This window comes from Balaenoptera acutorostrata, chromosome 15 (assembly GCF_949987535.1).
Source record: "Balaenoptera acutorostrata chromosome 15, mBalAcu1.1, whole genome shotgun sequence".
NCBI classification, from domain to species: domain Eukaryota; kingdom Metazoa; phylum Chordata; class Mammalia; order Artiodactyla; family Balaenopteridae; genus Balaenoptera; species Balaenoptera acutorostrata.
In genome coordinates this window covers 68,367,847-68,419,338 of record NC_080078.1, presented here as the reverse complement: position 1 = coordinate 68,419,338, position 51,492 = coordinate 68,367,847, and the positions used below count along the sequence as shown (strand labels likewise).

The 51,492-nt window shown below is 49.7% G+C and overlaps 1 protein-coding gene across 1 annotated transcript; it reads left to right on the top strand.

Annotated features, from left to right (window-relative positions):
- The first annotated feature begins 17,210 nt into the window (after positions 1-17,210).
- On the top strand, positions 17,211-49,156 carry TGM2 (transglutaminase 2). Its single transcript, XM_007193138.2, has 13 exons — positions 17,211-17,374; positions 20,862-21,041; positions 25,792-26,034; positions 29,716-29,834; positions 32,541-32,669; positions 33,737-33,914; positions 36,225-36,360; positions 37,014-37,117; positions 38,701-38,943; positions 40,708-40,980; positions 45,270-45,430; positions 46,422-46,558; positions 47,266-49,156. Exons 1-13 carry the CDS (start codon positions 17,365-17,367, stop codon positions 47,414-47,416), a joined length of 2,064 nt encoding a protein of 687 aa, XP_007193200.2. The 5' UTR covers positions 17,211-17,364; the 3' UTR covers positions 47,417-49,156.
- Positions 49,157-51,492: the final 2,336 nt, after the last annotated feature.

Genomic DNA, 51,492 nt, shown 5'->3' with positions numbered 1-51,492 from the left:
GATGACATAATCTTATATAGAGAAAATCCTAAGGAACCAACTGGAAAATTATTAGAATTAATAAATGATTTTAACAAGGTTCCAGTATACAAGATCGATATACAAAAATCTATTGTATTTTTATACACTAGCAATGAACAAATGAAATGCAATTAGGAAAACAATTCCACTTACAATAGTAACAAAAAGAATCAAATATTTTGGAGTACATTTAACAGAAGATGTGCAAGACTTGTATACTGAAAACTACAAAACATTGTTGAAAGAAATGGAAGATCTAAATAAATGAAGAGACATTCCACGTTTATGGACCAGAAGACTTAATACTGTTAAAATGGCAATACTCTCCAAATTGATCTAAAGATTCAGTGCAATCTCTATCAAAATTCTAGCTGGGTTTTTTTTTTTCAGAAATTGACAAGATTATCCTAAAATTCATGTGGTATTGCAAGGGACACCAAATATTAAAAACAATCTTGAGAAAGAAGAACTAAGTTGGAGGATTCACTCTTCCCAATTTCAAAACTAACTACAAATCTACAGCAATCAAGACAATGTTTGCTGTCATTAAAGACAGACATATAGATCAAGAGAATAGAATTGAGAGTCTAGAAATAAACCCTTACATTTATGGTCAATTGATTTTCAACAAGGATGCCAAGACTACTCAATAGGTGAAAGAAACCTTTCAGCAAATGATGCTGGGACAACTGGATATCCACATGCACACCATACAAAAAAATCAACTCAAAATGGATCATACATCTGAATGTAAGAGTTAAAACTATAGGGACTTCCCTGATAGCACAGTGGTTAAGAATCTGCCTGCCATCTCATTTAGATTTGATGGAGAAATCAAAAGCTTTACAGACAAGCAAAAGCTAAGAGAATTCAGCACCACCAAACCAGCTCTACAACAAATGCTAAAGGAACTTCTCTAAGTGGGAAACACAAGAGAAGAAAAGGACCTACAAAAACAAACCCCAAACAATTAAGAAAATGGTCATAGGAACATACATATCGATAATTACCTTAAACGTGAATGGATTAAATGCTCCAACCAAAAGACACAGGCTTGCTGAATGGATACAAAAACAAGACCCATATATATGCTGTCTGCAAGAGACCCACTTTAGACCTAGGGACACATACAGACTGAAAGTGAGGGGATGGAAAAAGATATTCCATGCAAATGGAAATCAAAAGAAAGCTGGAGTAGCTATACTCATATCAGATAAAATAGACTTTAAAATAAAGAATGTTACAAGAGACAAGGAAGGACACTACATAATGATCAAGGGATCAATCCAAGAAGAAGATACAACAATTATAAATATATATGCACCCAACATAGGAGCACTTCAATACATAAGGCAACTGCTAACAGCTATAAAAGAGGAAATCAACAGTAACAAAATAATAGTGGGGGACTTTAACACCTCACTTAGACCAATGGACAGATGATCCAAAATGAAAAAAAAAAAAGGAAACAGAAGCTTTAAATGACACAATAGACCAGATAGATTTAATTGATATTTATAGGACATTCCATCCATAAACAGCAGATTACACTTTCTTCTTAAGTGCACACGGAACATTCTCCAGAACAGATCACATCTTGGGTCACAAATCAAGCCTCAGTAAATTTAAGAAAATTGAAATGATATCAAGCATCTCTTCTGACCACAACGCTATGAGATTAGAAATGAATTACAGGGGAAAAAACGTAAAAAACACAAACACATGGAGGCTAAACAATACGTTACTAAATAACCAAGAGATCACTGAAGAAATCAAAGAGGAAATAAAAAAATACCTAGAGACAAATAACAATGAAAACACGATGACCCAAAACCTATGGGATGCAGCAAAAGCAGTTCTAAGAGGGAAGTTTATAGCTATACAAGCCTACCTAAAGAAACAAGAAAAATCTCAAGTAAACAATCTAACCTTACACCTAAAGAAACTAGAGAAAGAAGAACAAACAAAACCCAAAGTTAGCAGAAGGAAAGAAATCATAAAGATCAGAGCAGAAATAAATGAAATAGAAACAAAGAAAACAATAGCAAAGATCAATAAAACTAAAAGCTGGTTCTTTGAGAAGATAAACAAAATTGATAAGCCATTAGCCAGTACTCATCAAGAAAAAGAGGGAGAGGACTCAAATCAAGAAAATCAGAAATGAAAAAGGAGAAGTTACAACAGACACCACAGAAATACAAAGCATCCTAAGAGACTACTACAAGCAACTCTACACAAATAAAATGGACAACCTGGAAGAAATGGACACATTCTTAGAAAGGTATAACCTTCCAAGACTGAACCAGGAAGAAACAGAAAATATGAACAGACCAAGGAATGAAATTGAAACTGTGATTAAAAATCTTCCAACAAACAAAAGTCCAGGACCAGATGGCTTCACAGGTGAATTCTATCAAGCATTTAGAGAAGAGCTAACACCTATCCTTCTCAAACTCTTACAAAACTTTGCAGAGGAAGGAACACATCCAAACTCATTCTATGAGGTCACCATCACCCTGATAAGAAAACCAGACAAAGACACTACAAAAAAACAAAATTACAGACCAACATCACTGATGAATAGAGATGCAAAAATCCTCAACAAAATACTAACAAACAGAATCCAACAACACATTAAAAGGATCATACACAATGATCAAGTGGGATTTATCCCAGGGATGCAAGCATTCTTCAACATACACAAATCAATCAATGTGATACACCATATTAACAAGTTGAAGAAGAAAAACCATATGATCATCTCAATAGATGCAGAAAAAGCTTTTGACAAAATTCAACACCCATTTATGATAAAAACTCTCCAGAAAGTGGGCATAGAGGGAACCTACCTCAACATAATAAAGGTCATATATGACAAACCCACAGCAAACATCATTCTCAATGGTGAAAAATGGAAAGCATTTCCTCTAAGATCAGGAACAAGACAAGGATGTCCACTCTCGCCACTCTTACTCAACATAGTTTTGGAAGTCCTAGCCATGGCAATCAGAGAAGAAAAAGAAATAAAAGGAATACTAATTGGAAAAGAAGAAGTAAAACTGTCACTGTTTGCAGATGACATGGTACTATACATAGAGAATCCTAAAGATGCCACCAGAAAACAACTAGAGCTAATCAATGAATTTGGTAACATTGCAGGATACAAAATTAATGCACAGAAATCTCTTGCATTCCTATACACTAATGATGAAAAATCTGAAAGAGGAATTAAGGAAACACTCCCATTTACCATTACAATAAAAAGAATAAAATACCTAGGAATAAACTTGCCTAGGGAGACAAAAGACCTGTATGCAGAAAACTATAAGACACTGATGAAAGAAATGAAAGATGATACCAACAGATGGAGAGATATATCATGTTCTTGGATTGGAAGAATCAAAATTGTGAAAATGATTATACTACCCAAAGCAATGTACAGATTCAATGCAATCACTATCAAATTACCAGTGGCATTTTTTACAGAACTAGAACAAAAAATCTTAAAATTTGTATGGAGACACAAAAGACCCCGAATAGCCAATGCAGTCTTGAGGGAAAAAAAACGGAGCTGAAGGAATCAGACTCCCTGACTTCAGACTCTACTACAAAGCTACAGTAATCAAGACAGTATGGTACTGGCACAAAAACAGAAATATAGATCAACGGAACAGGATAGAAAGCCCAGAGATAAACTCACGCACCTATGGTGAACTAATCTATGACTAAGGAGGCAAGGATATACAATGGAGAAAAGACAGTGTCTTCAATAAGTGGTGCTGGGGAAACAAGATAGCTACAAGTGAAAGAATGAAATTAGAACACTGTCTAACACCATACCCAAAAATAAACTCAAAATGGATTAGAGACCTAAATGTAAGACCAGAACTATAAAACTCTTAGAGGAAAACATCGGAAGAACACTCTTTGACATAAATCACAGCAAGATCTTTTTTGATCCACCTCCAAAGTAATGGAAATAAAAACAAAAATAAACAAATGGGACCTAATGAAACTTAAAACCTTTTGCAAAGCAAAGGAAACTACAAACAAGATGAAAAGATAGCCCCCAGAATGGGAGAAAATATTTGCAAATGAATCAACTGATAAAGGATTAATCTCCAAAATATATAAACAGCTCATGCAGCTCAGTATTAAGAAAACAAACAACCCAATCCAAAAATGGGCAGAAGACCTAAATAGACTTTTCTCCAAAGAAGACATACAGATGGCCAAGAAGCACATGAAAAGATGCTCAACCTCACTAATTATTAGAGAAGTGTAAATCAAAACTACAGTGAGGTATCACCTCACACCTGTTAGAATGGCCATCATCAGAAAATCTACAAACAACAAATGCTGGAGAGGGTGTGGAAAAAAGGGAACCCTCTTTCACTGTTGGTGGGAATGTAAACTGATACAGCCACTATGGAGAACAGTATGGAGTTTCCTTAAAAAACTAAAAATAGAATTACCATATGACCCAGTAATCCCACTATTGGGCATATACCCAGAGAAAACCATAATTCAAAAAGACACATGCACCCCAATGTTCATTGCAGCACTATTTACAATAGCCAGGTCATGGAAGCAACCTAAATGCCCATCGACAGGTGAATGGATAAAGAAGATGTGGTACATATATTACAATGGAATATTACTCAGCCATGAAAAGGAACGAAATTGGGTCATTTGTAGAGATGTGGTTGGATCTAGAGACTGTCATACAGAGTGAAGTAAGTCAGAAAGAGAAAAACAAATATCGTATATTAATGCGTATATGTGGAACCTAGAGAAATGGTACAGATGAACCGGTATGCAGGGCAGAAATTGAGACACAGATATAGAGAACAAACGTATTGACACCGAGGGGGGAAAGTGGTGGGAGGATGGTGGTGGTTGTGGGATGAATTGGGAGATTGGGATTGACATATACACACTAATATGTATAAAATGGATAACTAATAAGAACCTGCTGTATAAAAAAATAAAATAAAAATCCAAAATTCCAAAAAATAAATAAATAAATAAAAATAAATAAAATAGGGCCCAGGGATCATGATAATCACTCAATTCAAGCTCTAAAATTCCATGATTAATGATTACCTCATTATCTTCCCCAAACTCAGCCCTAACCACACCACTCCCCCATTTAAAAGCTTTCCCATGGCTCCCTTTGGCCTAAACTGAGCCTGGAATTCAAGGCCCTTCCATGTGGTCTGGGCTCTTCCATGCTTTCCAGCCTTAACATTTCTTCCAAGTACCCCTAAACTCCAGCCACTCCATTTGACATCCCCTTCCCATGAATTCTCCACACTCTTCCTCACCCCTATGACTTTGCCCCGGTATGCACAGATAGGTCCCTTTGCATGAAATGCTCCTCTTTACGGTATCTGCCTGACAAACTCCTATTCATACTGCAAAACCCAGATTAAGTGTTACCTCTTCCATGAAGCCTGCCCTGATCTGCCACATGGAGAGACTCTCTCTCCCATCTGGGTTCCCTGAGGCCCCAAGCTTTCCTCCACCACAGCCCTGAACACAGTACATGGGAATTAATGTTTACACAGTGAGTGTCTTCTAACCTGTTTCCCCCACTGACCTGAGAGTTCCTTGACAGCAGGAACTGTGTGTTATTCATGATTCACCCCATAGTAGGTGCTCAATAAATGTTCAATAAATAAAGTATCCCATAAGTAAAGTAATCACTTTTTAAAAAACCCACAGCTTCGTCTCTAATGGTTTATGGGTCTCAAGACAATGAGAGCCCTCTCTGGGCCTGAGTGTCCTTAGCTATAAAATGACAAGGCTGAACTGGTTGGCTTCTGAGGACACGACCTCTCTCTCCCCACAAGCTGTGATGAGCCAGAGACCCCAGTGATGCTGTCAGCTCACTTAAGAACTAAAGAGGAATTGAGACAGAAGAGAGTTAAGCAATCTCCAGGGTCTTACAGCATCTAATGATGGGTTGCGGTTAGGGTTAGGGTTAGGGTTAGGGCCAACTCTTCACCCCTTTTTTCATTGAATTTCCTCCAAGCTTATCACCGCTCCCCATTCAGATACAGCACACCCTTCTCGGCACCCACATCGTGCCCAGGTCACCACACCAGGGAAGAGCACCTCAGACAGAGGGAACAACCAGTGCAAAAGCTCTTAGCTGGGAGCATGCCTGGCAAGCTGAAGGAGTGGCAGGGAGGCCAGCATGACGGGAGCTGAGTGAGCAGGAAGGGAATGGAGATGGTGGATGGAAAGCGCAGGTCCCGACACACAGCGAGTGCTTAGCAAATTATGGCCATGCAGATGTTGATGTGGCAGCCATTGTTGGGACATGTGACCCTGGGGTAGATGTGAAGGATAGACAAGCAGAAAGAACAGAGGGCAAAGGCACCAAGGCGTGAACAGGGCCCCACAACCTCCCTATCCTGGGCCTCCATCCTCTCCTGCCTGGACTGTAACACCAGCCTCTTCTCTGCTCTCCCCACATCCTTGCTCCCAACCCAGTGAGCAATTGGCCCCTTGACAGGGGAAAGGTATTTTGCAAAAAGCATGGGTTTCAGAGCTGGGCAGAGCTGGTCCTGGGCAAGTGCATCAGTTTCCCCATCGGTAAAAGGCGCAGCGGGGTGAGGGGCTGGCACTGAAAGGCTTTAACAAAAGCCATTGGAGGTGGCTGAGCTGCTGAGCTGGTGTTGGTGGCTCCCTGTGAACCTGGGAGGGAGGATTAATGAAGACCAAAGTCCTGCTGGCTTCTGACTCCTCAGGGCACCGCAGTGAATGCCCTGTCTGAGCTCCAGCAAGGCAGTCCCAGTGGGTCTTGGAGCTGCTGGTCTAGAAAGATGCACTTTTTCCAGGGCTGCCAGATGGCAGCTGAGAAAGGGTGGGAGTGGGGGGTGGCGCGTGGAGGTTGTCCATTGTGTTCAGCTGGCAGGATGTGTCAGAACGCAGGGCTGGGGGACTTCCCTGGCGGCCCAGTGGTTAAGACTCTGTGCTCCGCGCTCCTAATGCAGGGAGCACAAATTTGATCCCTGGTCAGGGAACTAAGATCCCACATGCTGTGCGGCGTGGCAAAAAAAACCCAAAAACATGGGGCTGGGATCCTGGGATCCACAGGGAATGGGCAGACCAAGTGTGAAACCACCCGACAGACCCCAGGGTCCAGCCCAGCTCCAGAATTTCCATCCAGTGACCGCAGGCAACCTTGCTGCTCTCTCTCAACCTCACTCTTCTCATTGGAAATTGGCGGGTGGAGCCATTCATCATGCAGACAGAGAATTAGCGGAGAGAATGACAACTTAGGGTCTTTGTGGGGCCAGATGGGACTGCAAACAAATCAACGAAAAGCAAGAAGATGCATAAGTCTTCTCCACACAGAGCTGGCACACAGTAGGTGCACAAGATGCTAGCATCCCCTCTCACCCACACCCCAGAGCTGACTTGCAGGAACAGATGGAATTGAGGCACCTGAAGCCCTTGAAAATAATAATGAGTCATTAAAACAGCCAACACTTGTGTAGCTCTCGTTGTGACCTATGCTATCCCATGCAATAGTTCATTTATTCTCAAGTCTGGGAGGCTGGAACTGTCATTATACCCATTATCTGGGTGAGAAAATTGAGGTGCAGAGACATGAAGTTACTTGCATGATGTTGGGCAGCTATCGCACCCAAAAGCTCTCCATCACTCTGCCTCTGGGCTTCCTGATAAGCCTGGGTACCACCCAGGTAGAATGGGGACCTGGGAAGAAGATGGGTCTTCATGCAGGACTTGATCTGAGATGAGGCATCAGCCACTTCCCTCTTCCCACCTCTCCATCCCCCCAGCAAAGCCAACGGCCTGACTGTCGCTTAGGAAAGGACAGGGTTAATCTAATTTCAGCCTCCAGACCATGCACAAGGTGATTCATTTTATTTTTAAAAGCTTAAAAAAAAAAAAGAACTCAACCTGTCAGGTCTTGTTTAGAAACCTGAACGTTCCGAAAATATTGACGAAGAGAGAGGACTGCATCCATGAGAAGATTCTCAGCGAGAGGGGTGATGCTAATCCAATGTGACAGGGGTATTTTTTTTCTCAGGCCAGAAAGGCAGAGAGTGCAAATTGCTCTTCTGGGGATCAGCTAGCTGGTGTGCAAGCTCAGGAAGCCATCTGGGGTGGCTGTTGTGGGGTGAGTGCTGGGCTCCGCTCCCCTACCAGCTCCATTTCCCAGGAATCGTTTATCAGATGACCCCATCTTAGTCACAGCATGTCAAAATCACAGAATCTAGAGCATCAGAAATTCATTATTGGTCCAACCTTGTCATTTCTCAAATGGGCAAACTGAGACCAGAGAAAAGGAGTGAAGCATTTATTCTACCAACCATCAGTCAATCAACAGGTGTTAGAACCTGCATTATGAAGCTGTTCCCCTCCCACCAAGGTGACCAGAGATTTAGAAGGGCAGCTATGGCTCCCTTCATGACTTTGATTTGGATTCAAGTCTCTGCTCCGTGGTCCAGGGCAGGTTATTTAGGCTCTCTGAGCCTCGATTTCCTCCGTAAAATGAGGACAACAATCCCTAAACCCCATAGAGTCGTTGGGAGAATTAAATAAGAGAAATGTCCATTCCAGTCTTTGGTTACATGAACAGGCACAGACTCAGGGCAGCTTAACAATTTCCAAAAAAATCACTTGGAAGGACATGGGAATGGCTTACAGGTATTTACACAAAAGAAATGAAAATATATGTCCACACAAAGAGCTGTACCTCTATGTTTATAGCAGCTCTATCTATAATCACCCAGAACAACCCAAATGTCCTTCAGCTGGTTAATGTAGAAATAAACTGTGATGTATTCATTCAATGGAATATTTACTACTTAGCAACACAAAGGAAGGTATGGCCAATACTTGCAACAGCTGGATGAATCTCAAATGCATTATGCTAAGTGAGAGAAGCCAGACTCAAAAGGGTATCTACTGTATGATTCCATTCATCCAGCATTCTGGAAAAGACAAAACAGTTGGAACAGTAATCAGTCAGCGGTGGCCAGGAACAGAGGAAGTGGGGAGAGAATTGCCAGGAAAAGGGGAGGAGGGAAATTTTGGGGGTAATGGAAATGTTCTATATCACGATTGTGATATAGTAACAGGACAATATATGTTTGTCAGCTCATTGAACTGTACACTCAAAAAGGTGAAATGGATTACATGTAAATTATAACTCAATAAATCTGACTTTAAAAAAAGTCAAACAAAAGCTAAAAAGCCTAGTTTCAGAAAAGACAAAAAGTGAAGTAATTTTAGGAATGAACCAGCGAACTTTAACCATCATTTAGAACTTGTGTCAGAGCCAGAAGATTCAAAGTCCCAGGAGAGCATCTGATTGGCTGAGTTTGGCTCCCAGGCCCACCTTAACTAGAGTTGGGCAGGGCCATTTGATTGACAGCCCCATCAAGCCTGTAGAAAAGGGCAGTTTACCCAGAGGCAAATGAGCTGTGTCTACAAAGAGGACTCTATCACCTGCAGAGGCCTGTAGCCTTGGGGTTTATTATCCTGGATACTGAGCTCTGCCTTTGCAGGAATGAGACTAAAAAACTTGCATCTTCTGTGACGATGGGACATGGTGATGGCAGACTCCCCTCAGATGTGAAAGTTGGGCTTCAGACTAATGGGGTCAAGCTGAGTGCTGCTTCAGACCTACAAACACTGGGTTCGGACAATCTCTTGAGTGGCTCATCAAACAGATGGGAGAAACAATGATTAGTTCAGCCACACAAGTATTCAATTTAGCTGGACAAGCTCAGCCACTGCCCTAGACAGTCATTTATTTCCATGAAAGATTCATGTTTGATTCTTATTGACTGAGCGTGGTGTGTCAAGCAGATACAACCAATGACCTAGCCTAAGTGGGGGAGATGCAGGGTAATGCTACAGAATCCAGTGGTTCATCCCCCATGTCTTCAAAGCCCCAAACGGCCATGGGGGCTTAACCAGGCCCCCATGCCAAGGCTTAACTCCCCTGGCATGAAGTTCCAGCAGTATGGATTACAGGTATGGACTTCAGAGCACTTGCTCTGCCCCTTCTAAACTGTGCGACCTTGGGCTAGTCACTTCACCTCTCTGACCCTACTTTTAACACAGTAAAAAGTTTTCAAGCACTTTCTTGGATTTCACTGGGATTAAGCGCTCCAGAAGCATTTAGAGACATAAACAGGATTGTGAAGTAAACAGAAACTCAGTGTACCATTCTCAAAATTCCGAATTTCAGATGTGGGAACACTTGTGAATTTCTTCTTTACTCATGTGCTGTGATTGTGGGTTTGGTTTTGTAAGATTGTGCCAGTACTAACAAAAGTTTCTTTTTATGGGCTGATTGTGGATTTTGTTTGGTTTTTTTGGGGAGTGTGGGCGGGGTGCGGGCAGATTTCTTTTTTTTATCTCGGTCTATATTTTTTCTACCTTCTTTGCCAGAATTTCTTTATTTTGGAGTATTTCCATTTTTATAAAAGCTCAATTCTAAATGTAAACAGGTTATTCTTTTTCTCTTGAAAAATTAATCTTTAATTACCAAAGGGATACATAAAAACACTTCCCTGCTTAAAACTTTTCCACCTTCCAGGAAATACTGAAACCACCTTTAATCACCACTACCTACCCCCTAATTATGGCCACAGTACTCCTCCCATCACCATCAGCAATTTGGAGAGAATTTTTCCAAACCTTCTTTGGTATACTTCTGTTTACATATTTTACATATATTTACTTATTTGTTCTCATGGGAAATGAACAGTCTTGTGGAATCATAACCTACGTAATGTCCTGCAATTTACTTTCTTTGCTCAACATCATGACTTGGAATTGTTTTCATGTCCATACACAGAGGACTACTTCGTCTGGCTTTTAACTGTCATATAATATTCCCAGGCATGGCTTATTTATTCATCCCCCTTTGCTGGGCACTTAGGTTGTGGCCAGTTTTCGCCAGAAGGAATAATGAGGTAAAGACCCTCCCTTTACAGACCCTTTGGGCACACGTGCAAGTATTTCTCTTCGGTTTAATTTGAAAATGGGACAGTATTTGCAAAGGCTTTCAGAGCTTTATTCTTGTGTTTTGTTTTTTAAATCTACTCTCATTTTAAAAAACCATGTTGTTGAGATATAATTTACATTCATCCATTTATAATGTTCAATTCAATGGTGTTTAGTATATTCACATATTTGTGCAACCATCACCACAATCTAATGGTAGAACATTTTCCTCACCCTCCCAAAGAAACCCCAAGCCCATCAGCAGTCACTCTCCATCCCCCCCTCCTTTCAGTCCCTGACAACCACTCATCCACTTTCTGTCTCTGTGGAGTTGCCTATTCTGGGCATTTCATATAAATGGAATCACAGAATATGTGGTCTTCTGAGATTGGCTTCTTTTCCTGAGCGTAATGGTTTGGAAGTTCCTCCATGTTGTAGATGCATCACTACTTCATTTTTTTTAATTGTCAAATAACCCTTTTTTGAGTGTTTATTCTCTACCAGGCATGGTGTTAATCCTCACAAAAAAGCCTGAGAAGTAGGCACGATTGTTATCATACCCATTTTACAGATGAGGAAACTGGGGCTTGGAAGTGCTGTGACTTAGCCAAGATCACACACAGGAAAGTAAATGGCTTTGAACCCAGGTGTGTTGAGCCCCCATACCTGTGTCCTTGCAGCTGAACTGCACTCCTGCTAAAAGAAGCGGGGTGGGGGGGGGAGTGAAAAGTGTCTCAGGGGCTCAGTGGGCAGAGCACAAAGTCCCTTCTACTCATAGGATGCCTCTGGGTCACTATCATGACCACTGATGATTGCCGCATGAGGCTGGACTATTTACCCAACTCCAAATGGCCCTTAGACCTTACCAATGTCAGAGCTCCTGCGCCTGCTTGTGCAGCTTTTCTGCCGTCCCCCTCTCTCTTGGCACTTCCCACCTCTAGTGTTTCTTCTCTCCGGTCCTATTGTCTTAACGTCTAACCTTTAGGGGCTGTTACTTCCCTGACAGTGTTACATCTTTGTTAGGATTGTATGCCAAGTAAGTGATAACTGGTTGTGAGTAAGGGTCTGAAGTGGGTTTTCCTATGATTAAAGCAAATCTTACTGCCTGAAATGGTAGGACTCCACTCTCCAAAAATCGTAAAACTCTCCACTCCCCGGGGTGTCTGGAGAGTTAAGAAGTGTAACCACATAACAGTTACAACAATAATAGAATCAAGTTACTCTCCTTGGGAGAGGCTTTCACGTCTCTGGGTCTCCTCCTCTGAGCCCAGTGAGCTGGGGGTGGAGGGGAGTTGTCCCTTTTTATAGGAGATTAAGACTTGAGGCCACACAGCCAGTAAGAGGGAGAGCAGGGCTGGAGCTTAGTGCTCTCGGACCCCACGTCAGCCCCTGCCACACCAACAAACCCTGGTTCCGTTGTACAAGTCTCACGTTTCACCCCATTCCCAGTTACAACGCAATGCCCTGTTGCCAAGTTAAGTAAAAGCAGCTTTCTACCTTTTCAAAATTGAGAGTAGAGGTACAGGCCAGGACTTGTTTTTCTATTATGTTTGGAGGTCCCACCCTGACTCTGCCCTAACTTGCTGTGTGATCTGGAGAAAGCTATTTGCCCTCTCTGAGGCTCAGCAGTGAGTCTGCCTACTCCTGGGATTGTAGGAGATATGACTGGAGAGTAAGTCGGGCCCAGACCTCTCATCTCTGGTGGAGGCAACAAGAATTGAAAGATGACTCAGCACCATGCCCTGGCTCCTGGTCCTGCCCCAGGCACCACAAATCCTGCCAACCAAGGCTCTGGGGTAACCCCCTGAGTCTGGCCCAAGCTTGAACAAGTCTCTCTCTCTCTGTCTCTCTGTTTCTCTCTCTCAGCTGCAGGTCACTTATTCATTCAACAGACATTTATTGAGCAGCCACTAAGAGCCAGGTGGGCAGTGGGAGACAGACAGACAGACACACACACACACACGCACACATTGGTCCTTATACAATGCAGACTGTGACTGTGCCCTGCAGGTACTGGGCATGAGGGAAGGGAAATCCTGCTCTAGGAGGAGGTGGCCTTTGGAGGGGCGTAAAGCCTGGGTAAAATTTTGATAGGTGAAGAGGGGAGGGCATCTCAGACGGCACACCTTGAGCAAAGGCTTGGAGGTAGACAATTGCAGGGTACATTTGGGGGCCGGTAGTGTGTCTGGTGAGGCTGGAGGATACAAATGTGGGAGATGCAATTGGAGGGTAAGCTGGGTCAGAGCTGCAGGGCCTCGAATACCAGGCTGAAGGGCTCATACTTTCCCCCAGGGGTTTCAGAAGGATAGGGACAAGCTCAGATTACTTCTCAGAAGGCTCCCTTTGGCCCCATACCTCCTCTCATTCTCACATCAGCCCCAGGAGGGCTGGGTTGTGATTCCTGCTTTTACAGAAACAGAAACTGAAGTTTCAGAGAAATGAACTAAAGTACTCACGGTCCCTAGAGCTTAAGTGGCAGAGTTGGGGCTGAGACCCTATGCTGGGGGCAGGGAGTTGGGAGGGGGGCACATTGTAAGGGTGAAGCTGAGGACACCATGGCCAGGTCAGTTTTTCCATCTGCAAAATGGACACATTGGGAGGGCCCTCCCCAGTCAGGTGCACTGCTCTCTGCTCCCCACAGCCTGGGACACCCAGGTCCTGCCTCGGAGAGGCCACCCACCACACTCAAAGGGCCTAAAATGTCATGCCTGCCCCTTGACATTTTCCCTAAGTCCCCTGTCCTAACACCCCCTACCTCAGCCCCTCCCATCTCAGGGGATTCTGGCTCTGCCCTTCCGTGGCTTCATGCTAGACGCTGCTCATTTGCCATTAGTCACCAGCTGGTAGAAAAGCTGAGACCATGTCCTTATTACGGTCCCACCCACTACCACCCAGCCCTCCCTCCCCTCCCAGCTCAGCCATCCAGGGTCATCTCTGGTCTGGAGGTCCCTTGTCCTTAGGGAATAGCTGAGCCCAGCCAGGGCTTGGGAGCCCAGCTGTGCTGTAACCTCAGGCAGTTTCCCCAACCTCTCTGAACCTTAATCCTTTTCCTTTTCTTCCCTTCCTTCCTTCTTTCCATCCTTCCTTTTACTCTGACTCATCCCTCCCTCTCTCATGCCATAGACATTTATTGAACGTCTACAGTACACCAGACACCATGGGTCACAAGCATGGACCACTGCTCTGACCTCTGAACCCTGGAGGAGCCAGCCCAGGCTTTTGAACCAAGCCCGAGTTCCATGCCCCGACTTACTGACTGTGTGACCTCGGGCAAGTCACTTCACCTCTCTGAGCCCCAGTTTCCCCATTTAATAAATGATTAAAATCATATTGTGAGATTTAAACAGAATATCTGACTGGTAATGGGTTATTCCAAAGTTGTAAAAACTCACCTTTGTCTCCACCTCAAGGCCTGGAAATCCTTATGGAATGAAGGACTGACCCCTCGAATGGGGGAGTTCAGGCATCAATCAGTGAGCCTGGGTCCAAGACTTACTTACGAGGCAGGGAGTTCTTCTAAGAAACCCCCAAATATTGTAGAACATGCAAATATTCTACCTTGTTTGCAACCTGCTTCACCTACGCACGTCAGAATCTCCCTTTTGTGGGTGAAGGGGAGCCTTGACTCTTGATGACATCATCATAAAAAGGTTTTAGGTGACATTTACTGAGCACTTACTATGTGCCCCCCACTGCACAGACAGTATCTCTAATTCCCAGAAGTGGTGATTCTTATCATACCTGCTTTATAGATGAGGAGATTGAGGTTTGGACAGGTCTAGTAATTTACCCAGGATCACACAGTCAAGAATGACCTCAGCTGTGCCCTGCCCTGCACTTCCCCTGTAAGGGATGATGAAGGGTCACCTTCCGCACTGTCTGGGGACCTTGAGCTCACAACCACCCTCCCTGGGCCTCAGTTTCCCCCTCAGTAAAATGGTTTTGAATTTTTACTTGCACAGTGAGGTAAGACAAGGCAGGGTTTCCCAACCCCTCTGAGCAGATGGGAAAACTGTGGCCCAGAGTGAGGCAAGGGCCCCCTGGTCACCAGGCCTGGAATCCTGGTCTTTGGGTTCAGCCTGTGGTCTGGTCTTTATCTGTCACTTCTTGGAAGCCAGTTCTGACTCAGACTGCCCTGGGATTGATTGCTCAAGAGCCTTAATCACTTAGGTGGTCATAGTTCTACAGAAACAGGGAGAGGAGGGAAGAGGCGGCAGCTGGCGTGGTCAGGGACGGGTCTGGGGCTCTGTACCAAGCCCCATGCAGGGCACCAGGAACAACCTGATGGGTAAAAAGCTTCCAGTGGATTCCTGCCCTCCAGGGAGCTCCCAGGTGGGGGTGATAAAGGGAGATTAGTGCCAAGTGGAGAAGAAATGTCATTTCCAAACGGAAAAGAATGGACAAAGGCAAAACCCATCTTTTCATGTGGGGCAGGTCTGACTCTTGTAAAAACGCTGAGCCTGCAGCCTTCCTTCTGCAGAGCCTGGCTGTCCCCGGGCCTCCTGTTTCTCCTTGAGGTCCCTACTCTCAGGGCCACGTTCTGGGACACATGGCATTTTTGCTCCAAAACTCAGAGGCCCCAGTTATTGAGTGCTCACTATGTACTAGGTGCCCAAACTCAGTCATTATGGTTGAGTCTTACTTCAGGCCTGTGAGGGAGGAATTCTTGTCCTCATTTTGCAGAGGGGGAAACTGAGGCCTGGAGAGCCAAAATACCTGCCCATGGCTACATAGTGGGATCTCAAACCCTGGCTTCTTGACTGATGTTCGTGCACCCCACTCCTTCCTTTGAGCTCTCGCTAGCTGTAGGGAACAGTTTCTACAACAATCTATAAGATGGGGCAATGACAAGGTTCACCCATTGGGCTATTTTATGGGTCAGCAGGGCCCAAAACTGTTGTAAGTTTGTTCACTAAGACCTCAGGCAGGGTCCATTTGACTCAGGGACACACATCTACTAAAACAACACAGGTTTGTTCCCTGCACTGTGTCACACAGGAATGGAAACTGGGGCCAATTTTGTAGCCTAAATCCATCAGTAGATATGGAACTTATTCTGGAAAAAGGGCTGGAGGAGGCTCACAGGCCCCTGCCTCTCCAAGGACCCTCCCTGTTCAGGACTTGTGGTGGGTAAGAACCATAGGAGGCTGGGGAACCAGAGGGAGAAGAATGGGTGATCCCCCCACCCACTAGGGTGCTAGGAGTGAGAGGTCAGAAGTTGAGTCCCTGGGACGTTGGTTTTGTTTCCTTCTGACACAGGCTGGACCTGAAGGAACATCATCAGTAGAAGGAGGGAGTCGGGGAGGGGTAAGTGGATGGATGGATGGATGGATGGATGGATGGGTGAGTAGATGGATGAATGAATGATTAGATGGATGGACCATTAGATGGATAGAGGGATGGATGAGATAGAGGGATGTCTCTGGATTTTGCGACAGAGACAGGTGTGTTGTGTCTGTCTTTGTGGGTGTGTCTGCATGTCTGTACGTGAGGCCATGTCTGTCTGTGTGTCCGTCTCCCAGTAACTGCACCTTTGCGTGTCTGTCAGTGCCCCAATCTGATTTTGTGTCCACCTCTGGTGGTGTGTGGTCTGTGTGTCTGTGAGCTGGGTGCATCCGGACACCTGCTTATTTGTGTGTGGCTCTTGGTGGGTACCTGTCCGTGTGTGTCTGGCTGTGTCTATGTACAGGCATGTCTCTGATTTTAATCTGATTTTCTGTCCGTGTCACCGTGTCTGTGTGTCCAGGTTTATTTGCCGTATCTGTCACAGTGTGTCTGTGTCTCTGTGCGTCCACAACCCTACGTCCCTGATTGTGTGTCTGTGTCTGCTCCATATGTATCTTTATCTGACGGTGTGTGTCTTCTTGATCCCGGGTCTGACCTGACTGGGGGTCCATGTCTGTGTATCCAAGTATGCCTGTGTGTCCTGGTGCAATTGTGTGTCTGTATCTGTGTGTGTGTTTCTGTATCCAGGTGTCTCTGTTACCCAAGGTCTGACTCTGTGTATCCAGGTGTGTCTGGGTGTCCCGGTCTGTGTGTCCCCGTGGCTGCCGTCCCAGCCCTGCGTTGTTTCCCCAGGGGGCGCCCTTGCCCAACCTTCACTTCCTCCCTCGTCTCCTGACCCCCGGGTGCGCCCCAGCCGGCTGGTGGAGAGGAGCGTGGACCCAGACAGGGCACCGCCGCCCCGCCAGGTCCCCGCCTTCCCGCGAGGCCCCGCCCCTAGCCCGCCCCTAAGCGGGCTATAAGTTCACCGTCGGTCTCAGCCTCTGCATCGCCGGTCGCTAGTGGTCTGCACTTGCAAAGTCCTGCCACCGGTCTGAGGAGCACAGCCACCACCCGACCATGGCCGAGGGTGAGTATCAGGGTCAGCGCCTCTAAGACCGCTCAGGGGCCCCGGGTCCAGCCATCCTTACCTGGTCTCTGTGGTCCCACCGGTGCAGTGGGGGTCAGGACCGGGCTGGGCTCGATCCCTAAGTCCCCGATTTGGAGCTCAACATGTGGGCTGGGCTGGGTGAGAGGTGCTTTGCTCCCAGTCCTGGCTCTGCCTGGGGCTTCAGCTTCCCCATCCCCAGGGCATAGTCATTAACCTCTGCCTTCCTGGATCAGATGAGGCAATGGAACGTGAAGGCGTGCTATGAACGGTAAAGTACTGTGTTAGCAGACCACTGTCACTTGTCCTCCTTCAGTTAGTGGGAGCTGCCTCCCTGCTGCGTGCCAGGCGTGAAGCTGTACAGAGGGTGCTGGCCTGGACTCACGTATTTAGTTTTGGTTAGTCCATGGTGATGTGTAACCCAAGCCTGGCTGTCTCCTTGGCCTCGGGGGCCAGAGAGGAGCTCCCAGCATCCTATGGGGGAGAGGCCTGAGAGCAGATTTGCTCTCCTAGGTCCCTCCCTGCCCTCAAGTTCTGCAACCCTGGTCCTTGGCCACTGGTTGAGTCTCAGTTTCCCCTCCTGTAAAACATGGACAGTAATGCCAGTCCTCGGTACATCTGTGAGAGGACTGGAGAAGGGGCTCAGTTCATTTCCTATACACACACACACACACACACACACACACACACACACACACACACACGGGCAGGGCTACCATTTCAGAGGAGGGATTTCTACGATGGGGGATGCACCTGTACTAATGCTGCTGGACTCAGCATCCTGGCTGACTCTTGGGTCAAATCCATTTGGAGGTGGCCTCTGCACCACCTCTGCAGCCCCCAGGAAGGAGGGTGGGCAGAGGGAACATGGAGAGGGACTAGGGGCACGTGGGGCAGGAACAAGCAGGAGGAACCACCGACGTGCCTGACCTGCTGTGTGATCTCGGGCCATCTTTGTCCCTCTCCTGGACCCAGCTCCCCAACACATGCGATCGAAAGCCAGCTCAGGGCTGGCTGTGACGCGTCACCTAGGTGGCCACTTGTGCCCCATGCAGTTTCCCACCCTGTCCCCAAGAGTGGGGCTCAGTAGACCTGGGGGACTCTGGAGATGCCAATTATGATGAGTTCCCTGCCCCATTGCCAGAGTGGCCACTTCCTACAGGGGTCCCGGTGGCCTGGAAGACCTCGGGTCCTTTCTCAGTGCAGAAATCCTAAGATCCTAGACCCCAGTGTTTCTGCACCTCTAGAGCTGGGCATGATTTCTGGAAATCTTTCTTCACACAATAGAGTGAGAAAGCGCTGCATCTGCCCCAGACCAGGGACTGACCATCTCTCTAAGGTCTCTTAGGGGGACAACAGTGGCCTCTTTCTTGCTTAAGCTCTCTGGAGTTGAAGTTTCCCAAAACAGTGTTTCTTCACCCCAGCAGGCCAGCAGGAAGTTCTTCCTTGTGGCTAGCGGAGGTCTCTCTTGCTGTGATTGCAGGGGCCTCAACTTCCCCCAGGTCTCCTCCTAGGCTTGAAACAACACAGGATGTGGGCGGGGAATGGGAGGAGTGGAGGGGGGCAGGGGGATGGACAACAAATCCTGAGCTGTGAGCGAGGTGGTTACCAGTGTGGGCTCCCGAATCTACAGCCCTGGATTCAAACCCCAAAGCTTCAGCTTGTGCTTGCCATGAGACCTGGGGCCATGTGATGTCTCTGTCTACAAAGTGAAGATAGTGATAGTAGCTGTGTAGGTGGGTAGTTGTGAGGTTTAAGTGGAGATAATCCATGTCAAAGCCCTCGGCAGTTACTGGGCAATTTGTTTGCGCCTCATTTGGGGGATATTCCATGGCGGGAGGGAGGAGACCTGCATGTATGTCCCTGTGGAAGGACCCACTTGCTGGGTGACTTTGGCAAATCCCTGCCCCTGGGCCTCAGTGGGACCACATATTCTTAAGGGTCCAATAGTTCTGAGCATCTCCCTTGCCCACTCCTCTCACCCTACGGTCCCCCTAATCTTGACCTTGATTAGGTCAGATTGAGCTTGCCAAGGTTTATGAGATTTGACCCTCACTCTCCCATCACCCCAATCCCTCCCCTGGTCTTCAGCTCCCTCTGAAAATATGGGAAAAGAGAACTTTCACATATCAAACTTTTGCCCTGGGCTCGGCCCTGGGGAAAGGGTGTCCTCTGCTAGACCTCACAGCAGCCCTTTGATGCTTCAGAAAAGGAGGCACAGAGAGGGAGAGACACCTTCCCCGGGATCACACAGCAGAACAGCAGAACTAAAACTCAGGTCCAGAAGACTCCAAAACCTCTGTTATTGAAAAAAAAATTTTTTTATTATGGAGAATACTGAACATACATAAAAGTAGAGAGAAGAGTAGAATAAATGCCTGGGTTCTCGTCACCTGGTCCCAACTACCACCAACTTATGGCTACTGTTGCCTCCTGCCCTCACACCCCCCAACCCATTATTTGGAAACACATCCCAGGCAGCACATCATTTCATCTGTAAATATTTCAATATATCTTTCCAAAGAATAAGGACTTCTTTTTAGACATAAACAAATTTAAAATTCCTTAATATCACCATTATACATCAGTATTCAAATTTCTAATTGCCTCATGCATGTAATAAGTAGTTTTTAAAATCAAAATCCAAATAAGGGTCACACAGCACAGTGGGTTGTAATGTGTTTTAGGTTTCTCTTAGTCTATAGGTTATCCCTTCAACTTTGTTTTCTTGTCTTTTCTTTTTTTTTTTTTTTTTGGCAATTTCTTGGTTAAAGCAACCGAACACTTTACCTATAGTTTCCCAGAGTACGAATTTTGTTGATTGCTTCCTGGTTCTGTGTTTACATCTTCCTCAGTCCTCTGTATTTTCTGGAAATTGGAAATTGAACCTAAAAGGCAAAGCCTGTGTAATTAATCGATACCGAATACCACCCCCCTTTTTACCGAAAGAGCCCTCCAATCATAATAGACTAGCTCGTGTTTAGTAGGCATTTATTATGTGCCAGGCACCAGGCTAAGTGGCTCACCACAGCCCTGTTAGGTGGGTCCTGCTGTCCCCACCTGTGGACACACGGGGAAAAGCGAGGCCCAGAAAAGCTGAGTTGCCTGAGGGCCCACGGCTGGGAGGTGCAAAGCCTTCCCCACTTGCCACAGTGCGCGCAACCTGTGATTAAGAACTGGGGAGGGAATTCCCCGTCGGTCCAGTGGTTAGGACTCCGGGCTTCCACTGCAGTGGGCCCAGGTTCGATCCCTGGTCGGGGAACTAAGATCCTGCAAGCTGCGCAGCACGGCCAAAAAAAAAAAAGAGTTGGGGAGATTCAGGCCCAGTTAGCCCCTGGGTGACAGGGCGGGTGGGGATTGGGAAGGCTGGCTCCCGGGGGCACCCTGAACCCGTCACGTCCAGGGAGCTCAGGGCTCACAGCTGGCTGAGGGGTGGAACCACGGCTCAAGCCCCTCACTGTCTCCACAGATCTTGTTCTGGAGAGATGTGACCTGGAGCTGGAGGCCAATGGCCGTGACCACCACACGGCTGACCTGTGCAGGGAGAAGCTGGTGGTGCGACGGGGCCAGCCCTTCTGGCTGACGCTGCACTTCGAGGGCCGAAACTACGAGGCTGGCATGGACAGCCTCACCTTCTGTGCCGTGACCGGTGAGTCCCACGCCCGCACCTCCCTGTTCTGTGATTTCGTTGTCCCCTGACAGACCATGGGACAGGTGACGCCGTTCCTCTTCACCCCCTGAGACATTCCCAGCAGTCATACCCCATTTTACAGATGAGGGAACTGAGGCCAGAGAGCGCAGAGATGTCTCCGCAGGCCACTCAGTCTTGTAGATAAGTCTGTGCTTCTGGATGCCTGGGTTCCTGACCACCTGTTGTCACCAGGGTTGAGGAGGAGGTTTGCCGCCACACAGGTCCATCAAGGTCCTGCCTGCCTTTTCCCACATCAAAACAACTTCCCAATTCTTATCAACAGCCGCCCCCACAAACCCACGCAACCTGACGAAGCCTCTGGGATCAGGCCCAAAGGGGGTCTGGTTGGTGGAGAGAACCCCAGCTGGCTCCAGCCCTCTGAGTGGGCAGTTTTATGTTCCCCTAGTTCTATCTCTAAGCCTTGGGAAGCTGCCTCAGGCTCAGGGGCTGGACAGACAGACCTGGGTTCTGGTGTGGACCAGACTGCCTACCCGCTGTGTGACCTTGGGCAAGTTGCTTAGCCTCTCTGAGGTAAAGCACTCCTGGTGGAAGGTCGTTAGGTGAGAAGGGCCTGACATGAGGGAGTGCTCTGCAGACGTTAGCAGCTGTTTGCTGGTCTTGCTCCAGGGACTCCAGTGATGGATGAAGGGACATTGAGGCCCCAACCACCCCATCCCCAGATGCCCATTGTCCAGTCTTCTTTGCTATTCCCAGGAAAGTGGCCTTAAATGCCAAATCCCTGGGTTTGGCTTCTGATGGGAACCACTCCCTTGAGGTCAGAGAGGGGCCGCCTGGCTGGGACTCTGGCCCAAGGGTGGGAAAGGTGAGCTCTAGCTCTTTCTGAGGTCTCTGAGGCCAGAGAGCAAGCAGACTGAGGCCCATACTACCTGGGAGGCCGTTTGATAAAGCTTATCACAGCGCCTGCAGACCGGCCACGGATATCCCCTTCATCCCTTTCCTCCCTCCCCCTTCCCTTCTGGCAGGAACACACCTACTAGCCAGGGCACCCCCCCACACACATACCCAGCATCCTTGGGGTTCTTCCAATAAACCTGAGGAGCCTCCTGCAAGTCTCTGATCTTTCCAGCCTCAGTTTCCCCCTCTGTAAAGTGGAAGGCTGAATCCATGGCAGTTAAGGGCTGGGTGTGGTGCCGTGAGAAGTGTCAGGCTTGGCTTGATGAAAATCACATCTATGGTGTATGCATACTCATCCTGAATCCTTCTGTTCTGGAAGCATAACTAGCACCCATCTTACAGATGAGAACTCTGAGGCTCAGAAAGGTCAAGTTACTTGCTCAGGTCACACAGTAAGTTAGGGACACAGCAGGATTGAAACCCTGACCCCAGAGTGATCTGAGAGCAGGGACATTTACTTGTTCACCACAAGTGCCTGCCGGCCTCAGTTTGTTCCTCTGTGAAATGGATGGTCGATGAACTGCCAGCTTGGGTATTTCCCACCTTGTTTTCCTTCTTTCACTTTCAAGGTGTCCGAATTTCTTTCTCCTTCTCCGTTTGTCTAGGCAGCCTGACACTAGGTCATGAGGCCCCAAGTTCAGGGTTGGGGCCACGGGGGAGGCAGGCAGCTGACCTTCTTACCCCAGCAACTAATCTCTGTTCTCCAGTCTCTGCCAACTTATCTCAAACCATAGCCAACCTGCCCTGGTAACGTCCACAGCCCCCGGGGGCAGCCACAGAAGACACTGTATCTCTGGGTGCACTCAGCCTCCCTGTCTGGGCTACCAAGACCCTCCTGTGGGCTGGGGAAGCTGGGAAACAATACCAGGAAGCGGGGCCTTCTGCCTTGAGGCCTGGCTTTGGTCAGCCCCCGACCCTGGGCCTGGCCTGGGCACCCTGCCCTAGTGTTGGAACATTCTAGCTTATGATCAGCCTGTCCTACCTCTTCAGGGAAACTGAGGCCCAGAGAGGGGAGAGAGCTGGCGAAGGTCGCTCAGCAAATGGGGTGTGTGACCTGACCCCACCCATGCCCAGATGCCATGCATTTCACCCTGACAGTTCGAGGCCGGACAGGCTCTGCTGTGGGGTACAGACCACAGCGGACAAGCACCATCCTTGTTAAGGAATAAAGCTCTGCTTCCCCGCAAGGCGGGCCAGGGTTGGGAGGGTGGGTCGGGTGAGAGTGAGGTCAGCCTGAAGCAGTGAAAAGAACCCTTATGCAGCTAATAGAAGGCTTGACTCTGGAAGGTTCCCCTCATCCACCCCACCCAGCCCCTCACTGCCATGGTCGGGGTAGTGGCCAGGACCCCTCAGGTCTCCAGGGTCATTTACCCAGAGGGGTCTCTGCGGCGCCTCTAGCCCCACAAAGAGTACCGTGTGGAACCGCAGCCAAGGATTTTTCTAAGCCAGCTTATGTGAGCAGCACTGGGGCCAGGGGACAGCCCATCCTCATCTCCTCCACCAGGACCCCTCAGAAGAAAGGGGTGTGTAAGTGCGTGTATGTACACGGCTGCCGCGGGACAGAGAGAAAGGGAAATGTGTTTCCTGGCCTGTCCCCGAGGGTGGTGTATCAATAGTGACGGTGGCTATGGTACCTGGCCCAGACCATTACCATGGAGACCAGATCATTGATCATCCAAACAGAGTCTTTTCTGAGAATGAAAGGGGTGCCATTAAGAATTATGCTGAAAAAAAAAAAATTAATGCTGGGAGAGGGAGGAGATACGGGGATTTATGTATATGTATAGCTGATTCACTTTGTCATAAAGCAGAAACTAACACACCATTGTAAAGCAATTATACTCCAATAAAGAGGTTAAAAAAAAAAAAAAGAATTATGCTGGGACCACAGGCATAAAATGGGACTATCCTGGGAAAACTGGGACGCATAGTCACCCCAACTTTACCCCTTTCGGTCTCAGTTTCTGTATCTATGAAGTGATTCAAATGAACCAGACACTTACTGCATTCCACTCCAGTCTCAAAATCTGTTATTTGGCCCGAGAACTCTGATTTGTAATGGTCTCTTTGGATGACCCTGGGGATAGCTCATATTTACTGCATAATTACCATGTGCTAGTCACTGCTTTAAACTCTCACTGGTTCCTCTAAACAGCATTAGAAGGTGGTAGTGACAATAATAAATAATAACTATTATTTATTGAGCACTTACTATGTGCCAGGCATCTTGCAATGTGCTTTACAAGGGTCACCTTCTTTGAGCCTCACAATGACCTTATGAGGAGGTACTGCAATTGACCTCATTTTACAGATAAGGAAACTGAGGCACGGAGAAGCTAAATAGCTTGTCCAAGGTCACAGAGCCAGTTTCAGACCTGGAGTCGAACCTTTCCAGGCATGAAGTCTAAGCCTGTTTTCTTCTTTGATGAGAAAATCGCAGATCAGAGAGGCCTGGTGACTTAGCCCAGGTCACACAGCACTCAGGGTCTAAGTGGTGGAACCAGACCTAGGCTGGCTCTCGGGCCCCAGTGCTGCCCAACTTCTCCCCTAAATACTGACTCTGGAAGACAGGGAGCATTTAAAGGCTTACAGCTGGCTCCTGGCACTCAGACAGGGGCCCAGAGGTCTGTGTCATGCCTGTTAGTTCATATTTATATTTGGGCCTGGGAGTGGGTGGGGCTGGCAGGTAGCCCCTCAGTGAGCAGGTCCCCATATTGTCAGTAGTGGGAGGGCAGAGCTGCAGGGAGGGAGGTGCAAGAATAAACAGAAACCCTCCCGAGCAGCCACCCAACCAGGCAGAGAAGGTTTTGTTTCTTCTCTCTGCCGTCCAAGTCCAGAAAGGGTGACCAGCCCCCCTCACCCTCCCCATGACTCAGAACTGCCTGCATGGGCTAGGCCCTGCCCTCCACCTGAAAAAGAGCCAGCATCCCTTTTGGGAATGAGAGGCACCATGGGGGGCAACCCAGGGCCTAGAGATGTGGACTCGGCTGTTAGCTTTGCCGCAGACCCCTGGGATGTTCTTGGGAGAGCCCTTCTCTCTGAGCCTCAGTTTCCCTCCCCAAGGGGTCTTGGGGGAAGCAGGAAGTGCCAAGGTGCTTTGTAAAGTGTAAAAGGCTGTAGGGAGGTGAGGGATAGTTCTGGCTCTTCGTGGCTGCCTATGGAGATACAGAGGCAAAATGTTGGAGGGGCCCTTGGGAGATAGACACCTAGACCTGCATTGGCCAGCACCCTCTGCTAGCCAAGAGCAAGCAGGCTTTCAGACAGGCCCCACTGGGGACATCAGAGGACCAAGGTCCCGCTCTACTCAAAGTCTCAGCTTCTTTTTCTGAAAGTTAAAGGATTTAGGCAGGAGAGGAGGACCTTCGGGGAGTATCTTGCCTAATTCCTGTCCATATTACAGATGGGCAGACTGAGTCCAGAGAAGAGAATGGTCTTCCCCAAAGTCGCACCAGTCCAGAACAGTGTGACTGTGACCCTGTCCCAGGCCACACTGTCCCCTCTCCCAGGAGGAATCTCCCAGGAGATTGAGGACGTGCTGTGTGCCTGCAGCTTTTCATGTATTCCCGCAAAACCATCCTGCACATTTTGGGGTCTGATCCCCATTTTACAGATGAAGAAGCTGAGGCTCAGAGAGATGAAACCTGTCGCCAAAGTTCCCTCAATGGTTAGTGACAGAACTAGGCCTCAAACCCAGGCCCAGGGGACCCCAGACAAGTGCTCTGCTCCTGCCAGCCCTGGCGCTCACCCTCCCTCACCACCCCTGGCTCACGGCCCCTGCTTTCTCCCTCTGCAGGCCCAGCCCCCAGCGAGGATGCCGGGACCAAGGCCCGCTTCAGGCTGTCCAATACTGTGGAGGAGGGTGCCTGGGCGGCCACGGTGGTGGACCAGCAGGACAGGGCCCTCTCACTGCAGCTCAGCAGCCCAGCCAGCTCCCCCATCGGCCTGTACCGCCTCAGCCTGGAGGCCTCCACTGGCTACCAGGGCTCCAGCTTCGTGCTGGGTCACTTCACCCTGCTCTTCAATGCCTGGTGCCCAGGTGAGCTGCGCTTCATCCGCGGGCAGGGTGGGGAGATGGGCAGGGCTGGACCCACCCATGGGAACCACTGAGGGTGGGGGGATGGCGCGGAAGAGACATCCAAGTGAATTGAGTGAGGCCTACTGTATACAGTTCCGTGCTCCAGCCTCCCAAAGACCTTGTGATGTCAGAACTCATTATTCCCATTTACAGAGGAGGAGACAGGCTCGCGGAAGCAAAATGACTTGCCCCAGCCTACGTAGCTACCAAGGGATCTCACCCCGTGTCTGAGGCCCTGGCACTGTGAGCTGGGCCTGGAGGTGGCCCGGGTTCAGAAGCCCCGTTCAGGAAAGGGCTGCCCAGTGGATGCCCAGGGCCGTGGCTTTATGCCTGGTTGGTTGTCTTTCGTGGGGCTCTGTTTTAAATCCCACCAGACTGGCTTGGGGAAGGGAAACAGGGAGGTGGAGGGGCGGGGTACCCAGGAGAGGAGGGCAGGAGCAGTTTGGTCACCTAAGTGCCTCCTTACACGCTCTTTCAATGATGTCTCTCAACAATCCCCAGGGGGAGAGGTTAGCATCCTCGTTTTACAGACGGTAAACTGAGGCTCAGAGATAAGTGGCTTTAGGCAGGTCCTTCAAGAAGCAAGTGGGCGATGCTGGACAAAACTAGAGAGTCAGGGAGAGGGCTGAGTCTGTCTCGAGCAGATGGGAGGAGACAGGGGGGCGCCACAGGCCTTCCCAGGCCTCAGTTTCCGCATGTGACTTACAAGACAGTGGGCTCTCTTTCCTTCCTGCTCCTACGTAGCCCAGCAGAGAGAGGTGCCCTGTGGGCGGGCCCAGTCTGGGAATGGGCTGTCCCTCCTCAAAGCCCGGGCCCAGGGCAGAAATTCTGGCCTCTCTAGCATCAAGACAACCAGCTTCCTACTAGGCCACTGCTTTCTTTCTTTCTTTATTTTTTCTCCATTTTGGGGCATTTTATTTGAACAGAAAGATTTTTTTTATTTTCTCTTTTACATACTTTGGCTTTTATTTCTAATTATAACAGTAAGACATAAGAACACCCTCTTTATAAAAGCTTCAAGCACTACAGAGAGACAACCCCCCCCTTGACTCTCTTCCTTGGGAAACACCATTATTAGATGTCTTTGGGGGGTTTATCTCCTTAGATTCCAATGTATGTGCCTGGAGACGTCGCTGTATTTTTTTTTTCTTCCAGTTTTATTGAGATGTAATTGACATACAGCACTGTATAAGCTTCAGGTGTGCAGCATAGTGATCTGACTTACGTACATCGTGAAATGATTATCACAAGTTTAATGAACATCCATCATCTCATATAGATACAAAATTAAAGAAATAGAAAAAAATTTTCCTTGTGTTGAGAACTTTCAGGATTTATTCTCTTAAGAACTTTCATATGTAACATACAGCAGTGTTAATTACATTCATCATGTTGTACAAGACCTCACTGCATTATGGGTTTCCCCGTTTTTCTTAAACATAAAAGAATCTTACCATATACATCAGCCTACAACTTGGGTTGGTTTTCTTCTCCCTCTACTGTACATCTTGAGGCTCTTTCCGCATCAGGCTGCAGACATCTGCTCATCCTTTTTAAGAGCTGGGAGTGCCCTGGGTCTTGCCGGGTGGGTGGTTCATTAGTCTGGCTCCCACCCACAAGCATGAGTTGGTCCCCTGTGGCTTATCAGAGGGAGGAGCACCCTTGATCACATGCCCTGTGGCCACACGGAATGGTTTCTCAGGACAGAAGTGGCCTTGCTGGACCCACTGTCCACTCATTTTGATTTTAGTCAATGTGAACTTACAGCTAGTTGGCAACCCTGCCCGCAGGGCAGGAACGTGGCAGTGCCCCTCCCTGACCCCAACACCGTGGGGTTTCAGAGTTCAGGAACGGGGAGTGAGGGTCTGGGGGATGTCCCCTTCCTGTGGCCTTGGCTCCTCCCTGCCTGGAGGGTTGGGCTGACAGTCAGCCAAGCAGCACAGTGACTAAAGGGACCCACATCCCAGGCCAGGAACTGGTGATGCGGAGGCAGGAAGTTGGGCTCAGTGGGGGTGGGTGCGCTAGGGGAGGAAACTGCTCTCCCTCTGGGGGGAGGGGGGATCTGCCCATGACCTGGGGGCCTCCCGTCCCTGAGCTCCAACATGGTCGGGATCGGGATCTAGCGGCCCCAAGGCCTCCACCTTTACCAGCTAGAGACCTGAGCGGGGACATAGTCCCAGCTTCCTGGGCTGCGGTGGGGACAATTCAACATGTGCTGACACTTTCACTGGATGTGAAAGTACCGTGGGCTTTTCCTTCTCTTAAATTCTTCCTGCCACGCTGCCCGCTGATTTACAGCCACATAGTTCATTTATCTGAAGGCTGATGTTTATTGCACAATCTTTAGAGCCACAGGGCAGGATGCAAAAGACACCCAGCCACTTTCACATTTGCTTCCTCCAAGCTGTAAGGTTGCTGGTCGCTGTAGAGGAGCCCAGGGGTCTGAGGGGCCGGGCAGCTGCATCCCAGGCACTGGACATGTTTCCCCAAGCTGATTTCAGTAGGCACGCTGCCTGGGCCCGCCATACTTTTAGGGACCCATGAAAATGTGTTAATTTCTTTTAAAAATCAGAAGAAACAAAATGAATGTTCAGGCCAGAGAATGTGTTTTGACATATAATATTAATATGTTCATCATTATACCAATGCAGTCATAAAATATATTTTTGGTTTTTTATTTTTTTGTGGAGGAAGGAGCCCACGGAGGCAAAAATGCCCAGAGCCGACCAAAGTCATACCATGGCTCTGGATTTCCCCTTCCCAGCCTCAATTTCCTCACTTGTGAAGTGAGGATTAGAAAGGCCAGGCTAACCTTTGCGTTCCTGTCACCTGGCCCCACCGCCCCAGGTCCTTTTCTGTCGTCGCTAGCCACAGGGAACTAAGTGCCCTGCGTTTTCCAGCGGGCGCACCTCTGCTCTCTCTGGTCCTCTGCTTAGAATGTCATCCAGGCAACCTTCAGATGCCAGCTGACCGCCAAGCTGGACAAGGACCCTCCTCCCCTGAGCTGCAGTGACCCTTTCTCGGCTTCCTCTCCACCTGAATGATGCTTCTTCCTCGCACTGGCTCAGGGCTTTAGCTTGCAAAGCACCTTTCAGATCTGGGATCACATTTTACTCTTAGGGAACACAGTCAGGTGGCAGGAGAAGAACTGACCTGCCCAGGGTCACACAGCAAAGGAGGCAGAGCTAGGGGGTTCCTGACTCGTGGCCCAGCGAGTGCGCCTCTGTCTCTTGTTTTGGCATCAGTTTTCCCATCTGTAATATATTCTTGAGCCTCAGTGTTGCCATCTGTAAAATGGGGCTTCCAAGGATCCCTTCCACATGGGGCTTTTGTAGAGATTAAACAAGTTAATATATGTCATACCTTTATCATGGGTCCTGGCACGTGGCAAGTGTTGGATAAAAGGCAGACATTGTTGTCACTGATAATACCTTATCTCACCGATGTGGGATTATTAATTTTTTTTTTTTACTTTTTTTTGGGGGGGATTATTAATTAATGATTAGTTTTTCTGATTAAAAGAGAGAAAGGCCTCTGAGAAACTGACCTGGCCCTGGGGAGTTGGCACCCCGGCTGCCATGTCTGTGGGGAACCTGGGCCTTGCCAGACCTAGAGTTGAGGCCCTTTCCTTTTCACCCACAGCGGACGCTGTGTACCTGGACTCAGATGAGGAGCGGCGGGAGTATGTCCTCACCCAACAGGGCTTCATCTACCAGGGCTCAGCCAAGTTCATCAAGAGCATACCTTGGAATTTTGGGCAGGTAAGGCCACACCCTGCCCCTCCCAACCATCTTAGGCCCACTGTGTGCTGGGTCCTGAGTCTGAGACAATCAAAATCAAAGTCAGAAGTGTGAGCAGGTCTGAGTCACCCACATCATGCTGTCAAAGATTCAAGGGCCCTGAAATGGCTGGAGGCTCAGAGAGGGCCCAGGCCAAGCCTGAGGTCACACAGCAAAGGGTGGCCCTATCCACTGTGGGAGCAGCAGCTCTGGATTCAAGGTGGGAAAGAATAGGAGGGCCTTTGAGAGTTGTGGGGCTGGCAGGTGCTCCATGAGGGAGAAGGGGAACATTCAAGGCCATATATCAAAATAATGGGCAGCATTCGAGAAAGCTTACGATATGCTAGGCATGTGCTGAGAGGGGCTTTAAACCATTATCTAATCAGTGGGTCACAAACTCGAATATATGTCAGAATCACCTAAAAAAATGGGTTAAAACACAGGTTCCTGGGTCCCATCCCTAGTTTCTGATACAGTAGATCTGGGTGTGGGCTGAGAATTTGCATTTTTAACAAGTTCTCAGGTGATGCTGATAGTATTGATCCAGTGATACTTTGAGAATCACTGTTGTATCAGCTAGCTACTGCTGACTAACAAACAAGTCCAAAACTTGGAGGCTTGAAAAAACAATCATTCATTATTTCTCATAAATCTGTGGGCCAACCAGGACCTGGCTGTCTAGGCTGGGCTTGCCTGATTTCAGCTGGTTGGCTCATCACTGTACCATGTGATTCCTCCTCTTTCAGCAGGCCAGCCTGGGCTGGTTCTCCAAATCAATGCTCTTATTTCCTCTACTATCCAGCACCCCATAAAAATTCTTGAGATATTGCTGAGAAAACTCATGAAGCAAGAACCATCACACCCCTCGCCCTTCAACCTCCTGATGTATTAGTGAGTGTTGGCCTCCTGGGGTAGGGTTCACCTTGAGACTTCTCTTAGCAGCCCCTGGATCAGGGTCCATGTTCAGGACTAGAGAGTCCTGCCCTGGGATCATAGGATGATCCCTGAGATCTGGGGCTCTGGCCTCAGTTTCCTCTTCTGAATATTGGGGATAATAATTGCAAAACTATCTGCCTCCAAATAACTGCAGAAACCCTGTAGCCCTCTGTGGGATGTAAATGAAATGGTGATATGACTGTGATGCATAAAATACATCAAAAAATGAATTGGCTCTTATTTCCCAGGGCTCTGTATTCTCCCCTGAGAAACAGAACAAAGCCAACTCCTCCCTTTCATTTTCTGAGTTCCTGGTCTGTGTCCAGGTTGTGTGGGGCCGTGGGACATGGCCTTGCAAACTTCCGGAAGTCATCACTAGCCAGGATGATAAGACCTAAAGGAAGGAAGGGAATCAGGCAGTTCCTGAAGTAGGCAGCATTTGAGCTGAGCTTTGGAAGAGGCGGGTGCCTGGTATTCCAAGCAGAAGGAACAGCATGAGCCGAAGCTCAGAGGTGGGAAAGTTTATGTTGTACCTAAGAAGTATGGTACAGTTTGGGGAGCACTTATATGAGAAGGGGCCCCAGGAGATGACGTGGGAGAAGTCAGCAGTGTTCAGGTTGTGAACAGCCCTGAATGTCAGGCTGATGCAATAGGGAGCCACAAAATGAATGGTTCAAGCCAGGGAGGGCTATTCTGTGTCATGGAGGGAGACCTGCGATAAGGCCTGGTTTGGGACAAGGCCACAGAGACGGGGAGCAGGGGGCAGACAGGAGAGCCCTTGAACGTGACAGATGGGTGGTCCGATGGAAGGTGACAAGGAGAGATTTTGATAAAGATAACATCTGAGTTGCAATGATGAGAAAGTGTGTGTCACACAGAGAGAGGCAGGAAGAGCATTCCAAGCAAAGGAAATAGCAAGTACAAAGGTCCTGAGGCAGTGAGCCTGGAGCAGGATGAGTATGGGTGAGAGCAGTGAGAGATGAAGTCAAAGATGGGGTGGGACACAGATCTTTTTTTTTTTTAATTTTATTTTATTTATTTTTTATACAGCAGGTTCTTATTAGTTATCGATTTTATACACATTAGTGTATATATGTCAATCCCAATCTCCCAAGTCATCCCACCACCACCTCCCTTCCTCCGCCCCCCCCCTTCCACTTTCCCCACCTTGGTGTCCCTACGTTTGTTCTCTATGGGACACAGATCTTAATGGGCCTTGCAGGCCACGGGGAAAAGTCTAGATTTTACTCTGGGTGCAGTGGAAACAGGAGTGATGAGGTTAGATTTACATCTTTTCAGTCTATACTTTGGTCCCAATCCGAACGGTGTGTGGGGAGGGGATGGGGAAGGAGGGGAGGCTCATCAGCTCTGCAGGGTGAGTCAGGCTTTAGGGAAGTGAAGACTTGGCGGTGGGGGAGTGCAGTGGCTGGGCCTGAGGTGACTCGGAGGGCAGGGAAACTCCAGGGACGCTGGGCTCTACTCCAAGTTCCCAGGACCCCCCAGCCTGGATGCAGTCACGCCCCCTCCCCCTTTCTCACACACTCAGTCATTGTCCCACCTCACCCCCCCTTTCCTGGGCCAGGAAAAGCTGGCACCACAGAGATGTGACAGACCCAGCCCGAGCCTCCGAGCCTCCGACCTGGTGTGTGAGACAGAGCAGAGGGGTCCCACAGCTGCTGGACTTCAAGGCAGGCTTCCCAGAGGAGGTGACTTCTCAGCTCCCTCATCCTCCCCTTGTTTCCTCTGACACAGTTTGAAGTCGAGATTCTAGACATCTGCCTGATGCTCTTGGACGTCAACCCCAAGTTCCTGAGGGACGCTGGCCGCGACTGCTCCCGCCGCAGCAGTCCAGTCTACGTGGGCCGGGTGGTGAGCGGCATGGTGAGTGAGTAGCCGGCCCGCCCCAGGGGCCCTCCCTTCCTGTGATGATGGAGGCCAGGCCCCACGCTGGGCATGGTGGGGGGGACCCAGGAGATGGGTGAGTCCCAGCTAGGAGACCTTGTATTTGGAGAGACAAGGTACAAATGCGGGTAATGCCATGTGGTCCCTCAAAGCAATCCATTCATTCATTCATTCACTCACTCATCCAGCAAGTATTCGTCAAGTGCCACCCACATCCTAGGCACCAGGGAAAAGCAGGTGTAAGACATGAATGGTCTCTAACTTCATAGAGCTTCCGTTCTAGGGTGTGTGTGGGAGGAGACAGGAGGAACCACAGTATCACATAAGCGCACAGTCATAAGTTACGATGCACTCGCCAAAGGGGCCAGATGTGTGACAGTGTCTGAACACAGGGCCTAACCCCAGCAAGGGGCTGGGGGACCTCCCTGAGTGATGAGTCCCAAGTTGACTTAGTAACTGGGAGGAGAAGAGCATCCCAGGCAGAGGGGACAGCTTGTGCAAAGGCTCCCTGAGGAGGGACGGCTGTGGCAGGTTTGAGGAGCAAAAGGGGGGCCAGTATGGCTGGAGCAGAGCACAAGCAGGAGGGGCGGGTGCAGGTGGGCTGCAGAGGGGGCAGGGCCAGACAGTGCAGGCCTCAGGGCCAGACAGTGCAGGCCTCAGGGCCACGGTCAGGAGGCTGCATTTTATTCTCGAGGTTCTGGGAGTCTGGGGGCAAATGACACAATCTGGGCAGGGGCCAGAGGGGGTCTTTGTAAAACTCAGATCACGCCGTGTCACTCCCCTGCCACCCCGTGGACAAATACACATCTCCAGCATCACCCTCGCTACCTTGACCCCTCTCTACCTCCTCCCTCCCTCTTCTCTCTCCGGTGCCAGCCATCTCTAACCTCCCAGTCTGTCACACCTTGGGATCTTTGCACCTGCTGTTCCTTCAACCTGGAATGCCCTCCTCTGCCTTTTCACCATGTGCGGCACTCATGCCCACCCTAGTGCAGCCGTCACCCTTTCCCCAGGCTTGGTCCCTCTGACGCTCTCGCTGGTTGCAGGTCAACTGCAATGATGACCAGGGCGTGCTGCTGGGACGCTGGGACAACAACTACAGGGATGGCATCAGCCCCATGTTCTGGATCGGCAGCGTGGACATCCTGCGTCGCTGGAAGAATGACGGCTGCCAGCGCGTCAAGTATGGCCAGTGCTGGGTCTTTGCTGCTGTGGCCTGCACTGGTGAGCGGCACGCGGGATGTGAGAGGGCCTGGAACCGCCCTTGGCTTCTGTGAGCCCGGGTCCCTGCAGCCTTCTCCCAGGCCTGATGTGTAACGGAGCCAGGGAGATTTGGTCAAATAAGGGGGCGTCTGATCCCCGTGGTCACGGGGTTTCTGCAGGGAGCCGAATGGTGGATCGGCCCAGGGACTCGAGACGGACTGGCCGGGTTGAATCACAGCTCTGCCTCTGACCCCTGGGAGGACTTGGGCGAGAGAACTGGTGTCTCCAAGCCTCAGTTTCCTCACATGTAAAATGGAGACAGCAGTAACTGACCCAAGTCCCAGGGAGCTCTTAGGACCCGGGGAGATGTCACTTAGCACAGTCTCTGGTTCAAGTTAGGTGGGGTTTGTGGGTTTCCGGGGCAGCTGGGATTCCTCAGCTGGATCCTGGGGCATTTTCTCTGTGTCCATAAGTCAGCTGACAGTGATTGGATGGACGTTTGCAGGGACGGGCACAGTGACACACTTTTCTGTTCGGCCAGACTGCCCATACCCATTCCTCTCTGAATCATTACAAGATCCCGACAAGCTGCTATTATTAGCTCCTCTTAGAGGAGGAAATGGAGGCGCAGAGAAGAGAAGTGGCTTGGCCAAGGTCGCACAGCTGGTGAGCGGCACAGCCAGGCTTGGAACGAGGTGGGTCCGGCTCTGGCACAGCCTCCTGGCCTTAGACCGTGATGATGAGGCCTCCCGGGACACCATCCCTGGGACAGGAGTGGAGCCTGGTCCCCTGGGCAGCGGGGACAGGCCTCCCCAAGCCTCAGGTCTGTGCTCTGAAGCCTGTCACATGGTGGGGCAAGGCCTGGGGTTGGGACATCAGCCCTCGCCACGGGCAGCAGAGCGTCCAGACTGTACCCAAGTTGAAAGGCACAGGAACCAGGCAAGAGGTGAAGGGTCACAGCTGCTCCTTCCTTCCTCCTCCCAGTGCCCTCACGTCTCCCGGCCAGAATCCAGGGCCATCGGGGAAGCTCTTGCCCTGGTTGATGGTGGGCACAGGGCAAAGGTCACATCCCTGCCCCTCCCCCACCTCAGAGACTCAACCTCAATCAAAACTAAAAGTAAAACAGTGGTCCTACAGATTATATTTAGCAGGCTTTTCTGTTTCACTTCGTTTTTTAGATGTTACTTTCTTTACCTTACCCTGAGAATATGTTACTTTTACATTTTACATAAAAAGTAACATAAAAAAATGAAGGAGGAAAAACACCCATAATTCCCTCTGTCAGGAGCACCTAGCATCACCATTCGGGCAGGATTCGTGCCCGGGGTCTTCGTCCCTCCTCTGTGGTCTATAGATGCCACTTGACATCCTGCCTCTTTGTCACCTATCATTCCAACACCAGTCCCTTTCCCAGTTACTCCGGGCTCTCTGTAAACTGTGCTGAGGCACAAATGCAGGCCCTCCTGGCCCACGATGGAGTCCCAGTGCACCTGAACCCCGGGCTAGAGAGGTGGAAACAAGGCCCAGAGAGGCAAAGGGACTGGCCTCAGGCCACACAGCCCGAAGCAGCTGGGGCTGGAACGGAAGGGCTCCTGACCTTTCCCTCTTCTGCTTGCCCCGCTGTTCACTCCTCACTCTGAATCTCTGTCATTCCTTCTTTCCTTCCCTTCCTCCTTTTCTTTCTACTTCACCCACTCCTTCATCCCATTTGACAAATTAGTCTGTGCCAGGCCTGTGCTGGGCTCTGGGGATATAAAATAAGACAGCTCGCTCACTGCCCTCAGAGGACAAATTAAAGAATCCCTCACACACCTGTATATTGGGAACGATGATGAATCCCCAGTTTTGCTATGAATGCAAATGATGGGGTAATGTAAACCCGGCCGGGTGGCCTTCCTGGCCCAGGGAACAGCATATGCCAGTGTCCTGGGGCTGTTGGCAGCATGGAATGCTGCAGGAGCCGCGAGGCCAGTGTGGCTGGAGCAAAGTGTGCAGGAGGTGGTCAGGGGCCAGACCCTGCAGGGCAAGGGCCACGGTGGAGGTCTGGCCTTGACCTCGAGGGCTGTGGGGAGCTATTGAGGGTTTAGCAGAGGACTGTTAATGTCAGATTTGCATTTAGAGTCTTTTGTTAGCTGTGATGTGAAAGGGAAAGAGTGGACACGGGGCAACCAGCGAGGTGGGTGCCATTGCCCGGGCAAGGGGATGGTACACCCTTACCAGTGTGCAGTGCTCCCTGGGGTACAGGTGGGCACGTGGAGGCCCAAGCGGAGCAGATGTCTCCAGGGCCTCAGCTCACCCCCTAAGCTCTCTCCACTGTGTCCCCCGACCCAGTGCTGCGGTGCCTCGGCGTCCCCACCCGCGTCGTGACCAACTATAACTCGGCCCACGACCAGAACAGCAACCTGCTCATTGAGTACTTCCGCAACGAGTTTGGGGAGATCCAGAGCGACAAGAGCGAGATGATCTGGTGAGGGGGGCGCTCAGTGGGAAGGATCCCCTGGAGAGGAAACTTGGGGCGATTTCTCAGAGGAGGTCACATTTGAACTGGGTTTAAAAGTTGAACAGTGTTTGGACAAAAGGAAGCGGACCTTGGAGAGGCTCCAGGAGGGGGAACAGCAGGAGCAAAGGCCAAGAGGAAGGAAAGTCAATGCAGGGAGCATGAAAGGGCATCAGGGAGAACACACCGTCCGGGGTCTGCACTGCCAGCCTGGGGGTCTGGTCTTGATTCCAAAGGCTTCAGACTGGAGAGGGGTGTGCTGATGACCGTGGGGACAGATCGGAAGCAGGGGGCGGGGCTGTGGTCCAGGCGGGTTTGGGGGGGGGGGGTCTGAATCCAGGCAGAGCCTGTGAGCTGAAAAAGAAGGAAGAGTCGAGAAATTAGGAGGTCAGGTCAGCTGGGCTTGCAGAGCCACTGAGAGGGGCAAGGAGGAGGGGAAGGGGTTGAGGACTCCCAGTGTAGAAGGGAGCACCCGACTGGGGCCCCCAGAGGAAGAGCAAAGTGTCGGGGGAGGATGTTCTGGGGTCAGCTTAGGACAAGGCGAGTGTGGACAGCCCGCAGGAGGTGACCGTGAACGTCTGCGTGAGAGTCCTGGTCCACGTTTTGTTTTGTTTCCCCAACAGGAACTTCCACTGCTGGGTGGAGTCGTGGATGACCAGGCCTGACCTGCAGCCGGGATACGAGGGGTGGCAGGCCCTGGACCCCACGCCCCAGGAGAAGAGCGAAGGTGGGTAGGCAGGTGTGGCCCCATTACCGAGATGAAGAAACAGAGGCTGGAGGGGACCCACCCAGCAGAGGGGCTGCTCAGCTGGAGAGGGACAGAGCTGGGGTGCTAACCCAGGTCTGGCTGACTCCAAAGAGCATGGAGTGTTGGGGGACCTCATTGATATTTTATAAAACACCTCTTTTATAATTTGAAAAGTAATTCATGCACATGGTGGAAAACAGAAAATATGGAGAAGCACAAAGAAAAAAAGTCGAATAGCATCTTTGTCCTCTTCCCCCCAAGAAATTTCATTAACATTCACACACAGCTTCCAATAATTTCAAATGAAGCCTTCCTCAGAATAATATTTTAAATACACACAATATAAACCTAGGGTTCAATTACATTGCAATATAGTTATCAAAATTTTTAAAATAAATTTGTGATATAGTAATATATGCTTTATATAACAAGATTTATTAGTAGAGTCAATAAGTTCCATAATTTCGTGGTACAGATGAACATATTCTATATTTCCAGTTATCTGTAACAACTATAAAGAGATATAAAAATATCTGTGGTTCTTATGAGTGACAAGTCATAAGTGCACCTAAGACTGTGGTTTTTGGTCTTCTTTCACATTCGAAGGAAGTGAAAATAATGATGTAATTTTTTCCCATCCAAGTTTATGAACTCCTGAATTCTATTTGCTGCGCCTAGGGGGTTCCATGGACCCCAGGTTAAGAACTCTTCCTGCACATGGCCTTTCATCCTGGCCCTGTCACTTCTCCATATATCATTAGCATTTCTCTATCAGATAGTTTTCTGTGATTTTAATTTTAATTTAATGTTACCACATTCCATCAAATGGACGCACTGTAATATAGCTACCAAGCCTCTAGTCCTCAGCATTTAAATTTGTGACCAGTTTGAGGCAGTTGTAAACCACACCCAGATAAACACCTAGCTCTCTTGTTCATTTCGTTAGCACACACTCCCTGAGTCAGTGTCGGACACTGACTGCTACTCTCAGTCTGGGCAGGAAACCAGACAGACACACACCCTTGTAAAGTATTGCCTACAGTTGGCTTCCTCATTTCCTTAAGTGCCTTGGGATACATTTCTGTTTATCAAACACATAGCGATAAGTGTTTGCCAATCCTCATTAGGTAGGTACAAATATCCCCACGTGAAGCCAGGACTCAGAGAAGTTAAGTGACTTCTCCAAGGTCACACAGCTAATAAGAGACTGAGCTGAGATTTGAACCCCAGAAGCTGGGTTCCAGGGTCCCCTGGAATTCTTTTTTTTTTTTTTTTTTGTCTTGTTGCATGCCTTGTAAGATCTCAGTTTCCCAACCAGGGGTTGAACCCCAGGGCCCCGGCAGTGAAAGCACAGAGTCCTAACCACTAGACCACCAAGGAACTCCCTCCCCTGGAATTCTTAATTCTTACCTGATGCTGCCTTCTTAGAAATGGAATCCCTGAGTCAAAGGCTATATGGTCTGTAGGTTTTTGGCTATGTGTGGTTAAATTGTGGAAGATTTTGGAGGTACCACCCTCCCCTCAGCCCAGGCTCATCTTACCCTCCTCCTACTCCCAACCAGGGACATACTGCTGTGGCCCGGTTCCCGTTCGTGCCATCAAGGTGGGCGACCTGAGCACCAAGTACGATGCCCCTTTCGTCTTTGCCGAGGTCAACGCCGACGTGGTGGACTGGATCCGGCAGGATGATGGGTCCATGCACAAGTCCATCAACCACTCCCTGGTCGTGGGGCAGAAGATCAGCACAAAGAGCGTGGGCAGAGATCAGCGGGAGGACATTACCCACACCTACAAGTACCCGGAGGGTAGGGGCCCTCGGCTCATCACTGCCTTGCAGATAAGCAGCTTGTTTACCAGCCCAGAGGGCATATGTGTGTGTGTGTGTGTGTGTGTGTGTGTGTGTGTTTTCTGGCAGCTTGCAAAAAACAATGATCTGTAGGTTACTCTCCATTTCAAGAAATTCCTTAGAATCAGGTGCAAACTTGACAAACACACTGGGGGCATGGGGACAGTGGTAAAGGATTATTCATTTAGGAAAAGAATTCTATATTCCACAAAAATATTTCATTTGGTTTTTAAGCCTCACTTTCTGTGTTGGTTTGACTCAATAAAACTGAAAGGGATGGCTGTTATACAAGAGAGGCTTTCATCTTAACAGAAAAATCATGATGTCCATGTTGTTTAACAGAGCTTATTAGTGGTGGGAGCTCCAACAATAGATGGTCAATTCCATGCTTTTTTTTTTTTTAATCTTTATTTATTTATTTGGCTGCACTGGGTCTTAGCTGCGGCATGCGTGATCTTTAGTTGCAGCATGAGGGATCTAGTTCCCCGACCAGGGATCGAAGCCGGGCCCCTTGCATTGGGAGCACGGAATCTTAACCACTGGACCACCAGGGAGGTCCCTCCATGCTTTTTTATTGCAACGTATTTGTGCTGAAGAGGCTTGGAAGTCCGGAGGGGCCATGGAAGAGAAGTTCCTGGAACTCTGTAGTGTTAATTGTTTTAGCATTTCACACACAGGTGGGGAAGTGGGCATGAAGGTAGATTGGAAAGGTTTAAAGAGAAATGGACCAAAAGAAACTTAAAGATAATAAGATGAGCTCAATCAGACACAAAGATGAAGCTTCTTTCTGCTACTAATATTAAATCAGTAGTGGGAAAAAGATGTGGTTTATTTTAAAAATTGGATTTGAGCACATCCAATGGCCAATTCAATAGACAGATATTTTCTAAGCATCTACGATGTGCTAAGCACAGTAGGGCTCACAGAAGTGACTAAGAAACCACAGCCTTTATCTGACCCCCGTTGACTCTCCAGGGCTGACTGGGGATTGGGTATTAAGTGGCCGTGCTCTAGTGGGAAGGGCTAAAACAGAAGGAAAAGATGCTTTCCCTGGCCTCTGAAAGGTCTAGAGCTGATGATTTGATAGAAGAAATAAATATGTACCCAACAACACTGGGGACAAAAATAAAAGGCACATGGGGAGAAGTAAATGGAATATAAAGCAGGGGGCAGTCATTCCTGCTGGAAAGCTCAACAGGTAGAGAAGGGAGGGAAAGGATTTCAGGTAGAAGTGGTCCCTGTGCAAATGCTTAGAGGTGAGAAAGTTCTCATTGTATCAGTGCCTACTAGGCACCAAACACTGTTGTAGGCATTGGGTATGACTTAAGATTAAGTAACACAGTCTTAGTCCTCAAGAGGCTTGAGAGTGTAAGCATATGAACAGAAAAAAACCTGGTGGGCCAGAACACCATGACAGGCAATAGGCAGCTATGAAACTCCAAAAGACATTGTGACTCTTTCATCCTGGGAAAGGAGGAGTCAGAGAAGGCATCCTGGAAGAGGGGTCATTTGGGGATGGGTCTTGAGGGATGTATAGGAGTTCACTTGTAGAAAGTAAATAAAATATTCTTTCCTCCTCCTGGCACAGTAATGTAAAGAAGGGGCTCCCTCAGGGGTGCTCTGAGTCACCAGGACTCTGAGAAGCCAGCTTGCCCTGCTCCCAGCCTCCTTCTCATTGATCCCCCTTCCAGCTGTGATGAAGCTCTCTTCCCTGTCCCCACAGGGTCCGCAGAGGAGAGGGAAGCCTTTGCAAGGGCCAACCACCAGAACAAACTGGCTGATAAAGAGGAGACAGGGGTGGCCATGCGGATCCGTGCGGGCCAGGGCATGAACAGGGGCAGCGACTTTGACGTCTTTGCCCACATCACCAACACCACTGCCGAGGACCACACTGGCTGCCTCCTGCTCTGTGCCCGCACCGTCAGCTACAATGGGATCCTGGGACCCGAGTGTGGCACCAAGGACCTGCTCAACTTTTCCCTGGAGCCCTTCTCTGGTAAGGCCCTGTGTTCCTGGAGCAGCTGTTGACCACCCTGACGACATGCTAGGTTGTGCCCTGAGAGCTGAACGTGTGCCATCTACCTAACTCCCATCGCCCTCACTGTGGGTCAGGCCCTGTCCTCGGCACTTTATAAATAGCAACCCAGTTCCTTCTTATAACAAATGTAGGAGGTGGATTCTTTTATGGCCCCATTTTCCAGATGAGAAGACTGAGCACAGAGAGGTTAAGTAACTTTCCCAAGGCCACACAGGAAGTGACAGGATGGAACCTGTACTCGCAGCAACTATTCTATTTCATTCCATCTCATCTTCGCAGGACCCCTGACTGCTTTCCCAGACTCTCTGCTGCCCCTTGCAGCAAATTCCTTTCCTCCATCTCCAGCAACTCACACTACAGGTGCCTCTCCCCCGAGCCCCTTTGAGAACCTCTCCTATTTCTCTGGAGGTTCTCAGGCTTAGAGAGAAGAGATTCAAGACGAGCACTACCCAGAGAACTTTCTGTGATATAAGGATGCCCTGTATCTGCGTTGTCCAATGCGGTGGACACTAGCTCCATGTGGCTATTGTGGGCTTGCAGTGTGGCTGGTGTTAATTATGGGACTAAAGTTTTAATTTCACTTAAACAGCCGCATGTGGCCGGAAGCTGCCATACTGGACAGTGTGGCTCTAACAGTGATAGGAAAGGAAAAGCCCTGATCTTCTCCTCTTCCATGGCTCCAGTGCCTGGTCCGGCCTCCCTGGGAGCAGATCCCCTTCCCCGTTTGGGGCTGATATAATGTCAGTAGCTCACCCAGCCCTCAACCCTGGGCAGAGCCTCTGTCGCTCTGGCTTCTTAGTCGGACGCCTGCACAGTCATCGTCCCCTTGATCCCTTTCACTGCTGGCTTTGTCACCACACCTGGTTATCTCCCTAAAATTAAGCTGGAGGCCCTGAGAGGGCTTGCAGCTGCCGAGGTCACTTAGGGAGGCAGCACGGAGCCCAGTCTCCTATCCCCCCCAGCAGCCCATTCTCCGTTCCTGCACTTGGAGCCTGTGGGCATGGGGAGGGCAGGGGGGTCTTCGAGTTGGGAGAGGACCTGTGGTCAGCATGATCTGAGTAGAACATCAGTCAACCCTGGGGCCTCTATCTCAGGCCGACCTCAGGCACCCTGGAACCACACGCCAGGACAGAGCAGACCCTCTGTCAGGGTCCCTGAGCAGCGGCAAAGCTCTAGGGGCAGAGCCACGTGGCACCAGGGCTGGGGCCCCAACACTTATGCTGCTAAAAGGCGTGTTCGGAGGCCAGACTTGGCTTTGAATCTGGCCTCTCCCACCTTCTGTTATTATTATTATTATTAATTTTGGCCGTGCCATGTGGCGTGTGGGATCTTAGTTCCCCGACCAGGGATCCAACCTGTGCCCCCTGCATTGGGAGCTCAGAGTCTTAACCACTGGACCCCCAGGGAAGAACCTCTCCCACCTTCTAGATGTATAACCTTGGGCCTTGAATCACACTCATCCATCAAATGGGGCATTAGCATGCCCCTCATGGGCTGCAAAGGAGATGTGTGCTCAGGAAAGATCTGGAAAGTGTATAATGGTGCCTGGACACGGCAGGGCTCTTTACTGTTCGCTGAGCAAGTGCCGACAGGTGTGCAGAGGCCGAAAAGCGTCTTTCCTGAACCCTGCTGTGCCAGGCAATGGTCTCAGGGCCGGGCTCAGTGCTTCCTGAGTCACTGCCAGCCTTGCTGGTGTGCAGAGGACTCGGCTCTCATCTCCACATCCAGGCCCCGAGTCAGGGGCAGGGCTCCATCCCTACAGGTGTGTGGGGTGGTCGGGATACCGAGGTCCTCGTTCCTGCAATTCTGCCTACAGGCTGTGGGCTCCGGCTATTTCTCTTCTCCATTCCAGGCCCCGGGTTCCCCATTTGTACAAAGGCTGGTTCATCTTTGAAGAGCCCTTCCAGCCCCTTTGTGTGAATGCACACGTGTCAGTTTTTCCTCACGCTCAGAACTGCTTCAAAGGGAGGAAGTGTCTTTCCTGGAATGTGTATCATAAGGTGAACTCCAATCTGAACCAGGGATGCCAGAATAACTTCCACCCAGGCTGCTGTTGAATCACCCTTTGCCTCCCAGATACCCTCAGGCCCTTCGCAGCATTCTTCTGCTTCAGCCACAGCCCCAGTGTTTCTTCCTGGGGATGTGTTCACAGCGGAGGGGTCCCTCCTGCTACGGAGACCTCTGAGGGGCACAGCCTGTCGGGAGAGGGCAGAGGAGAGCAGTGGTCCTGCGTGTTGCCCTCAGGTGGGGCCTGGCCAGGATGCCCTATGGAGGCTTCCAAGGCCAAAGTCAACCTGAGAGTGATTCTCCCACCCTGTGAGACCCTGAACTTTGGCTGAGTTGCTGGTTATTCTCTGACGATAAGATCTGGGGGATTTCCATGTGCTAGCGGACAGGAAGCCAGGCCTAGGACAGCTGAACTGAATCCAGCTGTCCCCCACCCCGCCTCCTTGCTCTCTCCCTTCCTGCCACCCACCCCTTCTCTCTCTCTGGATACCCTCACCCCTCCAGGTGGGTCATGAGGAACGCAGGCAGCGTGATCTCCGTGATGATCAAAGGAATCATCTAAGGAATGAATAGACACTAACCACAAACGTTTACCTCTTTCAGCCGGCATCTGGCCCGAAGCCAAGGCCAAGGCCCCTGGCCTGTAGACGGTAATTCTCAAAGGTCCAGCCCCACGCTGACCTAAGCCTCCTGGAAAAGTTAACAGCTGGGGCCACCTCCTCCAGGATCCTGGAGGACAATGGTTTCCTTCTTTCCTGTGGAGCTGGTCAGAGTTTCCACTCTGCTCCACCAGGTCCTGACCCAGGAATTTTCACTCCTTTTTGTCCTTTTTGGCAGAAGTTTTGGGTTTTTTTTCCCCCCACGTCATCTGAGCAGAGGTTGGGGCAGATCCACCCCAGTAATGAGTGACTAGAGGGCTGGGCACACATTTTCCAGAGAGTGGGACAGGGAACACCAATGTGCCCAGCCAGGACCTGGACCTTGACTCATGCAGAGAGAAGGTGACCGTCTGCTCGGGCCTTCACGGCCCTAGAGATGACCTCCCAGCAGGTGCTCACTGGCCCAGGCACCCCAGATCCTTGCTAATCTCCCTCTTTAACAGTAAGCTCAGGTCTCAAACTCAGAGCCCTCAGCAAATGAGAATATTGGCCTGAATTGAATAAACATGACTTTGTTTGCTGGTGTTTGTTTTTACCAGCTTCCTTCTACTTACGGTAAATGAGACAGGTTTTCTGCAAATAATGATGAAAAGGTTCCCTAAGCAAAAAAGGTTAAAAAGTGAGGGGACTGAAAGAAAAATTATTTAATGAGGAGTTACTCAGACGTGTGGAAAATCACATGAATGGCTGGAGTTCGGGAAACGCTGGTCTAGTGCAGGGACGGAGGGGACAGATGGCAGAAAAAGAAGAAACAGCATCTCCCATCGTGGCACTGGGACAGTGAGGAGAGGTTGGCTGGGCTCCATGGAGCCCCAGGACCGTCCCTCCAACATTGTTGTTTGATGGGGGGAAGCCCGAGGAGCAGAAGGGATTTTTCCCAAGGTTCCCTGCGACCGAGTGAACAAGCAGGGCCTGTGGGCCCTTTTCACTGCTCCTTCCTGCCTCCTGTAAGCTGGCCCCTGGTGCCCTAAGGCTTTAGTGTTCTTGTCAGAGAAATGGGGCTGCAATCCACACTTTGCTTCTCTGCAGTGGGAGGGGTTGGCCCTGCCGGCTTCTTTCTCACCCCTATCACTTGTGTGGCTCTTGCTCTGAAATGACCTCTGATCTTAGCTCTGCCCAGCGGGTGCCAGATGTCCCAGGGAACAGAGAGGGAACAGAGGAGAAACAGAGAGGGGAGGTCATCTTCCCAGGCTCACACAGTCAGTCAGTGGCCAAGCAGGGCCAGCTCTCCTGATCTGAACACTTACTGGCAGAAGTGTTTCTTCATCTGTAAATGGGTACAATTCTACCGACCTCATAGGGGGAAATGGAGGTCCTGAGAGGTGGAGTGACTTGCCCAGCATCCCCAGTTAGCAAAGGGCAGAGGCAGGATTAAAGCCCAAGCCTCCCCTCCCCACTTCCTCCCTGGGAACCTTGGAGCCAGGGCAGGTGAGGGAAAGTGCTGGGACAAGCACATCCATTCACCAGCTGTGTGACCTCGAGTTCATTACTTGCCCTCTCTGTGCCTTGTGGAGATGCCATAGGAGAGGTGGGGGCCACGATTCAGATGTCATGAGTGCTCTCCCCTCTCCCCTCCTGCAGAGAAGAGCATTCCCCTTCGAATCCTCTACGAAAAGTATTGTGACTGCCTGACCGAGTCGAATCTCATCAAAGTGCGGGGCCTCTTCGTCGAGCCAGCTGCCAACAGCTACCTGCTGGCTGAGAGGGACATCTATCTGGAGAATCCAGAAATCAAGATCCGGGTAAGGACTGGCTGGGTCCCCGGACAGGTCCCCACACGTGCATGCACCTCCCTCCCTGCAACCTCAAGATCTCTGATGCCCCAGGTTCCTCAGATCCTAGGTTCATCAAAGAAAAGCATCATGAAGCAGAAAGAATTTGGGACTCACAGCCTCTAGGAATGAATCCTAAAATCCCAGAGTAGTAGGATCATGGCACTTAGGGATCTCAGACTCATGGACCCTTAAAAGCTAAACTACTAATGCTAGATTCCCAGGTCCTGGGGCCCTGGCGGGGCAGGAAGGGATGTGTTGTTAAGGGCACAGACTCTGGAGTCTATTTATTCATCTATAGAATGGGTGTTGTAAGGATTAAATGTGCATCTACAGGAAGCACATAGAACCGTATCCAGCACATTATGAGGGCTCAATAAAAACTGACTATTCTTATCACCAACTTCATGGTCATCATAGTGATTCACTTGGAGGAGTCACAGCCCCAGATCCCCAAACGCTGCAGTTACAAATAAATGGTAAAGAGCAGAGCAGGAGGGAGTGGGCACTGTGTGCCAGACAGTCTGCTAGGAGCTTGCACATATTAGCTCAGTTAATCCTCATGAGAACCCTGCGGTCAGGCATGTCTCTCCTATGAAGAAACCAAGGCTCAGAGAGGGTAGTAACTTTGCCGAGGTCACACAGTGAGAAAGGGGCAGAGATCAGCCTGGCTCCAAAGACTCTGATCTTTCCACCCTAGACCCTAGAACGAGGGAGGCATTTTACACATCCTGTGGGTTGCGTGGAGCCTCACTTCAGCTCCATGAAGGAGGCCTGGGCAGGTGTCATCATCTGTGTTTTCCAGATGAGGCGAGGAATGTTAGCGGCGGAGCTGGGCAGACATTGGGCCAAATTGCAGCAAAGATGGAGATGGCCCAGTTGGGACCCTGCATGCCCTTGAGGGGCTGTGGGCTGCTCTCCCTCCGTGCCGCCCCTGACATCTGCCCCATGCCTCCTCTAGATCCTGGGAGAGCCCAAGCAGAATCGCAAGCTGGTGGCTGAGGTGTCCCTGTGGAACCCGCTCACCGTGCCGCTGTCAGGCTGCACCTTCACCGTGGAGGGGGCGGGCCTGACCGACGAGCAGAAGACCGTGGAAATGTAAGTGCTGGTCCCTCCAGCCTGGGGGCCTGGGAGCAGAGGGCAGATGCTGCGGGGGGAAGGGCGCCCTCCAGCACTGAACCCAGGCCCGTAACCCCCTCTTCATCCTTCCCACACACCCACCCACACACCCGCCTAATATTCCCCCGTGTCTACGCCCAAATACCCACACGTTAGCTGCGTTGTGTGCACATGTGTTCACAAACCTAAACAGGTACACATTCACTAAGCACCCAGCTCGGGACACCCGAGTCCTCACATACACACAGGTGTACATGCGTGCCTGTGTGGTGTACCCTCATGGATACATATTTATATATACGTACACTTACGAGCATACACACTTCTTCTTTTTCACTTTTTCATTGTAATGTAATTTACATGAAGCATACAAGTCACGTATGTACAGCTCAATGCATTTTCATGCATGTGGTCACATGAGCATCCACACTCTTACCCCCAAGCACGCCATCCACTTTCATGTACACACACACAAACACACCAGCCCCTCTACACATAGGAGGGCAGATGGCCCAGACCTTCAGAGAGTGGTGAGCGGGACCCATTTTATTCTGTCGGCACAAAGCTATACATCCATGGAGTTTCTGGGCTAAGATCTCAGTAGTCATGTGTCATCCTGGCCTGTCCCCATCGTGGGGACCAGGCCAGGGCCCTGATCTCACCCTCTTTCTCTCTCTTTCTCCCAGCCCGGACCCCGTGGAGGCGGGGGCGGAAGTCAAGGTGAGGGTGGACCTGCTGCCCCGGAACGCGGGCCGCCACAAGCTGGTGGTGAACTTCGAGAGCGACAGGCTGAAGGCCGTGAAGGGCTTCAGGAACGTCATTATTAACACCTCCTAAGGGCCCCCGTGCCAGCCCCACCTGAGCCAGCTGAGGGCCCCCAACTTGACCCCAATCTTTATCGCAAGCTAATGAGCAAAATTTGCCCCTTCTTGGGCCCCGGACCCCAGGGCAGGGTGGGCTGCCTATGGGCGCTCTTTGGAATTGAATGTACTTCCGGCCCATCTGGTCCCCCTGAGCCTGGCTCCCCACCTCCCTCACCTGTGAGGAATGTTTTGTGCCTCCACAGTAGGAGCCCTGATCTTGGCTGACTGGGCCTGGGGGGTGGGCCGGGGAGGAGGGACTCCCGCCTCCCTTCCCAGCCCAGATGCCATTTGGAAAGCCACTGACCACCCGCCATATTGTTTGATCAATTCCAGAGCCCCTTCCCTGGGAGCAGGTGAGAAAAAGTGTGCCCAGTGACCAGATCAAGGAACTGAGCACCCTAGGGTGTCCTGAACCCCTTCCCCAGATTGTGCCCAGGCCCCAGGGGCTGTTGGCAGAGCCTGAGCAGGTGCAGATCGGGAGGGTCCCAGGAACAGTCCAGACCCAAGCTCCCCCCACATCCCAGCAGCACCGGCCCAATAGTACCCCCGCACCCCGCAATTGTGAGGCACCTACTAAGTGCTTCCTGGGCTCACACGGCCACCAACCCATTTAATTGCCATGGGAAACTGCAGAGTGGGAGCCGCTTTCTCGACGAGGAGACTGCAGCTTGGAGAAGGGAGGTGGCCCGCCCTGCACCGCTGGATATTTGCAAGGCTGCTTAATATGAAGGTGCAGGAATGAAGCCAGGCCTTCTGGCTCTGAGTCCAGGGCCCCGTTCACCACACCAGCCCTGAGCTGACTGTCAGAGAGGCCATTTGGGGCCTGATCAAAAAGGATCCAGTTAGGATGAGGAGGTGGGGAGGAAATTGGAGGGGTTAGAGCCCTGGGTTTGAGCCCCAAGTCTGGCCAGCCACTGCCTTCCCCTCTCTGGGCCTCAGTCTGCTTCTCGGTCACAGAGTGGTGGAACCAGCTCGTCTCCAAGGCCCCTTCAGCTCTGCACTGCTGGTGCCTCATATGACTCAGCCTTGCCAATGACATTGAGTCTTACTCCCTGGCTTCACAGAGCCTTAGGTCACAGGCCAGGATGTTTCGGAGAATGAGACCATGACCATGACCACCTTCCTGCCCCCAGCCCTGTCTGAGTCCCCCACCTGTGCCCAGGCATCTTCCTTCAGAGCCCAGTTGTAGGGGAAAAGAGCCCCGGAGGCCCCTGTCCTACCCATGACCCCACCCACCACAATGCGTAGACTTCACAGGAGCCTTAAGTTGCCTGTGCTGGTCACTCACCAACAAAGCTGGCATCTCAGCCACCCCCTCTTTGAAGAGCCAGGGCCCTGGAACACAGCCCTTGCCCCTGACTAAGCTCGGGGACCCCACAAGTTGCCATCTCTGACTTTACCCCTCGCTCTCTCCGTGTGACTGGGCCTCCCTCAGCCTGGAAGAGGGAAGCGGGGAGAATTCTGTATCTGGAGTGGGGTCAAAGCCTCCAGAGTCCCCGAAATCCCAGAGAGGGATTTGGGGAAAGTCACGCTGATGCACTTAGAACTTTCTGCTTTGCACAGGAAGAAGCACTTGAGCCGAAATATATATGTTCTATATAAATATTGCTCGATTTCTCTATGGTTTTATAAATACTTCTGGGTTCCAAGCAAGCAGTAGATGTGCTTTTGAGCCACAAAGAGCAAGTACTGAAATAAAAGTTTATTTTTCACATTCAAACCAGGTCTGGTCTGTTCGCTGCATGCTTTTGAGGAGGGTGGGTAGGTGAGCTCACTTAACATCTGGACCAGCCACTTCCTGCCTAAGAGCCTTTCCCTAGCCTCAGTGCCTCCCTCAGATCTAAACTTTACTGGCATTCAATGCTCTACAACTGTCCAGCTCCACCTCCAGCCCCTTCTCCAAACAAACCATGTTCAGACCAGAATGAACTGCCTGTATCTCTTCTAACATCCTGTGTACTTGTCAACCTCTTAGCTTGGAGTGCCCCTCTTTTTCCTTACCCAGCTTGTGAACTCCTATTCATCTTATAATGCTTAACACTAAAGTCACCTCTTCTGTGAAGCCTACCCAGATTTCTTCTCAGAACCCTGGAACATGGACAACTCAAACATTTATCACAGTGACTTTTAGTTCCATGTTGATATACCTGTCCCCCTCCCCATCCTGTCTGAAGTCCCCAAGGGCAGAGACCAAGAATCTCTTAAATATACACTAATAAATGCTGGATCAATGTGTTTCAACTCAGCTCACATAAGACCAGTGCTGTACAGTAGAAATATAACGTGAGCCACAAATGCAAGCCATATATGTAATTTAAATTTTCCAGTGGCCATATTAAAAAGAGAAAAAGAAACAGGTAAAATACATTTTAATAATGCATTTTATTTAAACTAATATGTCTGAGATATTGTTATTGCAACACATAATCAACATAAAAATTATGAGTGAGATATTTTACATTCTTAATTTTCATACAAAGTCTTTTTTTTTTAATTTTTATTTATTATTTATTTATTATGTTTATTTTTGGCTGTGTTGGGTCTTCGTTTCTGTGTGAGGGCTTTCTCCAGTTGCGGCGAGTGGGGGCCACTCTTCATCGCGGTGCGCGGGCCTGTCACTATCGCGGTCTCTCTTGTTGCGGAGCAGAGGCTCCAGACGCTCAGGCTCAGTAGTTGTGGCTCACGGGCCCAGCTGCTCCGCGGCATGTGGGATCTTCCCAGACCAGGGCTCGAACCCGTGTCCCCTGCATTGGCAGGCAGATTCTCAACCACTGCGCCACCAGGGAAGCCCCATACAAAGTCTTTTAATGTGGTGTGTATTTTACACTGACAGCCTGTTTCAATTCGAACTAGCTGCCTTTCAAGTGCTCCATGGCTGCAGGTGGCTACTGGCTACTACATTGTGTTACCGAGCAAGGGCTCATGTGCCTGCCACACAGAAAGCCAAACTCTGACATTGGGTGTTTGCAGCAAAGTAAGGTTTTATTTGCAGGGCGCCAAGCAAGGAGAATGGGTAGCTCATGCTCAAAAGACCTGAACTCCCCGATGGCTTTCAGGGGAAAGACAGTGTGAGGGGATATGGTCTGGCTTTCAGGGGAAAGACAGTGTGAGGGGATATGGTCGCAGGATGCGTGATCAGCTTGTGGACCTTCTTCTGATTGGTTGGTGGTGAGGTAACAGGTGATGTTTCAGGAATCTCAACCTTCTGGTTCCAGCCAGTCCGGGGTACGTGCTTGTGGTCAGCATGTAGCCGCTATCCTCCACCTGGGCGGGTGGGGGGGGGTCTTAGTTTCTACAGAACAACTCAAAGATATGCATCAGATCGTTATCTATATCCTTTCAGGAGGAACTGGGAGCCCTGTGACTCTATGGTCCTCATCAGTAACTGCTTGAATCTGCTCTTTGGAACTCAGGGAAGGCCTAGGAGACTAAAGCCTTTTTTTTTCAAATAAGAAACAGGGGACACAGAGGGACTTTTGTACCTGGGAAGTCCCCACAAGGTCCTGCTTGGTTTCAATCCCCTCTTTTCGTTGATACTCTTCAATCCTTAGGGGAACAGGGGTGGGACAAGAAAGTGAATAAAGTTTTGGACAGAGAGAGATGAATCATAAACTCAGCAGGGGAACTCAGTTTCAGGGGACTCAGTTTCAATTGAATGGTTCCAGGTCTAGACTGATTCCAGGAGTGTGGGGATTTGGTCATTCATCTCATTCCCCACCAATGAAGCACTAATCAATGTTTATTGATTGAACAGATGATGGAAGACAGTCTCTGCCTTCAGGGAACCCATGTTGAAACATCTGACATGCATGCAAAAAATAAGTCAAACTCAAAGCGTGACATCACATTTTCGGGGTGCTAAATCCTTCTGTTCCTTAAAAACTACACCTGGGTCTGGCCTTGATGGCCTGAGCATTTTATCAATTAGTGACCAGCAAGAAAATAGAAAACACTCGGCTATTTCAGGTGGAGAGGGAGTTTACAAGGGAAACTGACTCCAAAAACATCTGAGGTGCTGGAAGAGCAGAGGGAGAAGGAGTGGTACCCAGA

Coding starts and splice junctions, on each gene's coding strand:
- TGM2 (XM_007193138.2), top strand. Junction 33,915..36,224: donor TGCTGCTGTGGCCTGCACTG/GTGAGCGGCACG, acceptor CCCCCGACCCAG/TGCTGCGGTGCCTCGGCGTC. Junction 36,361..37,013: donor GACAAGAGCGAGATGATCTG/GTGAGGGGGGCG, acceptor TTTCCCCAACAG/GAACTTCCACTGCTGGGTGG.